This window comes from Chiloscyllium punctatum, chromosome 51, assembly GCF_047496795.1.
Source record: "Chiloscyllium punctatum isolate Juve2018m chromosome 51, sChiPun1.3, whole genome shotgun sequence".
Taxonomy (NCBI): domain Eukaryota; kingdom Metazoa; phylum Chordata; class Chondrichthyes; order Orectolobiformes; family Hemiscylliidae; genus Chiloscyllium; species Chiloscyllium punctatum.
This window is the reverse complement of record NC_092789.1, coordinates 17589165-17661253: the sequence shown is the minus strand read 5'-3', so window position 1 is coordinate 17661253 and position 72089 is coordinate 17589165.

Here is a 72089-nt window from a genome sequence, read left to right as displayed (position 1 = left end):
GATGTAAACGTCTCCTGTATCATAGCGATTTGCTCTGCACACTCCGCTGATATATTCAAAAGAGGAGAATCCTTCTATGGAATAGAAAGGGAGAGATTATTGACGCAACGGTCGAGACAGACCAACCCTGACGTCTGCTATCACTGACACACACACAAACCAGAATGCTGTGCAATATTCCAATATTCCCATTGTCATGCTACTGAAGGATAAGGAGAAGGGAATCATTGCACCACAGTAAAGTAACGGCACATTCAGACAGAACTTTCATCCCCACATCTCTGTACTGTTCGAAAGACAAAGTTACTCATTCTAGTTCAACGTTCCAGGACCTGGTGTATGTTGTTGGAGTTTCCAGAGTTCCCCGTTCAGATTCAAGTTCCAATCGTGTGCATCCCTTCTGTACTCTCTCTCGACCAATGATGTGCTCCCTGTATTTTTGCTATCAAATTTCAACAACAAACCTCCGGCTGTGTTCAAACCAGTGAGTCATAGAACTTAGTGTTCAATCCTTATTTTCTCGAATACATGCTCATCCAGGGAAGAATACAAAACGAAAAATCCAGCATGTCAACTTTTCAAAGTTGATCTAACCGACCTGGCACAGTCGGTTTCGGGAGTGAAGCATCGTCTTCTCTAAGAAAGGCAATGCTGGTTTGAGACCCAACCACCCACCCCGTCGCCCACAACCTCCCCCACCCCATCACCACCACATCATCGCCACCTCCCAGCACATGATTCTGCGCTATTCCAAGCGACAGATTGTTATCATTCTGCTAATTCGCTCAAGTACATTTCCCTCGACAGTGTCAGCAAGGTCCATAATCGACAGCAAAAGAAAAGGCCTTTTGGCCCAACGCATCCTCCCAACTGCCTCACTATCCAAATCATATTTTCCAGCGTTTGGCACACTTTATTGCATGCACACTTGAATATTTCTTTATGGCTTGAGGGATTTGCTCTCCCTAAAGTAGACGACCTGATTTTCTCACCCCCACCATTTTCTGAACAAAAACGTTTTTCCTCACATCTACCATAAACTTTCTGCTGCTTACATTAGTATTATGCTTCCTATTCATTGTACCGCCAATGATGGGGCAATGCGTCCTTCCTGCCTCTCATAAATTTGTACACCTCAATCACTTCCACTCTCAATCTCCTTCACTGAAAAGGAAACAAGCCGAATCTGTTGAAACGCTCTTCAACACTCGAGCCCAAGGCAATATCCTGGCCAATCCCCAGAACTTTCATATCTCATACGATGATCATTTCAGAACTGCACACAATATAATCAGTCGAGAATATCGTACAGGAAAACTTCAGCAGTCCAGTCAGCATCCGAGGAGCAAACATGATGCTTGGGCACAAGCCCTCCATCAGGCACATGCTCACTATGGACTGAGGAATATTTGATGCAGTTCAAACATCACCTTTGTTTAACTTTGCACCTCAGCTAATAAGGCCAAGTATAATATGTAAAATCTTAAACATTTGATCTGCCTGTCCGGATATCTTATGAAGTCAGTTACTATGTCCTCCCATTTCCTTGTGATCGTTGATGCTTCTGCAGGGACACTCCAATCTTTTACTATGACCTTGTCTTGTTGGGCCTACCCAAGTGCATGCACTCGCACTTATTTGGCAGAACCCCGTTTGTCACTAATCAGCCCACTAAATCCATATTAGAGTCATTGAAATGAGAGAGAGTAGTATCTTGAATTACGAATGGCCTTCATCTGCTCTTCCATGATCCTATTCAGATAAGCATCCACCCTTCAAAAAAAGCCTTGCAATATTCATTCTAAAACAGGCATCAGCTAGCCCAGAACCAGAAAACCTAGGAGAATAGACATTGCTCTTCACATTTTCTCTTCGAATTCCTCAAAGTCGCCATGAGCAGACATGATGCTCTTTTCAAGGAGTCAGTGCCAATCCGCACATAGTATTCATTCTCAGAGAAAAGGGATTGACTCCATCTCCTAAATCTCAAAGTGAACACGTGTTAAGCATTTTCTTCACCAACCCGTATACCTGCAAAACCACTTTCAAGTAACCATGTCACTGAACTACTGGGTCTCTCTGTTCGGCAACATTCCCCAGACTTCCCAACAACAGTGTAAGTTCTATCCTTATTTGGCTTACCAAAATTCAATGTATTGAATTTATCGACATTGAGCTACATTGGCCACAATGAAAACTGTGTTGTGAAGCTGGTGGACACATGGTTCTCTAATGATGGCAGTAAAAAGACCTGAAGCAGCTTTCGACCGAGTCGGTGTTTTATTTTCTATCTTTTTATGGGTATGTTTTGCTCTGTTCAATGTACACCTGCTGCACAATATACACAAAAATGATTGAAGAAGTGATCTGAAGAGATTTTGAAGTTGAAAATAAAGCTGTTGGTCAATGTCCAAGGACACCTCAGTCCCTGCAGCTCACTGAAGAGTGGCAGACAGGACGGAGACTTTCAGCAATTCTGTTCCCCTTCAGAGGTGAAAGTTTAGCGAAAGTGCCCGTCCACTCGCTTTTGCTGTCAAATTGACACGACCAAGGCGGAGCGAGCCCTGACCATGCATGTAAATGTATTGATGACAGAAGTCTCTTGCTGTTCATATGCGGACAGTTTGCATCGCAATTGCAGTCACGAAGACGCTGAAATGATGAAAGCCCAGATTTAGGAACACACGACCTCCCTCATTGGTTTTCCGGTGCTGTTACAGTGATGACAATGGAGTAGCAATTGAATCTCTCTGCTTTGAAGATCATGCCATAACCAATTAACAATGTACAAAATCGTTCATTGAAGCTGTATCGGGCCATTCTGCATCTATGTCGGTAAAATGTGGGGCTGGAGTAAAGCACAGCAGGTCAGGCAGATCTGAGGAGCAAAGGAGTCCCCGTTATCAGGAGGACCTGATGCAGGACCCTTCATTCTGTCACTAAGGTCTATTCTGACTCTTTATCAGATACTGGTTGCTATGTGTCTTACCACCATGCTTGTGTGATGGTGCAAATCCCTTCCAAATCAAAGGTGTCACTCTCATGTTTGAAACTTTTCTGAAATTGTGATTATGCAGTTTAACATCTTCTTTAATGATTCACTCAAAGAAAGAAAAAACACCGACACACCGCACCGCAAATGATCTCTCCATAGGCACTTCTTATTTCACACCTTCCTAATGCCACCGGGTGACATATAAAAGTACATGATTTCCAATTCATCCACGTACTCATCCCACGTTAATCTCGTTGAGTTGGAAATTCCTATGAGATACCTGGGATCCTTTAATTGCCATTCTCCTGAACCATTGTGACATCATCCAAGATATAATAAGAAAGGAAAATTGAATCCTGAATTTACTGCAAATGGACTGAACTATACAAAGGCAAATTGTTATTATAATTAAACAGACGTCGTGAGACCAGAATTGGAGTATTTTGTCCAGTTTTGGTTACTTTTCTTGAGGAAAGATTTGGTGGCACTGGAGGCAGTTCAGAGGACGTTCATCAAGTTGCTTCAACACATGATAAAGTTGTAATGAAAGGAGTGCAAGTAACTTTGGCTTGAAATAGAACCTCATGATGGAGTTCAGAAGGGTGAGTTTTTATCCGAATGAGGCACTTTTAGGAGAAAGGCAATTGATAAGGTGGACATTGAGCAAATTATTCTTCTTTGTGGGATAGTTTCGACCAAGAGAACTGGGATACAGAGTCAAAAGAGATAGTTTGAAAGCTGAGATGAGAAATAACTGCTTCTTTTATAGCATTGTGAGCCGTATGAGCTCACTTTTGCAGAATGCAGTTGGGGGGATCTAGAATTAGAATGTGTACTCGATTTAGAATTAGAATTAGAATTGGAATTTTTGTCAAGTGTGCTCAAACACAGAGAGAGAGAAGCAAAGTGAAAGGTGTGTATTGTCCACATTTCTGGCGCCATCTTAGATACAGAGGTGTCTCATGACAAATCCTATATATTATTTAGAAAGGTAAGGAAATATAATTAAAAATCAACATGAAAGCCTTAAAATAACACAATTAAGAAATCCTGTCGAACGGTCATTATTGAATATCAAGTAGCAGTGATTACAATATCTCTGATTCGAGGTCAGAAGTATGGCACTAGAAAATCACAGCAGGTCAGGTAGCATCAGATAAGTCGGACGGTCGATGTTCAGCGATAAACCCTTCATCAGAAATGTTCCTAATGAAGGGACTTTACCTGAAACGTCGGCATTTCTGTTCTTCTTTTGGTGCCTGACATGCTATGATTTTGAGCTGCACACTACTTGACACTGATCTCCAGCATCTGCAGTCCTCACTTTCACTCTTATTGCAGAAGCTTACTTCCTGTCACTAGTGCAGGGCAGTAGTCACTTGCCACCTGTAAGTTCAAGCTTGTGTACTCTCTAGATATTTTTGTGGTGAATATGGACTCTTCGGTAACTGAGGAGTCATGGATAGGTGCTTAACATCGTATAATCATTGGCGAACGCCAGCATTTCCTTTGAGGTGACACTTTGTTGGAGTGTGCCCTTTTTGGGTAAGGAAGTCAACCTTTTAAGAGAGATCTTACGGAACATCTTCTGCTAGAGGTTAGTATGGTGTTCATTACCACAGACGACTATGGGGCTCATTCATGAAAATGAGTGTTCATTTCATAAAGGGAGGAAGTGTCTTGGGAAAAGAAAAGGAAGTGGAGTGAAGGATGATCAGATCGGCCACGATCTGTTTCAATGTCGGGAAAGGCTCAATCAACTCTATGGTCTAATTCCCCCTCTGCCTCTTCCGGTCATATGGGAAGAAATTGAAAACTAAAACGTTCTGCTATTGCTCACATATAAAATATAGTAAAAATATTCACTTGTCAATGATAAATCTTAAAATATTGGAGAGAATTGCACAGACACTTGACAAAGCACGACCCTCAATGTACAGCAGGAATGAGGATGGGAAGAATTCAGCATTTAATTTGGCTGCTGAAAGTACAGTTGCTCAGGGTAGTTCTCATAATGTTCAGGGAATACCGATGCTGAGGAGCATACATGCCAAAAAGTGTTTTTCAGGCAGCGAGCGATTGTAGAGATACAGAGGGTGTGATGAACTGAAGGGATATCGCACCGTGATGCAATAAAACCAGCTATCACAGGCAAGCACTTATGGAATAGCAGGAGCAGCTGAGGACTCAGAATGGCCTCATTCGTTCTCAAACACCTCATTTTCGACCTCTTATTTGCATATCTCAACAGACAAAATTCTGAATTTTTTTGTGCGTATTTTGGAAATCGAAGCAAACGCCATAGGAGAAACTGAGCAGATGTGGCATAATCTATGGAGAGACAGAGAGAGAGAGAGATCAAAACAGCGTGCATGTTCAGGCCAATCTGACTGACATCAGAGTTTCTTCAGAATCTAAACTCGAAACGCTATCAATGTTTGTCTTGCACTTGGGGCACTGCCAGATCATCTTGGGATTTTCCAGCATTCTGCGTGCTCTCCTTTCACTTTTAAATGTGTCCACGCGTCCTATCGTAACCCACAGTTACTCGAGTCTATGAGAAGTGAAGCGCTCTGTGACCATCAGTGACTTATTTCAGCATATACATCATTTTCCTGCCTTATTTATCCCCTCAATCCTTGGGCATACAGGGAACTTTGGATAGCTTTAGATAATCCATATTTATTTCTCTTCAGTCGGTACACAGACACCACCCTTCTCGTCTCTTTTTTGAAATTTGTTCATTTTCATCCATAGTTTTACCATTACAATGCATTTCCAATCTATGTAATCCTGTTCAACTTAAAGATCTCTATATATCTCCACATTTCCAATCAAAGGTCGTAATTATTGACTGACGATTATCCTTTTCCAACTTCAGATTGAACATTATCATGTTATGATCGCTGTTTTCCAAATGTTCCCGGCTTGTGACCTTTCCATGCTGATCTGCTTAAATTCCAAAGCCCCGATCCAGTATGTCTCCCTTGCTGGTTGGACTCGAAATCTGCTGCTTTAGAAATTTCTGCTGCACACATTGCGTTGTTTTCCTCGGGTGTTCGCTTGGATAATTAAAATTACCAACAAACTAAACTCAACACAGCCTGCAGGTTTCCAAATTCTTCCTCTAAATGTCATGTTCAACGTCCCACCCATTGTTTGGAGGACTGTAATAAATACACAAAATAAACCACCATCCCCTTTTTGTTGAGCCTGAGGTCAATTACAGCATCATAAGCCTTGCTTTGGGCAGGCATGGTGGCTCAGTAGTTAGCACTGCTGCTTCACAGCATCAGAATCTCAAGTTCGATTCCCGCCTCAGGCGAATCTCTGTGTGGAGTCTGCACATTATCACCATATCTGCATGGAGTTACTCCGGGTGCTTGAGTTTTATCCCACGATCTGAAGATATGCTTGTCAGGTGATTTGACAATGCTAAATTGCCCATCGTGCTAGGAGCATTTGTCAGGGGTAAATGTAGGATAGGCGATCCAGGGTAGGTGACTCATCTGATGCTGGTTGTCATCTTGTTGGGTGAAATTGCCTGTTTTGTGTACTGTCGGTGACCTCAGCTAATCTGTTGAGAACTCCACTCCCCATTCGCACTGCATGAAAAATAGTGCTAAACTATGTAATCTCTTACCATGCGTTAGTCCTGCCATCCTGCCAATCGGTCTGACAAATCTGCATTACTCTTCATGTATAGTCAGAACATCCTCCTCACTTTAAATGCTCAAAATTAATTGCAACCCTGCAGGTGTCATGTAATCGCGGTCAGTAAAGAGGTATCACTACATCCTAAGTGGGCCAATCTGAATAAGTGTTATGCTGCCATATGGTCTGTCCCCAGGCAGAGGACATTGTCAGTTGTTCAGGGCTGAGGAAGTGGCGGATATTCCATACAAAAGGCGGTACTTATGGTGATAGAGTCACGGCTGAGGGAGCATCACACTACAATCTGTAAGCACGGGAATGGTATATACTAATGCGGGAAGGGCTGTAGATGTCATAACATGGACTTTAGTGAGGCGTCTGATAAAGTTCCCCATGATACGCTGATGGAGAAGATGAAGGCGCATGGGGTCCCGGGTGTTATTGCTGGATGGAGAGTGAACTGGCTGGACAACAGGAAACAGAGAGTAGTATTGGAAGGGAGTTTCTCAAAATAAGACCATAGACCATAAGACATAGGAGTGGAAGTAAGGTCATTCGGTCCATCGTGTACACTCCGCCATTTAATCATGGCTGATGGGCATTTCAACTCCGCTTACCCACATTCTCCCCGTAGCCCTTAATTCCTTGTGACATCAAGAATTTATCAATCCCTGCCTTGAAGACATTTCGCGTCCCGGCCTCCATTGCAATCCGTGGCAATGAATTCCACAGGCCCACCATTCTCTGCCTGAAGAAATGTCCCCATATTTCTTTTCTGAATTGACCCCCTCTGATTCTGAGGCTCTGTCCACTGGTCCTCGTCTCCGCACCTAATGGAAACAATTTCCTAGCGTCCACCCTTTCCAAGACATGGAGTATCTTGTAAGTTTCTATTAGATCTCCCCTTAACCTTCTAAACTCCCATGAATACAATCCAAGGATCCTCGTATGTTAGACATACCATTCCAGGGATCATCCGTTTGAATCTCCGCTGGACACGCTGCAGTGCCAGTATGTCCTTCCTGAGGTGGGTGGACCAAAACTGGACACAGTACTCCAAATGGGGCCTTACCAGACCTTTATAAATTCTCAGAAGCACATCGTTGCTTTTATATTCCAACCCTCTTGAGAGAAATGACAACATTGCACTCGCTTTCTTAATCACGGATTCCACCTGCATGTTTACCTATAGAGAATCCTCGACGAGCACTCACAGATCCCTTTGTACTTTGGCGTTATGAATTTTCTGAACGTTTAGAAAGTAGTCCATGCTTGTACTCTTTTTTCCAAAGTGCAAGACCTCACATTTGCTCACATTGAATTTCATCAGCCATTTGCTGAACCATTCTCCCAAACTGTCCAGATCCTTCTGCAGCATTCCCATTTCCTCAGTACTACCTGCCTGTCCACCTAACTTCGTATTATCGGCAGACTTCGCTAGAATGCCCCCAGTCCCTTCATCCAGATCACTAATATATAACGTGAACAGCTGCGGCCCCAACACTGAACCCTGTGGGACACCGCTTGTCACCGGCTGCCATTCCGTAAAAGAACCTTTTATCCCAACTCTCTGCCTTCTGTCAGACATCTAATCCTCAATCCTTGCCAGTAGCTCACCTCGAACACCTTTCTCAGCAGCCACCTGTGTGGCACCTTATCAACGGCCTTTTGGACGTCTGGATAGACCACATCCACTGGGTTTCTCTGGTCTAACCCAATTGTCATCTCTTCAAAGAATTCTAACAGGTTTACTAAATCCATGTCGATTTGTTCTAATACGACCCTGCTCTTACAAGAATTAAGAAACCTCATCCTTAACGATGGATTCTCGAAATTTACCAACAACCGAGGTTAGGCTAAATGGCCTATAATTTTCCATCTTTTGTCTTGATTCTTTCTTGAACTACAGCGATCTTCCAATCATCCGGGAATTTCCCTGACTCCAGTGACTTTTGAAAGATCTCAACCAACGCCTCCGCTATTTCCTCAGCCACTTCCCTCAGAACTGTAAGATGTAGCCCATCGGGCCCAGGAGATTTGTCAATTGTAAAACCTTTTAGCTTTTCTGTCACTTTCTCTTTTGTAATGGCAACCATACTCAACTAATCCCCCGACTCCCTTTACATTTTGGGATATTACTCGTGTTTTCCACTGTGAAGACTGGTGCAAAGTATTTATTAAGTTCTCCAGCTATCTTCTAATCTACCATCACTAGCCTTCCAGCATCAGTTTGAAGTGGTTCAAAGTCTACTTTTGCCTGTCGTTTGTTTCTTATGTATTGAAAGAATCTTTTACTATCATTTCTGATATTACTGGCTTGCCTACCTTCATATTTGATGCTCTCCTTTCTTGTTTCTCTCTCTGTTATGCTCTGCTTTTGTATTCTTCCCAATCTTCTGATTTCCCAGTGCTCTTGGCCACTTTATAGGGTCTCTCTTTTTTTGACACATTTCTTGGCTTCTTTTGTCTGTCATGGCTGTCTAATCCCTCCCCGGATAATTTTTCTTTTCTGAGGGATGAACGTCTGTACTGTGTCTTCAATTATACCCACAAACTCCTGCCAGTTTTGCTCTACTGTCTTCCCCGCGAGGCTCTGCTTCCAGTCGATTTTCGTCAGTTCCTCTCTCATGCCATCATAATTACCTTTATTTAACTTTAACACCATGACATCCGATTTTGCCTTCTCTCTTTCAAACTGCAGACTGAACTCTACCATATTATGATCGCTGCTTCCTAAGTGTTCCCTTACTTTAAGATCATATATAAAGTCTGGTTCATTACAGAGCAGGAGGTCCAGAATAGCCTACTCCCTTGTGAGCTCCATGACAAGCTGTTCCCAAAAAAAAACATCCTGGAAACACTCCATGAATTCCCTTTCTTTGGATCCACTGGCGACATTATTTACCCAGTCCACCTACATATTGAAGTCCCCCGTGATCACCGTGACCTTGCCTTTCTGACATGCCTTCTCTATTTCCCGGTGCATGTTTCGCCCCTGGTTCTGACCACTGTTAGGAGGTCTGTACATAACTCCCACTATGTTTTTTTTGCCTTTGTGGTTTCACAATTCCACGCACACAGACTCCACATCAGCCGACCCCATGTCCTTTAGTGCTATAGATTTAATTTTGTTCTTAACTAACAAGGACACCCTGGCCCCTATGCCCAACTCCCTGTCTTTTCGATAAGTTGTAAATACTTGGATGATTAACTGCCAGTCCTGAACCCCTTGCAACTACGTTTCTGTGATGCCTATCACATCATAATCATTCACGATGATCTGTCGCGTTAGTTCATCTACGAGCATTCAGGTAAAGTGCCTTAATGATAACTTTCTTATCATTAGTGATATTGGAAGTCATAACATGCCCGAAGTTATCCTTCCTTTTTGCTGCATTCCTAGTCTGCCTCAAGCTTAAATCCACCTGCATACATGCTATCCTGCTGCTTATCTTTCCATTTAACTCCATACACCGTTTCGCTTTCACTTTCCACTCCCCCAATTCAGAAGTTTAAAGTCCGACTGATCACCCTATTAATCCTCTTCGCTAGAACATTGGTACTAAATCAGTTCAAGTGGAGACCTGTGACCTTCGGTGTTCCATAACCATCCATGCTGGCACAACTGTTTTTTGTCATATATATATAAATAATTTGGAGGAATGTATTGGTTGCCAAATTAGCAAGTTGCAGATGACACTAAGATTGGTGGAGTCGCAGTTTGTGAAGTGGACTATCGAAAATACAGCTGAATATAGATAGATTGGACAGACGGCAAAAAAAAAATGTCTGGTAGAGTTGAATGCAAGTAAATACGAGGTGATGCATTCTGAAAGATCCAATCCAAGAGGAAACTATGCAGTAAACAGAAGAGTCCTGGGGAAAAGTTACGTACAGAGAGACTTGAGAGTTCAAGTCCATTATTCCCAGAAGTTGGCAACGCAGGTCAGCAAAGTGGTGAAGAAGGCATACGGCATCCTTTCGTGCATTGGATAAGGGATTGAGTACAAAGGTTGGCAGGCCATGTTATGGTTGCAAGGGACTTTTGTTCGACCACATTTGGAATAATGCATACAGTTCTGGTCGCCATCTTACTAAAAGGATACATGGATGTTTTGGAGAGTGTGCAGCGGAGGTTCACCAGAATATTACTGGGCGTAGAGGAAACTTGGTAAAAAGAGAGTTGGTTTAGAATTATTTCCACTGCAAAGAAGAAGATTGGGGAGAGACACTATGAGGTCTAATAAATCATGAGATTTAGAAAAGGTGGACAGCAAGAAGCATTTTCTCAGAATGCAGATCTCAATTACTAGGTGTCACGAGTTCAACGTGAGGTGGGGAAAGGTTTAGGGCAGCTATGCATGGCAAGTTCTCCATGCAGAGGGTGGTGGGTGCATGTAACGCTTTGCCAATACAGGTGATAGAGGCGGGAACGATAATGTAATTTAATATGCATGAAGGGACACGGAGTAAAGAGATGCAGATCTTTTGAAGATAGGTGTCACAATTAGATATTGAAACTCGATCAGTGCAAGTTTATCAAGATCAAAGGGCGTTTTCCTTTGCAGTAAATTTCTTTTTTCTTTGTTATTGGCGCCTTGAGATTGAGGGCGAGCTGCATTGTCGGCTGGTCAGTCCTTCAGGATTGGACATTGTTCCACGTATGTTAGACCTAGTATTCCAGGGATCATCCGTGTGAATCTCCACTGGACATGCTCCAGTCTCAGTATGTCTTCCCTGATGTGTTGCGACCAAAACTGGATACAGTACTCCAAATGGGGCCGAAACCAGCGCTTTATAAAGTCTCAGTAGCACAACGGTGCCTTTATGATCCAACCCTCTTGAGATAAATGACAACATTGCATTCGCTTTCTTAATCACGGACTCAACCTGCATGTTTACCTTTAGAGAATCCTCGACGAGCACTCCCAGATCCCTTTGTACTTTGGCTTTATGAATTTTCTCACCGTTTAGAAAATGGTCCATGCTTGTATTCTTTTTTACAAAGTGCAAGACCTCGAATTTGCTCACATTAAACTATTTCAATATCTGAATGAGATAGAGAGATCACACAATAAAAACAAGACGAATCATAGTAATACTGAATGCGAGAGCAAATATTCCCGCCTTGGCATTTATCACGAAATGCTGCACTCCCCGTCATTCCAGAAGGGGATACTTACAGCACCCTTCCATTATCTGTTTCATTTCCAAGCGCAGTCTGAACTGGTTGTGAATCACAGGGGTTTGGAGGCGTACATTTCGATTGAGCGTCTCAATGCCCAAATACAGGAAAACCCACACAACTTTGACGTTTGGGCTGACGAATTTCAAAGGGCATTTTGTGCAATGCCATCTTCAGAGAAAATAGAATCTCCAAAAGAATTAAATAAAATCACCACGCCTAAGTATTTGACGATGTTCCCATCGCTCAGTGACACATGATCAATATCCTGGAGATGATAATTCATTGCTACCTCTCAACAAGTCACAGCATAAATCTGAGGGCGCCATTAGCTTTGGCATCAATATTCAAAGTGCATTACTCAGTAGTGAATTAACCAACCTGTTTGATTGACAATTCATTAAACATTGACTCTCATCAACATCTCCAAACAGGGGCAGCAACGTGTGCCAATGCATTTCTATCACTCCTGAAAGCCTCTTAGGCAGACTTTTCTAAAGCCATGACCTGTCCAAGGGTAAATAACAGAGGCATGTTTCAGAATCAGTCAGCTTAGTCGATTTTCCTCTGGGTTTTCCTGGATCGTCTCTTCTTTGGTCTTCTGTTGAGCACCTTTTCTTTTTCACAGAGCTGTTTGGCTTGCAGTGTATACTTGTTGGTGTTTGCCAATTCTCCTCCAAACTGTTCACAATATCCAGTTTGATACCGGGAAATATCAGAACATTTCATTGGATTGGCGTCATCAAAACATTGAAATCAAATTTGAATAGAATTTTGTATCTGGCGCACAGTTTAAACTGATTGGTCAAATTTTAATTGGTTTTGTTCCATGAAATTGCAATTCCAGAAATTTCGTTCATTCAAGTGTTAAATTTTTAGCCAAGTTCAGCACTCTCTGCGCTTTCAGTCAGTCCTTGCTAGCTTCCCCTCTCTCTGAAAGGTACAGTGCACAACTACACTTTTCTAACACGCCCTTAAGAAAAAAAGATGAACCATTAATTAACCACATTATCATGACATACATATACCTTTCATCTAAGTTCATAGTAACCTCTTCCCATATATGTATGTGCATGCATGTATGTGTGATACACACACACACACACACTCATACACAAATACACTCACACATACAACATTGAATAGCTACCAATTTCATCTCGACATTGTGTTAAATCCATAATAACACATCTGTGATGACTTTCTTACGAGTCACAAATGGTTTGATTTGTAAATTACAGTTCTCTATTATACAAGTGTATTATTCTTGCCTTTCAAGCATTCAAACAATGTGAGAGGAGTACACAGCCATCCGCAACACATTGTTCGTGGTGTACACATTAAATGTTGTCAGGCCAGTAACAAACTCAATGTTCTCTTCTAACCGTCGAGCATTTCCTCTGGTGGATGTTGAGTTTCTTCGAAAAGGAGCCAACTGGCTGTTCAATCCCATCATCATCCCCCTTTAGCAGTACTGCTTCTACTCCTAAGTCACGAGCATCTTTCACAAGTTTCAAAGGTTTCAAAAGGATTAGTGCAGCTAAAACTGGTGCAGGGGCTAATATTGCTTTAAATGTTCGAACGCCTCCTGGCATTGCTCTGTCATTGGAACTTTGTGCTTTAATTCAGCAAATCGGTTAATGGTGACACTAACCAGCTGAAGGTTGTAATAATATTCCGATAGATTCAGCTTAACCCCAAGTATCAAAGCACCTCCTTCAATGAGGTTGGTCGTGGAAATTGCTCGACTACCTTCATCTTTGCTTTCCGTGGGGTCAACCTTCCATGAGTGACGTTATGCACAAAGAAAGTAACCTCTGCTTTCGCAATATTCAAAATTGTTTAAGTTAATAACCGGTTCTGCTTCTCATAGGCGTTTACAGAACTCTGTCAACTGTACCATGTGATCTTTCCAGGACTTACGAAAGGTCACGAGAACATCCAAATGGATTGCACAGTTTGTTAAAACGGTCACAACTGTCTTCATGTCTCTTTGGATTGTGCAGGTGTGTTCTTTGTTCCGTGGGAATCACTTTGAATTGATGTAGCCCATTTGAGGTTACGAACGCAGAAATGAACTTGACCGTTTCCATAACGTTACCTGCCAGTATCCACGCAGTATGTCCAATTTGGTGATGTAACTAGACTGTTCAACTTTCTCAATACAGTCCTGAAATTTCGGTGTTGGAAATGACGTAGAATTTGTAATGGCGCTGACCTTCCAATAATCGACACAACATCATTGACTCTCGTTCCATTTGGGAACTAAGACAATCAGCGAACTCCACTTGAACTGACTCAGTTCAAAGACATCCTCGTTGAGTATGGCTTCAAACTCATTGTGGACCTGACTGGCTTTTAAAGATTTGAGCCTATCGGGGTGTTGTTTGAATAAAACAGCATTTAAGACATCGACTTCATGTGCAATAGCATTACTCCTCCTCATCTGATTCCTATATTTGTCCTCATATTGCAGTAGCAAACTTGTCAACGGCCGAATATATGTAGTTTACCCACAAGTTTACTAAAATATCCCCCTCTTCAAGGAAATCTTCATATTTTTAAACATATGAATAGGAAGGATTTGGTTGCATATGGGCCGAGTGGTGGCAGGTGGGAGTAGATTGGGTTGGGATATCTGGTCGACATGGACGGGTTGGACTGAATGGTCTGTCTCCATGATGTATATCTCTATGACTCTGTGACTCTATGAGGAATTGATTCCTCATTCTACAGGGCAGTAACTAACACCTGTTTCTCCAGTTCTTTCTCTCTTTGTGTTATCTGGAGGCGATCTACCCAATCAATAATATCCCGCGTGAAATGTTCTTCGAAAATGGGAATTGACAACAAAAGTGCTGGTTTGATGACCACGTGTAAGCTACCCGCCATTTGACATGTATGACACGCACAACAAAAGTTAACACCTTTAGCTTTGCTTTCCAGGCCATGAAACATGTTTATGGACCTGAGCCTGATCTTTTCATACCAAGACGTGACCTTCAGGACTAAACACTTTTGTTTGACCTTCTGCCTGTTCAGATTTTCCAAGACCATGGTATCAAACACAGTGTCCACTAACTGAACCCGTACTCCTTCATCTTTCTCCTTAATTTTTGCTTCGTACTTTGACTAATGATGTGAGGATATTGTGAATACAGAATCTGTGAAAATATCAGGATATCTTTCTTCTAACTCCCTCAGTTTCTTGGTCTTCCTTGGGCTTTTCCACAACAAGCGGTGTCACTCCCACCTTGGATCCTGCAAAATGATTCCCAAGAACAAACTGGATTCCTGGTACTGATGCCCACTGACAATCATGCCCACTGTTTCTTCCCCAGTCTTATGTTGGGACGCCAAACAGATCTTACACAGAAGAAGGCTAAATTTCTGTCATCCTATACCACAAAGTAACATCCTCTCGGATAACAGATCGGAAAGAGTGCAAATTCTCTTATCTTCTACTATTAGTGAATGGTTACATCATGTATCTCTCAAAATTCCAACTTCATGTCATTGTTCCCCTGTTCTTAAGATTACTTAGATTATATTAGATTACTTACAGTGTGGAAACAGGCCCTTTGGCACAACAAGTCCACACCAACCAACCGAAGCGCGACCCATCCAGGCCCATTCCCCTACATGTACACCTTCACCTCACACTAAGGGCAATTTAGCGGGGCCAATTCACCTAACGTGCACATTTTTGGATTGTGTGAGGAAACCAGGGGACCCAGAAGAAACCCACGCAGACACGGGGAGAATGTGCAAACTCCTCACAGAGAGTCGCCTGAGGTGGGAATTGGACCCTGGTGTCTGGCGCTGTGAGGCAGCAGTTCTAAGCATTGCGCTGTCGACTAAATGAGTACAGTTTACCCACAGTGGCGAATTCTTAAAGAGGCTAGGGACTAACTCCATACCCAGACCCTGCCGAGGCTGTGCATTTATCTGTAGCTCCTCCTCTCTTCTTATGGTTTCCTTTACTACTTTCTCTAATGCTACTGGCCTAGCTTCATTTCCCACATCTTGTCCCACATTCTCTTACTTTATCGTCCACGACTGTGACTTTAGAGTTCTACATAATAGTGAAAACACCTGGAATCTTTCACTACCTTTCTACCGTCTTGGACTTCTTTTGGTAAACACTGGCCAGTGTTCCTTGCTTTTGGTTTCATAGTGCAGTATCTCCCCTTCTCTCAACATCTATTCGTCACAGGACGACATTCTGGTCAGTAACGTGTCTTATGTGATAACGTGTATTCATCTGGAAATTCTGCTGCCCTTCCTAATTTCTGAATTTTGTGTTCCTCCACGTGAATACGTATCATCTTTGGAAGCGAGGTTTTTGAACTCCTCTACTAAAATAATCTCCCATAGAACCTCATTGGTCTTATGTATCTTTAAGGCCCACATCCACCTATCAAAATGACGATGTTTCATTCTTTCAAACCCAACATAACTCTGACATGTTTCCTTCTTTATGTTTCTGAATCGCCATCTATACGCTGTGGTACCAATTCATAAACGCATTAAATAGCATGTTTGATCTCTGCACAATCTCTTGACACCGAACCCCGTCTGAATGCGTGAAAACTGCCTCACTCGCTCTGCCTACCAGTTTAGTCGAAACTTGCATTACCCATAAATCCTCGGAACATTCCCTCTGCCTTGACAATTTTTCAAAACAAATAAAGAAAGCTTCGACATCTTTCTCATGAACTTGTGGCAGCGTTTTCACATATTTGGATGTCACTAACTTCTCGTTTAGTTTCCTTCACGTTAATTTGACACTTGCGACGAAGTCGCACCTTCTCGAGTTCAAATCTCTCTTTTCCTCAGCTAAGAATCGTTTCTTGCTTTCTCTCTGTCTTTCTACTTTCTCCCTTTCTCTTTCCCTTCTTTTTCTCTCTTTGCTCAGCGAAGAACATTCATTTCCCCCTCTCTCTTTCTCTCTCTTTATCCCTTTGTATATCTTATAATTTCATTTTCCCCCATTATATTTTTTCTTGCTCTACTGCACTTGCTGGTTTCTCATCACATCTAATTGTTTCAGTGATGCCATTCCCATTTCAGTTTTACTTTTGTCCTCTGTTAAACCTAATCCTAACCTCTTTGCTAATTCTAATTACATGGTCTTTTCTTTTCTTTCTAAGCTTTCTTGGCAAATTTAAGAACCAAATTGAAACTCCAGAATTATTCACTAATTTTTTGAGCCACTTCATCAAGTTTTAATTTTACCAACTACACGTAACTGAAATTAAACGAATTGTCACACCTACTTTTTATTTAACGATCTGAGACACTAACCCTGCAAGTGCTTAAATCTGATGTGCTTCTTTTTTCTGTAAACAAAATCTACTCAACTCTGTTGAAATCTCAGACTGGATCTGTTTAATCCTGTTCAAGTCAGGAACGAAAACGGCCAATTTGTTCCTACACGCTGTAACCCCTTCTGCTAATTTAAACCCGACACAAAGAAAATCTCACCTTGCATCATAATCTGTTAAATTTCGAGAGGTAAAGAACTATCCCAGATGCACGATTTAAAGTAAATATTAACGGTTTTATTCTTTAGGTCCAACAGATAGCGTTCGCTCAAGTATTTACAACTCTGCTGTACAACTTTTCTAATGGACAGGCACTTTTCAGAGAGAGATATGGTTCACAGTCTGTTCTTGTTGGTGTTTGCCAGTTTCCTCCTAACTGCTCAAAATATCTGGTTTTATAACTCAACACATTGGAATAATTTCATTATCTTGAAGTCATCAAAATATTAAATTCACATCCGACTGGATTTAGGTATATGGCGCACAATTTCATCTGATTGGCCGAATTTGACTTGGTTTTGTTTCACGGCAACCAACTCCACGTATATGTTTCAATCAAGTGTTACATTTATATGATGCTTAGATCTTAATGTGCTTTCGGTCAGTCTTTGTTAGTTTTGTCTCTTTTATAAAGTTACAGTACACACCTACACCATCATAACATTACTTTAGCAATATTCAACAAATATATACTTACTCGAACCTATTCTCCATTTTTGATCCTGTGTTACGATGGCTTGTCTGACGAACTCGAGGCTCCTGGCATTATTCACATCCCGATTCCATGGCGAAGTGCCCTGATTAGGGCAATGTCACTGCCATTGTAAATAAAAGATGACATGCAGCATCATCATCTCATGGTACCTTCAGTACCTTTCCAGACATTCCATTGTAAAAGGAAACAACTCTACGTGATTTCGTGTAACGGCGAAGCAGGACATTTCCTACAACAGTGTCGCATCACGCAGCCATTCCTCTTTCAATATAAAATGGTTTCACATTTATCCTGTTTCCCATGCATATTTCAACTTTATGTAATTGCTCGTTGTCTTATCCAATTAACGCTTTGCAATTAACGATCAATGGTCTACTTTGAACGTAGTTTTAATCCTACCACCGCAGACAGACATTTTTGACACATTTTGGCTTGTCATTGTTTGTGACATAACAAGCGCACAAGCGAACACTGAACACGAAATCAACAGAAGAGCGGCAGAATCTGCACCATTGTTATGGTATATAATAGTTGATTCAAAACTTGAAGAAAATGAGGCACACAATGGGGCGGCACATTTTATACTCAAAAAATAATTTATTTCTTTTCACTGTTTAATAATTTAAGAATGAGACTAAAGGGATATTTCAGTACTATCTTCCACACTCTGTGAACTTAGTGGGACATTGAATAAATGCATGTGTAGCATCTTAGCAGGTGTACGATGAAGCCAATTTTACATACCAGGACGAGCATTTGCATGAATCTGTAGCCAAAGAAATGCATACGTCTCCACAGAGAGTAAAACATCAACATTCTTCTTAATAAGGCAAAAGCTCCTGAGATAACAAGCAATAAACTGAATGATTTCCTTTGGTCCTCCATCTCTGGGTTTCTGGAAACCTTCCCACTTTTGTGAGCCTCGGAGTATGCTGCCGTTTTTCCTGGTCACTGAGATGTTAATGTTAGTAGAAGGGTTGTGAACAAGAGTCAAAATAAAATGAACGCATGTTGTTAAAATATGTTACAGGAATTCATTTGTTGACAATTCTATTGAAATGTTCGACCTACTAAAAACGACACAATAGCACCGAGCATTCCCAAGAGTGCGCAGACTTATTAACATCAAAACACAGAGACTGTTCAATGTAAAGCTCAATTCAATCACTCCAACCGAAACCTCATTCGCAGACACCTTCATGAAAGATTCCCTTTCCGACTTCTGACCAGAAATGGCCAAAAATCAACGAAGATGAAATTGACAGTAAACCCAGACTGTGACAGTATAAAGCAGAGCAGCGTGAATATTACAAAGTGGGAGAGTCTTCAGTAAAAGAACGTGTTCCCTATAAACGATAGGTTTGTGCCTCATTACCATGTCAAATATAATGACAGGTTTATCCGATGTTGAGATTGCCACAAGGCAGAACATGACAAATTACGTGAGATTGCAATTTCCCAGAGAGAAAATCAGAATAATCAAGATGTTTATGACAAGGAAGAACAGAGACTTGGAACCTCCGTATTGGATCATTGAGTGTGCACAACTGCTGCCATAGTCATGATTGCTGGTGAATTATTTGATGCTTTGAAAACAATTAACCCCTTGCTAACTGGAAACATTGCCTCTGCAGCTGCTGTTTCGGATTAGGAGAGATGAAGTTAGCCGATAAACTAGAGCCGGAAAGTAAATTTCCAGTAGAGATTTCGTTGATAACGATAATTTATTTTTTTCTGTGGACCAGTTGCCGATCACAGTGGCCTTCTGTTACCAATGATTAGTTCTAACATAACTTTACAGTTTGTCCAGCTGAATAGGCTCCAGAGAAACGATCAGAACTCCAGCTTCTGACGAGTTCAATCTTTCCCTGCAGTAAATGCCACCTTAACAATGAAAAAAGTCAATTTATCCTCCCAGCACCAGATGCTTAGAGTTGCGAGTTTCAATGACTAAAACAGAGATCTTCAATAACTTTACCAACATCCTGTACCTCCTATAAATCAGTAAACATAAATCATCCAGAAAAGGAAGATCATAAAGCAATGTTCATATCAGGACGGGTAACAACTCGTCCGTCCTGAAAACTGGGACTCCTGAATTGCTTTCCCAATTTTCTCATAGTTCATAAGAGCCACGTTTGTTTCATGTCTATGAGACTGTGTGTAGCCATTGGGTTTACAAGAAGATTCTTCGTTAAATTTGTAAGCTTTAAGCCAATGATTTATAATTGCAACAATGTTATTGGAGTCGATTTAAAATTAAGCACAATTAGCAGGAAGATCACCTCCTCCGTTTTCTCTTCAACGTGGGTCTACATAACAGGATATCCCGGGTGAATTTGGAAAAACAGTCAGCAACTTTTGAGGTGACTTCAGAAGTGGAATTCTCGATTTCCAGTGCCGTACCCCCAATGAAGTGTTCAAATAACTGTTGAGAAAGTGGAGTCTGAGAAAGGGAGTGTGTCAATGAAAAGCGAGCCTGGGTGGAAGTAATTTGAATGAGATGTACACGTTGTGTGTCTTTTCCTTTTAAATAAAGGTGTGTGCAGATCAGGAACGTTTGCATTCAATTTAGGAAGCACCTTTTGGTGTTTGCTGTGTTTGACAAGGTGAAGTAGGAACCAGAAGAGAAAATGCTCGAAAATCTAAGCAGCTCCGGCAGAATCTGTAAGGAGAGAAATGAGCTGACTTTTCGAGTCTAACTGACCTTTGTCAAAGCCAAACAAAGGTGAAGTTGGAGCATGGTTCAGGGCAGTATGACGTGAATCTTTGTGGTTTTTCCAATGAGCTATTGCGTTAAACGAGTGTAAATTCAGCAAAGTTTCAAGTGGGGATTTCTACAAGAGTTTAGCGATGGAAGAGGTGAACGCAAACATTGCTGCAAAAGATTTAATAGGCAGGATAAAATGAAGCATTGAACAGTGTGGTGCTGGAAAAGTGCAGCAGGCCTGGCAGCATCTGAGGAGCAGGAGAATCGACATTTCGGGCATAAGTCCTTCTTCAGGAATGAGGGCTGATGCGCCAGATGGGCTGAGATAAAAGGTGGGGGGCGGAATTTGGGGGATGGGAGCATGGAATATGATAGGTGTAAGGAAGTGAGTGGGAAAGGCCGGAGAGGGGATGAGAGCGGAGAGATGGGGAAGAAGATTGCAGGTTAAGAGGGCAGTGCTGAATCCGGGAGTTAGGACTGAGATAAGGTGGATTGAAGGCAAATGAGGAAGCTGGAGAAATCTACATTCATCCCGTGTGGTTGGAGGTTTCCTAGGAGGAAGATGAGGCGCTCTTCCTCCAGACATCGTGTGGCCAGGGTCTGCCGATGAAGGAGCCCAAGGACCTGCATGTCCTTGGTGGAGTGGGAGGGGGAGTTAATGTGTAGATATTTCAATCTTTTCAACTTCCAAATTTGACTGTCATTTTTACTGGCTTAAAAATAAGACAGTATAAATCAGCAACTAATTGAACATCACAAATTTTCATATCCATAAACGGTGCAAAATTGAAGCAAGTAAATTATGAGAGTATCCATACAGAGTCAGTATCTCTCAGTACCCGTTGAATGAAAAATCAGAAAAGCCAGATGCAAAGGAATGTGAATGTGAAAAATACATGGAATTGTATTTTATGCAGACTGACACACAGAGAGAGAGAGAGAGAGAGTGTGAGAGAGAGATGGGAGGAAACCAACAGCTGAAGAGGAATTGAAAACACAACGTGCAAAGTGCAGACCCATGATTCGAATGAGAGGGTGAGGTCATGGATGGATCTGAACAAAACAGTAGGATCGCTGATTAGATTAGTCACATACATATACATCTGTAGCATGGCACAATGGTGCAGAAGAATGTTGTGCGAGTTCAACAGTGATTTTTGGAGCAGCTCCAGTTGACAGGAACTGATGTCTTCACAGGTGCTCGGAGTGAAGTGGTCCGACATTTGTCAAAGACCAAAGGTGGATTTTCACACTGCAGTCATCTGAGGCGAGCGGGAGATGGGCACTTGCGTGGATTAGATTAAAGGCAGGATAGGTTCAGTCATGGCCTTGTATCGGGGTGCAGTCTCGGATCATTGGGAATGATGAGATTGTATACAGTCCTGATCAGGCACACACCAGTTCAGCAGGATCATTGGAGAGTACTAAGGCTGAGTGCTGTGCTCTGCACAGAATGGACACGAGTTTCTGAACTTTTGAAGAAGAAATGCAGAAGCACAGTGAAACATGGTTTGTGGGACTTACATCGACAGACTGATAATTACCAGAGCAGAAAGAGGACAGAATGTGTGTGGGAGAGAATGTCAATGACAGAAATACAGTTATCAGTAATCATTACGTTTCATAGCTGTACAGAAATGCTTCCCGAAACCACTAATACCAGCCAGATATGACTGGACATGACAAGAGGTGAAGCACACCTTTCAACATCAATCACTGATTGACACACTTCCCCAGGACACTCAGATTATTTTTTGCAGCACATGACCCATCGAATGGATCCATAATTTTAAATTCACCCATTTATTTATTTCAAAAATGTTTTTCAGATTATTGGAAAAATAATAATTTCCAATACTGCAAAATTTTAAAAAAAGAGTGTTGTGAAGAGATCCTCAATGCTTCCCAAAGCAATCTTTGAAATTCCAATCGCTCCTCGTCATCTTTTGTGAGCAGTGGGATGGAAATAAAGCAAACAAAAACAACCTTCTTCGATCAGTTCCTTTTTCTCACTCAGCTCAACACACTCCCCGTCAAACAGATGGCGATTGTCTTAGGCCAAGTCATTAATCACATGAAGGCACACATCATGGATGATCGGGGTGATGTCCAGGAAGGAGCATTCAGTTCCACGTGTGCTTTGCAAAACTCGTTCCGAAGTTGAAGGAAATTCCACTGGAGAGGTGAGCTGGGAGGGAACACTGCAATGGAAGTTCAGCGTGTGCCTCAATGTAACGTCAGTCATTGCTCGTCAGTGGAAATCTGGTCAAGGCTCTTAACTGTATGCTGTTTGAAAGGATACTGTCACGTTCATAGAAAGCCAATCATCTATCACGTCTCCTGACATCTTCCAGAAATGTAAAGACATCAAACTTTGGACAAGAGGAGGCTACCGAACCTTCCAGAAGTTGCAAGATTCAATCAGATCATGGGTGATATTTCAGCTTAATCTGCTTTTCCTGTTGTCTGACCTTAACCCTTCGATCTCAATCTCCGAAACTACGATAATGAAGTCCTTTTAATTGATAAGATAAAAGTTTCATGTATCTGCTTCTACGCTTTCTCTCATAGAGAATTCTAAGGCAGACCACATTCTTGACCATGTTCAAAATATTTGTCCTTATTTTAGTGTCAAACAGTTACCCCCAGATCCTTAGACTTCTACCTCATGGTTTGGGACTCTCTGACATTCATAACTCAATTCCTGCCCTGTGTTGTGTCTCCATAGAAGATTGTAAGAAACGTCTGGATCATTGGTATGAACACCTGTGAATCGAGTCCGAACCAGTCCAATAGCTCTTATACGTCAGTCCCGCCATGCGAAGAATCATTCTGGTAAAACTTCGTGGCATTGTCTAAATTACCCGAAAATCCTTCCCAGATCAAGAGGTAAAAACCACTCGTGGCTTTCCGGATATGATCTTATCAGGAGTAGTACTGGCGGAGTGTTTCACAGTTAGAAGGTCTGAGAAATTTGCTGAGAAAACGTCGCACTCTCAGGGGGTTGGGGTTAGGTGGTATGGAGTGCTGTGGGACAACTGCCCTGTTGGAAGGTCAGTTTTGATGGAGACCTTCACTGTTTGAGAATGAGTAATAGTGGAGCACTGTACAGTCGGAGTGGCAGTGCTGAGGGAGCGATGTACTTGTCTCTCCTCAAATAAAGCAATTTTGCAATGTGGATAAGGACATTAAACATAGATCAAACATATCACGCTCTTTGAGAGACAATTATTTTGGAGTAATTCAAAGAAATAACTTCTAAGGTAATGGCAACTCAAAGAGAACAGCAGAGAATTAAAATGCCATGACGAGCAAGTGAAATAGCAGATGTTTAGGAGCTGGTTAAAAAAATCAACAATTGTTCTCCAACTAAAAATATCAATCAGTACAGGATAGAAATTGGGGAGAAGAGAACATGGTAAGGGAAAAGTAGATCTTTGTTAAGATACTAAAGATTGTTTACCAACAGATAAAATGTAAATTGAAGTTTTCACTGAATAAAGTAGGCTACAATGGTTAAGGAGGAAATGCCCGATTTTCGAAAACCACATATATGCGAATGTAAAATTGAATAATAAAAGTCATGAACTGCAGATGATGTAGTTTCAGTATTAAGAGACACCGGATCGTGTTAATCTTTCATGTTGAGAAATGAAGAGATATGTAACTCAGAAGGATTATTTTCAGAAAACCTGGCACTGTGTGAAATTCATGGCTCTTGACGGAGAGTGTGGTGGATGCCAGCAATGGTGGTACAGTCCGTTACAATAGGGACGTTTAAGCTACTCTTTCATAGGCACATGGAAGACAGCAAACTGAAGTGTATGTAGGTTGAATTGATCTTTGTGCCTGACGAAATATCGGGGCAACACCGTGGGCTGAAGGGCCTGAATTGTGCTCTACTGTTGCATGTTCTATGAGTGTTTTAAGCTATTTCAGTTGCCTTTATTGGTGTGTAATATATATGTTCCTAATTTGTAAACAATCTAATTTCTTTGAAATTTAGGTTTTCAAAATGGATAAGACCTGTTCCTTGGCATTTTCAATATCTTTACAATCGAAAATTCTTCACAGAAACATAGAGGATTGTCTGTCCGGTTATCACCTACCTTTCTATCTTATGCACTGCATTCAGTGTACAGAAGCTTGCGCTATTTTGTTTAAGGGTTCCCTTGTGAAAATCTTTATTTTGATTTATCCACTTTAAAACAAAAGTATACAGAAAATGCAAAATAGAAGTGTAGTCGTATTTTGTCTTCCCTTGAATATGAAATGAAAATATGTTAATGTTGCCTTGTTGATGCGAATACAGACTGTGAAGGCTCAGTTTGATTCCTTTAGAACAGTGAAGGCTGTACACAGGACGTCTTCAAGAAAGACGGGTTCCACTTAAACTGGAACGGCACCAATATACTGGCAGGGAAGTTTGCTGGTGACACTCGTGAGGGATCGAAGTAGTTTGGCAGGAGCACGAACATGAGTAGTTGGGAAATGCTGTGGTTCGGTACGGTTTCAGCAGGATGTAGCAAGTCGTCTCCGTGTAAAGTGGAACCAAATAAGAGTTGCATTGGTGGCAATATTACATAAGGTTTAAGCAGCAGTGGATTAATTATTGCAAAATAATTTATTTGATATTATACACACACACACACACACACACACACACACACACACACACACACACACACACACACACACACACACACACACACACACACACACATACACAGACACACACACACTCACCTGTCCATTAAGAAGTAAACGTGTGCTAAGCAGTAAATACAGAAGAACCATTCATCTAATTTAGATATTTTGAAGTTCATGCAACCTAATGTGTACTGAAAATCCTCTTGACATTGTTCAACAACAAGTCACACAGCCTCCTGCTTGACGGGGACCCTACTTTAGGAGTACTAACCTCGAGAACTCGTGGGTCCCGGCACAACTCACAGTGCTAGTTCAAGCTGAAGTCGCCTGAATAGGGCAAAGTCCCAAAAAATTCTTTTCCGAATCTATGATTGCATGTTGCATCATCATACTGAGGTGCATTCAGTTTGTTTAAAAGAATTTCATTCATTTGAAATCAGAGATAACGTTGGGGCCTTGTAATAGCTCTTCAAGACAATTCCCACCAATGTTCGTAACACCGATCTTTTTCACTCAAAACTATCAGTTTTCAAATTAGGCCAGTTTTCCAGTACTTTCCCACTTTCTTTGAATGTCTCATTGTCATGTTCAATTACGCCTTAATGATTAACCATTAAGGGTTTTGTTTGAAGACATCACTTCTCAGAACACAGTCGATGTTTGCACTGATTTCTCTCCAGAGATGCTGCCAGACCCGTCAGTCGTTAGCAATTTAGAATTGAATAATTATGGAAAAAAGGAAGCTGAAGTATAATCTAGCAAGTTACTTAGAAGAAAGTTGAATATGCTTTTTTGTAACGAAGACGAAACATGCGGCATTTGGCAATGCTGAAACCACAACGTCATGTTCATTTAGCCGTTCAGGATTAACCATTAATGGTTTTGTTTGAAGACACCACTTCTCAGAACACATGAAATGTTTACACTTATTTCTCTCCATCGTTGCTGCCAGCCCTGCTGAGCCTTTCCAGCAATCTTTCTCTTTGTTGTTAATATCTTTAATTCTGTCCACACTTTGATTTAAGTGATATATTCCACTTGACTTCTTTGAAGGCAAGTCATTGCCATTTCATTTTTGACACTGTATCACGCGTTACCATTTCCTATCTTTTTAATGTCAACGTGACCCCATTAATTTCCTTGGCAACTATTCCAGAACTCTAGCAAAACCTTACTTTCCAGACCAAACTATAAAATAAGTATGTTTTTCAATCCAATATTTTTCAAAGAGGCTTTGTGGTTTCAAGTATTGCCAAGTGCAGCATGTTTGGTCTTTGTTGCGAAAAAGCATAATCAATTTTCTTCTAAGTAACTTGCTAGATTATACTTCAGCTTCTTTTTTTCCATAATTATTGCATTCTAAATTGATAACGAATTACTAAAGTTTCATTCATGTGCAGGACCTGCAGTGTTGTTCACTCGCAAATTTCATTAATTGCCAAATAATTCTTTTCAACAATTTTCTCTCCAAATTCATGCCACATGCATTGATTATACTAGCTCCTATTTTAATTTAAAATCGAACAGAATTAAATTCGTTTTCCTTGTAACAATCCATTGAATACCCTTGTCATGCTTAAACTAGCAATCCCTGTCAAACAGTTTTATCCATCCTAATTCGTCGAAACAATTCCATCCATACTCGGTAGTTTTAAAGCATGCCCTTATGTGGGGAATTCGAGTGATTGTGGTCAGTTTAGGATGTTTCAGATTTCCAGGACTTTTCTCCTACAAGACATCCACCTCCCTGGTGTATTCTTGAAACCAATTCATAAACAACTTAAAATCCAAAACCCCTTGAAGAAACACAGTGGGTTAATAACCCCGATGCCCATAAATCTCACCACATAGAAATGATGTGAGAAAATTGAAAGTTGGCAGGAGGAAGAGTCAACTCAACTAATCTCAGAAGTGGCATAGCCCAAGTCACTCGATGACGCCATGTCACTTTTTCACTTTTCCAGTTTTAGAAAAACAGTCAGAGCATTTTTAATCCTATCAAACTGGCATTTCAAAGTTCCATTTTCATCACGAAAACGCCTTTTGGATTTTTCTGGCACCAGGGAAACAGAACATCATCGTGAAGGCTCACTCGTCCCCTACATTAATTCCTGTTTGTGCCCAAGTCTGTCAACTATCACAATTGTTTGCTTAGACTGTCTCACAGTCTTCTTTACTACAGAAACAGGCATAGCTTCAAAAACTGGCTGTTCGTGCTATTTTCCCCTGAGACAACCGATACTCACCGCTATACAAAATGATGTACTGAGAGGTGATGACGCCCATATTACCTGCCTACCTCTTGTGGCAGTCATCCAGGAATTCACACCGTGATAGCATTGTTGGTGAACCTGTGGCTTAAGGATTGCAACATTTTACAACGGCAACCGACCACCACCCTGTAAAGTGCATCTTGGAATGGGCAATAAATGGTGACCAACCAGTCACACCCATATCCTGAACATGAATTAAAAAGCTACCTCATTGAACTTATGATGTGAACACTTCGCTGAAACTATTATCTGTCATGCTGCTTGCCTCCTGTCTGCCCCTCATGTCCATCTGTAGGTTCAATCTGCTGCTTGTTCAACCAAGCATATCCATCCGTAGGTTCAACCAGCTTGAGAAAATCTACAAATGGGCACGCTTCCTGCAGTCATAGTAGCCAGAGCCACTCGATTGTTGCCTTATCCACCACATCTGACACGATGAGAATTCGACTCAACTGCGTCTAATATATATGTCCTGCTGACAGCTACCGGACTCAGGAAAGCAATGTCTTTACTTGCCCTGATTTCTTCGCAGCTCACGCTCCTAAGGAAAGCACACTTTACAAGTCACCCCCAAGTGAGCGGCCAGCAACAAGTCAGAAAGATGTTACTGGTCTCTCTCCTCCACTGCTGCCCTCCCTGGATCGTTAATTTGATGATGCCATGGATCTAACAGCGGCATTCGTGCTTCAGAAGACATGCATGCTGTTTTAAATATTGATCTCCTGCATCTGCAGTCTTCAATGTCATCTCCCCATTTTCAATCTGAACTTTGGGCTTATTTTTTTCCAGTTCACGACCAGATTTATTTTTGACAATTTTATTTCTATTGCTAAATATATAGAGAAATACCCTGTGCATATTTACCTAAACTTGAGTGGATTGCGTGAAATTAAATGAAGTTAAGATTCGACTAGATTCCCTACAGTGTGGAAACAGGCCCTTCGGCCCAACAAGTCCACACCGACCCGCAGACGCATAACCCACCCAAACCCATTCTCCTACATTTACCCCTTTACCTAACACTACGGGCAATTTAGCGTGGCCAATTCACCTGACCTGCACATTTTTGGACTGTGGGAGGAAACCGGAGCACCCGGTGGAAACCCACGCAGACACAGGGAGAATGTGCAAACTCCACACAGAGAGTCGCCTGAGGCGGGAAATGTGGAGAAAAATGTGAACACTGATAAATAAATGATATCGCAGAATCCTTATTAACAAAATGCAAATGTATCGAGGCAGGCAGATCCACACTTCTTTGAATTTGGCAGGAGGAATTGATAAGGGAAAAAAGAGGGCAGATGTCATCTTTGCTTTATTTGTCAAGGCATCGAGTATATATTTCGCACGTCATGTGGGGATTGTATACAAGTTCAGTTCGGCTATACTTAAAAGTGACTTTGCAAAGAGTATAGAAACATTTTACGAGCATGTTACCTGGTCTGTAGGGTATTCGTAAGGAAGAGAGATTGGACAACCATGGTTTGCTTTGTCTTGATTGTCGAAAAATCAGTGGGAACCTGACAGAAAAATACTTAATTATTAGCTACGTGAATAGAATGGATAATCAGTGCTTTTCTTAAACTATGTTAGCAATGTCAATTACTAGCCGGCACATTTTTAATAAAGAAGAGGTAAGTTTAAAGTCGACATCAGCTGCTTTTTTTAACACAGCATAATACACACACACACACACACACACACACACACAAACTGAATTTCCCAGCCAGAGACGTTTGTGTAGGCAGATGCAATGGTAACGCTCCAAAGGCATAATGGCAGATAAGTTAACAGCAGGCAATAGAGGAAGACGACCCTATAGAGGCAAAACGATGTGTTATGAAGTGTGCCGTACCTTTAAGAGAGAGGGGTAGCTGGCAAGAACTTAGAGAATCGAATACTGTGCCAAAAAATTAAACATGTAACATTTGGTCGACACAAATAGCTGGCAATGTACTTCCATGAAACAAAAACATATTCAAATTCGGCCATTAGTTTCAATTATGACCCAGGTACCAAAATGCAATCGAATTAGAATTTTGCTGTTTGTGATGACATCAAACCATTGAAATGATCCTAAGTTTTGGGCATAAAATGGGACATTTTGAACAGTTATGGGGAGGACAGCAACAAGAGCCAACAAACAGACTGCTCGCCGAATACCTGTCTGAAAGCTACCTGTCCATAACACATTTATGTAGCAGAATTCCAAAGTCGACCAAGACGAATCTACAAGAAGGTTCAACACCTGAACAGGATATTGTGTTTGAAATTGATCTTTCCAAAAATTTAAGATGGAATTTATCTTATCAGTTTTGTACATGGGTCTGGGGTGGGCGGGGAGGGGGGGGAATGGAAGAAAGACTGATTTAAGAGAAATGAGTTGTAAACAGATGTTGCTTTAATGTTCTCTATTGGACTTCAAGAATAATATTGTTAATTTTTACTTGAAATTTAAAAGATTAAGGCGTGAGGTGAGCTTCTTTATGTGTCGCTTTGAAATTAGCAGAGGGGTTTACACTTTGTGTAAATGGTGTAATTGAATTTTGAAAAAAATCATGATTCTGCGTAATCTTCGTGGATGCACTGATCTTTTCTTTTTGCACTGTTCAGTTGTAAGGACTTCATTAGTCGAAACATCACTTAATGTAAACCTTTTTGGTGATTTGGTGAACGAATTGATGGTTTATAACATTGAACAGTACAACACAGTTCAGGCCCTTTGATCCACGATGTTGTGCCGAGCATTTATCTTAATCTACGGTCAAACTGAACTGCGCACCCCTCAATTTACGTGCATTCATGTGCTTATCCAGTATTCGCATAAATGTCCCTAATGTCTGTGACCCTTCTAGCACTGCTTGCTATGCATTCGACTCACCAAAAACTCTCTTAATAAAGATCCAATATTTGACATCTCCTGTATACATTACTCCAACCAGTTTCAAAATATGATGCCTCGTTTCAGCCACTTCCGCCCTGGGGAAAAGTTTCTGGCTTTCTATGCTCTCATTACATTGTACACCTCTTTAAAGTAACCTCTCTTCCTTTTATCTCCTCTGTGAAAATCCCTAGCTCACTCAAATTTTCTTCATGAGACAAGGCCTCCAATTCAGGCTGCATCCTGGAAAACCTCTCTCAGAAGATTATACATCCTTCCTATGATGAGGTGACCAGAACAGGGCACAATATTCTAATTGTGGTGTAATCAAGCTTTTATAGAGCTGCAGCTAAACCTCGCTGCTCTGAAACTCAATTCCCTCTGTTCATGAAAGCCAAAAAAACTTCTTAAAAATCCGATCAAACTCGGTGACAAGTTTGAGGGATCTGTATACATTGGCCGCAAGATACGGATGTACCTCTACCGTGTCAATAATCCCATCTTTAACCCTGTATTCGTCATTCCAATTCGACCTTCCAAATGTATCACATCGAATTTACCCAGGTTGAACTCCATATACCACTTCTCAGCCGAGCGTTGCATCCTAGCCATATCTCGTTTAAGCCTGCAAAAGACTTAAAGACTATCTGCTTCAAAACCCAACTTTGCGTCACCAGCAAACTTACTAAATCAAACTTCCACTTCCCCATCCAAATACTTTGTATGAGAGACAAAGCACAGAGGCCAACGAACAGATCCCTGCGGTATACTTCCCATTCACGACCACTCGCTCTCTTCATTCAGCCATCCAATTATGTATCCAGACACCTACATTTCCCGTCATCCTATACCTCCTAACCTCCTGAATGAGCCGAATGTGGGAAACCTTATCAAATACCTTACTGAAATACACCACATCGCCCGCTCGGCCTTTGTCCACTTGTCTCATGATATCCTCAGAGAAAACAATAAGTGTTGTGAGGTATGCCCTGCTCCTAACAAAATCATATTTAATGTCTTTTGTCAAACTGTGTTTTTTTTTCCAAATAGCCATAAATCCTATTTCTGGGAATCCTTTCCAGTAAGTTGCTCACCACAGACTGTTCCGTAATTCCCAGGGATTTCCCTATTCCCTTTATTGAAAAGAAGAAGAGCATTCACATCTCCAGTTATTCGGCACAGATCCAGTGCCGCAGCATTCTCATTCCTGGCTTCCCACAGTAACCTTGGATATATCTTGTCCGGTCCTAGGGATTTAACTATCTTGATGCTTCCCAGAATTTCCAGCATATCCACACTCATGACATCAATCACTTCAATGCTGGTTGCGCAGCAGGACTGCGAGAGGAATAGTGGAAGGAAGCATCTCAAACTGGAGAACTCTGATATATAGAGTTGCACATGGATCCGTGACGGGGCCATTTTTGTTTGTGATATACATAAATGATTAGGAGGAATGTACAGCTGGTCTGATTAGCATGGTTACGGATGACATGAACATTGGTGATGTAGCATTTAGTGAAGTTGACTGTCAGAAAATGCAGCAGAATATAGAAAAATAGGAGAGTTCGACAGAGAAGTAGCAGATGAAATTCAATCCAGGCATATGCGAGGTGATGCATTTTGTAAGATCCAATTCAAGAGTGAACTATACAGTAAATGGAAAAGCTCTACTGGAAATTGAACGAGATATCTGGATGTTCAGGTCCATTATAACCTGAAGGCGGCAATGCAGGTCGATGGAGTGGTCAAAAATCCATACACCAAGATTTCCTTCATCAGTCGGGGTACTCGAGAGTTGACACGTCATGTTACATCTGCATAGGCTTCAGTTCAGCCAAAAATGGAACACTGTGTTCTGAACGCCACATTACTAAAACGACGTGGATGCATTTCAGAAGTGGCAGAGAAGGTTCAACAGGATATTTCGTGGTATAGATGGCGCTACCTGTGAAGGGATGCTGATTAGTTTAAAACCATGTTCATTAGAAACGGGGATGTTGATGGGGGGACCTTATTGAAGTGTACAAAATCATGAGAGGTATAGACAGAGTGGATAGCATGAAGCTGTTTCACAGAGGAGGGGGCTCCATTAGGAGAGGTCAAGATTTCATTTTGAGAGGGGAACGTTAAAGGGAGATATTCATGGAACTTCCTTTATACATAACGTGGTAGGGATCTGGAATGTTTTGCCAGCAGAGGTGGTAGTGGTAAACATTATAGTGTCATTTAAGATGTGTCGAGACAGATAAATAAATGGAGAAGGAGCAGAAAATTACAGATCCTAAAGGCCGGAGAAGCCATTACAACTCTCGGATTTTAAAAATAAATACCTCATACATCTGTCCTATTTCCATCTCCCGTCGATGTAAAGCTATGTTTCCTCATGCTACTCATCACCATCTGCGGAAAAAAGCTCTCACTTTCAACCCTACCTAATATTCAGATCATATTATACGTCTCTATTACGTCATCTCTCAAGCTTGTTCATTCCAAGGAAAACAGCCTAAACGTCCCTCAGACTTTTTTCACTGGACCTTCTCTCCATATCAAGCAACACCCTGGTAACTTTCCTCTGCACCCTTTCCAACGCTTCCACTTCCTTCCTGTAATGTGGTGACCAGAATTTTAAGCAATACTCCAAGTGCGGCTGCATCAGAGTTTTGTGCAGATGCAACATAACCTTATAGCTCCGAAACTGAATCCCCAACCAATTAAAGCTAATGCACCGTTTGTCTTCTTCACACCCCTATCAACCGAGGTGGCAAGTAACAGGAATCTATGTACATGGACACCGAGATCTATCTGCATATCCACACTACCAAGAATTCTACCGTTATCCCAGTATTCCTCATTCCTGTTAATCATTACAAAATGAATTAACTCACAATTTTCTGAGCTCAACTCAATTTGTCACCTGTTGGCCCAACACGGCTGCTTATCCATGTCCCGATATAACCTGCCGAATGCTTCAGCAATATCCACAAATCTACCGACGTCAGTTTCATCTGCAAACTTTTAAACCACCCTTCTAACTAATCATACAGGTCACTTAGCAAAAATGACAAACGGTCGTGCACCCAAAACAGATACTTGCGGTACCAAGAGGAACAGACCTCCAGACGAATATTTCCCATCAACCGTCATCCTCTGTCTTCTTTCAGCTCGCCAATTTCTGATCCAAACCGCTAACTCACCCCCAGAACTGTTTGTTTCTGCAGTAGCCTGCTGTGTAGAAAGTTATCAAACACGTTACTGAAATCCATACATGCCAGATCAACCAATTTGCCCTCATCGACCTGTTTCTTCATCTTCTCAAAGAACATAATTAGGTACGTGAAGCACGAACCTACTCTTCACAAAACCTTGTTGACCATCGTTGCACAAATTATTCATTTCGAGATGAATATAATACCCATCCTTTCCAAATCATTACTCATATCTCATATAAGATACACTGGTGTCTAATTACCAGATTTTCCCTACTCCTATTTTTGAACAAAGAGGCAACATTGGCTCTCCTCCAATCTTCCAACACCATTCCTGCAGACAATTACAACATCAAAGTCCATGCCAAAGATTCTGCAACCTCGTCCCAAGCTTCCCAGAGAATCTGATGATAAATCCGATTTCCCCCATGTATGTATTTTCACATTTTCCAGAATTGCTAACATCTCCTCCTTGTGAATTTCAATCCCGTCTATAGAATACTCTGTACCACAGTATGCTCCTCTGCAACGTTGTCCTTTTCCAACGTGAATACTGACGAAAAAATACTCATTTAGCGCTTTGCCACACAAAACCTTCCACTACTGTCCATGATTGGTCTTCAACTTATTCCAGTTATTATTTTATTCCTGACATACCTATATAAAGCTTCATGGGGTTGCCTTGGTTCTACCTTACAAAGACTTTTGATGTGCTCTCCCAGCTCTTTTGAGCTCTCTGTTTAGGTCCGTCCTGGCTAACTTGTAACTCTGAAGTGCTCCGATGGAGTCTCTTCGTCTCGTCTTCACATTAGCGTTCTTTTTCCTATTAACAAGACATTCCAGGCACAAGTTCCCTCCATTGTTCCTGATCACCCCTGCATTATCTCTGATCTTTCTCGTTTGCCTCAACTAATTTTAGGATGCCTTTGGTTTTCCCGGACCTTCGTTGCAAGGCTTTTTTCTGCCTCTTCTGAGATCTCCTGTGTCCATTTTTGAATTAATTGCGACGTACCCTTTGAAACGCTAAAGCTTTGTAAGAGCTTTGTTCCTCAACATAAATTAAGCTCCTCCTTCGTCCCTTCCTGTTGACGAGAAACATCGCTTCTCTTGTCACCCAAGGCTCCTACACCTTCCAATTCCTTGCCTGTCACAGTGGGAAAATTTGTTCTACACTCACAACAAGTTTTCCTTAAACTGCCTCCACATTTCTGTTGTGCATTTCCCGTATAATAATTAATCCTATTTTATACTCCATAGCATCGGTATAACCGGACTATAATTTTCCCTTACTCCAATTAAATGACATTCAATACTGTCTGCTCCTAGCTCTCTCACTGGCTATGGTAGAGGTGAGGCAGTTTTGGTCACTGTCACGTAAATGCGCTCCCAACAGGAGACCTGACACCTGCCCTGGCTTGTTGCAGATAACCAAATCCAATATGGCTTCCCTCCACTTGTCTTACCTACATATGGAGTCAATATTTCTTCCTAGACACGTTTGACAAAATTGACTCCATCTCGATCATCTTCATTAAGGAGAATCCAATGAAAATTTGAGAAGTTATGTTTCCCATAACAATAATTGTTACATCTGCACCTTCCCAAGACCTGTGGTCCAATCTGTACTTCTGTCGCACTTCTGCTTTTGGGGATCTGTTCCTCGCCTTAATAGCACGAGTCAATTGTAGTTATCCTGAGATAATTATTCTACTCGTCCTGTTAATTAGCTTCCAACCTAACTTCCCAAATCACCTTTCTATCCGCTGCTTTCGAGGGCTTGCTGCTGCTCAACTGCAAGTGAGCATTCTCTGCTGGCTGAATACCTTAGATAGCAAGGCTTCGTCTGAACACTGAAAGGGGGCTGATTGTTTCTGTCTTCTGTACTGGAGAGAGACAGCATCTGGTTGCTTTGCTGTATTGCGTTGCGAAAGGTCTCTCTCTATTAAAACATTTTAATCGTTAACAGTGCATTTTTTATGTATTTGAATACAGTAAAAAGTATACTATCCATTTATTTTATTGTATTCTAACTCTATCACGAGAGCAAATGATGCTACGTTTACAGCTTACTGTTAGACAAATCGAATCGGAATTTGAACACACCATCTTCCACTTTCCTTTCAATAAATACAGAGGATTATGAATGAGGCTATTGTTGTTCACGAGGCCAGGCACCTCAAAATATTTCAAGAATGTTGCCCAAACCCGAACTTTTCCAGTACTTTTAAACAAAAATATGGTGAATGTTCCAGACACTGGATAAACCACTTAGTTTTAAGCAGAACAGAATTTATTTACAGTGAACCGAATGAAACCAAACAAAAGAAAGCAGTATTTAGAATAACAGCAATTTGTAAAGACGACCAACATAATATCTCCTGCAACTTAACGAACTGCTGTTCTGATTTCCTGCCAAATTCAATAAAAACCGCCTTGCAAAAAAGTGAAATACAAGACAGATTCTTACAGGAGAGAGAGTTTACAGAGAGGATCAAACAACGATCATTAGCTGAGATAAGGAATCGCCTTATTTCCAATAGCTTGTTGGGTGCCCCAGCGAAAACTGAACGAAACTCGAAAAATGCTAGAACTGGGAGATTTGATTTTTCTGTGTAGAAGCGTGTTATTTTTAAGTAAGCGTTTTTTCTTCTGTTTGAAAGGGTAGTTCCTGTTAGCCACAATCAAAATTTCTTAAACCCAGAGAAATTGGAAGCACCACCTTTTACAAGTCATTTTTAAAAAAAAAGATTAGGAGAACATAATATTGTTAAAGGAGCTGCATCGTCACACTATCTTCTTACAGATCCTCGGGCCGATGGGGGTAGGTGATTTGGAACTGGCAGGTGTCAATTCTTCTCCATAAGGACGATTATAGTTCTCGCCCAGGATCATATTCTCGAAATGCAGTTGAGTTTAGAATTATTGGCCTTAAGCACATTTAGTGGTGGCATTACGTGCTATTCTTCAGGGTTTTCCTTTCATTGAGTTCAGACCAGAGGAGGGACGAGAATGAATGAGGTTATTCGACCCATCAGGTCTCCTTCACCATTAAATAATGACTCGGAAATGTTGAACCCATTCTCCCGTTGCCTTCTTGTAACATTTGATGCCCTTATCAATCAAGAAAATGAAAAACTCTGCCTTAAATGTACTCAGCAACTTGATCTCCACGGTATGCTGCGTCCATCAATTCCATCAATACACCATCTTCTGACTGAATAACTTTCTCCGTATCTCCGGTCTAAAGGGTATTTCCTTTACTCGAAGGTTGTCCCCTCGGGCACTTTTGGCTCCTGCCAATGGAAACACCTCCAACTCCCTACTCTACTCAAGGCTCTCAGTGTTCTGTAACGTCCAATTAGATACACCTGAAGACCCGGACTGCTGGGGACGGGCGTCTCGGTTCTGCGATCAGTCAATCAGCACACCTGTGAATGACTTTTTGTCAATTTCAGAAGTTTGGTTTTCATTTGCAGAAAGGTTCAAACTATCGCCATAACACCTAGTATACACCACACTCTGTGAATTCCATATACGTATGATCATTTGTGAAAAACACTCCCTCCATAATTCCATTTTAAGCTTGCAATCTCTTATCGAAAAACTGTGACCTTTCGTTCTAGATTACCCTACATGAGGAAACATTATCTCTCAGCCTAATCTGTCAACGCAATTCAGCATCTCATTAATCTCCTGCAATCTTCTAAATTCTGCAGACAGTGTTGTCCTAAACTGCACAATATTAATTTATAATACAGAAAGCTTAAGTTTGGATTTCACTGAGTGTTTATTCAAAGTTCTTTTTTTCTCAAATAAAGACACGCTTCAGCGAAAATAACACATCAAAGGAAAACAGGAAGTTTCGTTATTTAACGGGATATTTCCTCTACACGTCTTATGATGGTTCAACAAATGTGTTTTATTTCTAAATATCTATCGGAGACATTACACGACCGGTTTGTGTGTTTTTTTTTTAATTCACAGATTGTCTGAAAATGCTGGGAGGGATCTGATTATCAAATTGCGATGAAGAATTTCAAACTCAGTGCTTCTGCACAGGCGCAGATACCGTCACTGAAAATAGTCTCCCTCTGCTCAGCTCTGTGTATACACACAAAGACAAACTCAGTCACACTCACATTCATAATCACACACGCACTCACAGCTGCCTTCGAACTAAATAGCAGAGGGGAGAGGACAAACTGGAAGTTTAAGAAGCAAGTTAAAGGGAAAGTTAGAACAAGAGAAGTCAAGAAATACATCGGAATCAATGGAGCAAAATACTCAAAAAAGGATCATGTCTTAAATTCAAGTGAAATCGGGATTGATAGGAAGGGTGAGGGGAGTAACAAATTAAAAATATTATGTATCAATGCACGAAATATTAGAAATAAGGTGGATGAGCTTTAGGCTCATTTGGAAATTGGCAGTTACGATGTTGTGGGGATAACTGAAATGTGGCTACAAGTAGTCAGGGCCTGGGAAATGAATATTCAAGGCTATATATGCTATCGTGAGGACAGACTGACTGGCAGACTGACTGGTGGGGTGGCGCTGTTGATAAGGATTGATACTCAGTCCCTTGCGCGGCGTGGGGGTACCTAGAATCAGACGATGTAGAGTCAGTATGGATAGAGCTGAGAAATTCTAAGGGTAGAAGGACCCTAATGTGAGTTTTCTATCGGCCCCTAAACAGTAGCCTGGATGTAGTGTGTAAGTTGAAGAAGAAGCTGAAAGTGGCCTGTCTCAAAGATATTAGGCAGTTGATATGGGGGATTTCAACATGCAGCTAGACTGGGAGAATCAGGATTGGACTGGACCCCAAGAAAGGCAGTTTGTGGAGGGCCTCCGAGATGGATTCTTAGAAGTACTTGTGCTGGAGCCTGCCAGGGAGAAAGCAATTCTGGATCTGATGTTGTGCAACGTATCCGGATTTGATCAGGGACCTCGAAGTAAAGGAGCCATTAGGAGGTAGCGACCACAATGCAATAAGCTTTAATATGCAGTTTGAAAGGGAGAGGATAGAATCGGAAGTGACAATACTTCAGTTGAACAAGTGGAACGATGGATCTATGAGGGAGGAATTGGCCAAAGTTCAATGGTGCAATACCCTAGCAGGGATGTCGGTGGAACAACAATGGCAGGTATTTCTGGGTATAATGCAGAAGATGCAGGATCAGTTCATTCCAAAAAGGAAGTAAGATCCTAAGGGGAGGCGTGGTCGCCGTGACTGACGAGGGAATTTAATGTCCATAAAAGGAGAAAAGGAAAAATGTATAACATAGCAAAGATGAGTGGGAAATCGGAGGACTGGGAAGCTTTTAAAGAACAACCGAGAATAACTAAAATGGAAGTACGCAAAGAAAAAATAAGGTACGAAGGTAAACTAGCAAAAAATAGAAAGTAGGATAGCAAAGATTTTTTAGGTATGTGAAAAGATAAAACAAATGCTTAAGACAAAGATTGGGCCCTTGAAGACAGAAACGGGTGAATTTATTTCGGGGAGCAAATAAATGGCAGAACAGCTGAATTGGCACTTTTTTTCTGTCTTGACTGGGGAAGACACGAGCAATCTCCCAGATGTAATAGCGGCTGAAGGATCGGAACTCAAGGGAAGTTATATTTGGCAAGAAATGGTGTTGGAGAGACTGTTAGGTCTGAAGGCTGCTAAGTCCCCAAGACCTGATGATCTGCATCACAGGCTACTGAAGGAGATGGCTCTAGAAATCGTGGATCTTCATTTTCCAATGTTCTATGGATTCGGGATTAGTTCCTGCGGATTGGAGGGTGGCTAATGTTTCCCACTTTTTAAGAAAGGAGGGAGAGAGAAAACAGAGAATTATAGACCAGTTAGTCTGACCTCAGTGGTGGTAAAAATGCTTTTTCAATTATAAAGGACGAAATTACGACACACCTGGATAGCAGTAACAGGAGAGTTCAGCGTCAGCATGGATTTGTGAAGGAGAAATCATGCTTGACTAATCTTCTGGAATTGTTTGAGGATTTAACTCAGAAAATTGACAAGGGAGATCCAGTGGATGTAGTATACCTGGACTTTCAGAAAGCCTTTGATAAAGTCCCACATTGGAGGTTAGTTACAAAATGTCGGTCACATGGTATTGGGGGCAAAATATGACATGGATTGAAAATTGTTTGGCTGACTGGAAACAAAGAGGAGTGATAAACGGCTCCCTTTCAGAATGACAGGCGCTGACCAGTAGTGTGCCACAGGATTCCTGCTGTGACCGCAGCTTTTTTACAGTGTACGTTAATGATAAATATAGGTACTAAAAGTAACATGAACAATTTTTTTGATGACACAAAGCTTGGTGGCTGGGTGAAATGTGAGGAGGATGTTAATAGAATACAGGCTAGGTGAGTAGACGGATGCATAGCAGATGCAGTTTAATTTTGATAAATGTGTGGTTATCCACTTTGGTGGAAAAAACAGGACGGCTGGGAACTACCGAAATGGAGTCAGGTGAGGTTAAGGGGAAGTACAGAGCGATCTAGGTGTTCTTATACATCAGTCATTGAAAGCAAGCATGCAGATACAGCAGGCAGTGAAAAAAGCAAATAGCTTGGTGGCCTTCATTACAAGTGGAATTGAGTATAGAAGCAAAGAGTTCCTTCTGCAGCTTTGCGGGGCCCTGGTGAGACCGCACCTGGAATATTGTGTGCAGTTTTGGTCTTCAAATTTAAGGAACAACATTCTAGCTATTGAGGAAGTGCAGCGTAGGTTCACGATATTAATTCCCTGAATGGCGGGACTACCTTTCGTTGAAAGATTGTAGCGACTGGACTTGTATACGCTTGCGGTTAGAAGGCTGAGAAGTGATCTGATTGAGACGAATAATATTATTTAAGGATTGGACACTCTGGAGGCAGGAAGCACGTTTCTGATGATGGTTGAGTCCAGAACCAGACGAGACAGTTTAAAAATAAGGGATAGACCACTTAGAACAGAGTTGAGGAGAAACGACTTCACCAAGAGCATGGTGGTTGTATGGAATGCTATGCCTCAGAAGGCTGTGGAGGCCAAGTCTCTGGATACTGTCAAGAAAGAGTAGGATTGAGCTCTTAAAGATAGTGAAATCAAGGGTTATGGGTATAAGGCAGGAATGGGATACTGATTGAGAATGTTCAGCCATGATCATAATGAATGGTGGTGCTGCTCAAAGGGCAATATTTCCTACTCCTGCACCTATTGTCTCTTGTATATTGTCACTGCCACACACTAAAAGACACACACTTGCGCACACCTACTCACACTCATATACACACACATGTTGAAACATACACATTTACACTGGCGCACATACAGACAAGCAAACGCTCTCCCTCTCCTTCCCTCCCTCTCTCTCCCTCTTGCACATACACACACACAAACAGAAACACACACACTCACACAGATACTGACACACATGCACAGGCACACACACAATCATACACCCTGACATACACACATTCATATACAATCATACTGACATACCATCACGTGCACAGACTGGGATGCTCAACCATACAGATACACAATGTTACACAAAACAAAATACACATTAAGACACGTAACACAGAAGCTTACACACACACACAGAAACACACACACAGAAACACACACACACACACACACACACACATACACAGAAAGTAACACACAGTACTGTAGGAGTCATACTGGTCCACAAACAAGGAGACATCATCGACCAGCTACTCACATGAGTTAAAAGACCCGAAACCATATCCAAAAGCGCGTACAAAATCTACAAGGTTATCTGCAAGGACTGGGAAAAGCACGATATTGAACAAACATGGAGAAGATTGAACATACTTTGGGCACAAACCTCAATGTCATTGCCAGATTCGACCAGTGCTCTCTCATTTCCAACCACACAGACAACGAATGACAAAAGTTCAACTGGCTCAATCTAACAGCTTACCAAATGCAACACAAAGCCGCCTGGCAGAATTCATTAAATAATGGCACCCCAAAGAGAATTGAAACAATAAACGCATTGAACTGGACACCCATTCACAAGAAAATAAGATGCAGAACCAGGAGTTCCAGAAATAAAGACAAATAAATACCAATCAGGACAGACCACAAACGGTTCATTGGAAATGCACTGATGACATCATCTCGAGAGGTGACGAAACATGAACAGAAATGAATGAATTCGCAGAAACTCTCTCATAGAAACAGACATACACATTGAAACACATTTTCACGAAATCTCATATATTCACACACATACAAACGCACACTCATACACAAGGATATGCAAGTAGACTCACACCTATTCGCATGCACAGACACAAACGCAAAGTCATACAAAAAAGTCACACAAATAGAGATGCACTCACATTCACACAAACAGACTGATTCGCATCATGCATGTACAGATAAACGCACAAATCACACACTTACATTCAAATGCAGAGACACATACTCTCACAAACGCACATATGTACATATATAAATGTGCCTTTTATCAGACACACACACATACAGTAATGCAATGTGGACAGTGTGGGAGAACTCATATTCGAGTAATCAGCAGTATTCATATTGTGTATTGTGTATAGTATTACAATATAAGCTCTGTAAATGAACTGCCACACGAACATTCAGCAGTGTGCAAAGTGTGTATCATCTCTGGAAATAGATTGACTACTCTGGAGTAGCATAGCTATCTGTGCGTTATCTGCTGTAATACAAAGTCTACTGTTTGGCTTGAGCAATCATCAGTCGTATGAGGTTAGGGGTATGGGTGGATTGCGCTTCGGCGGGTCGTTGTGGACTTGTTGGGCCGAAGGGCCTGTTTCCACACTGTAAGTAATCTAATCTACTATGTTGGGTCCCTGAAATGTTGACACTTAGCATTGTGTAAACTTTGTTATCCACAGTAATTCAATGTGAAGCGTGTGAGGTGATTGATGTTTCAATATGCGGCATCTGTACAGTCTGCATTGTGTACAGTAATGCACTGTCTAAAATATGGGAAACTAGGTATGTGTATTGAAGACACAATGAGATCCTGGATTCTAACCAGTTTTACAGTTGGACAGTGCAGCCTTTGTCGAAACCTCGGAGACTGAATGGAGCCTTGTAGCCGGTAGGATCCGTGTTAAAGGCAAATATTTAACAGACTTACTGACGTCCAAAGCAATGAGAGCTGGTCACTCCACATTCCTTAAACAGAAGTATTCCTGTCAAGTGTGTCCGCTTCTCAGCGTTTAACCTGATGTTGTATCCCTGAAGATAAAGAAATTAGTCTCCAACTAATTCCCAACCAATGCATTAGTCATAAAGAGCGAACAATAACAGGCAAGTTACTGAGGGCAGTTGTCGTGTTAAGAAAGAATCCTTTCTGATCTTCTGACCATTGAGCCAAGAGGTCTGAGTTCATATATCATATCTCCACATCAAACCTAGGACACATAAAACCGACTATTTATTCACGCCAATGTTTTGTTCAGATTGTAGCACGGTTGCTGACTGTTGACAAGAATAGCATGCGGGAAAATAAAAATAGACCAAGTCTGCATTTAAACCCATTGCAATTGGGCAAGAAATGATGCGTTTGGGTCTTCATAAGAGGCTGGGAGATTATCCAAACACCAACTCTCTATTTCAAATGGTTCTGATTTCACATTTCTTTCCAATTGCTTATAAACCTCCAACGTGGAATGGCATGACTTTTCCATTTCCCTTCGCATGGAAAGTTATTCAGTTAATCAACGTTGGAAGCAATGTAACTTTCTGTCTCATTGGCCTTCACCCTGTTCACATTGATGTATCTCTACCGGTTCCTAAAACTTCCTAGTATCAAGTATTTCATGGAATCGGACCTCAAGGCTTCTTCCAACTCTCTCCCAGCGCCACCTCCAACAGTGGAATGACACCAAAATGTATCCTTCGAACAGACCAGCCGTTTCTTTTTTGGTAGCATTGGAAACTTTTGTGTGCAAACTAGCTGTCTTGTATCCCCAAACAAATCAATGACAGCAGTCAACAGTGAGGCCATGTGCGTGCCCCTGGGTCGACCTTGCCTACTTTTATGTATCACTACCTGCAAACAATGTTTCAGCTTTCTACTTTAATATTAATGTGATTGCATCGATGTCATTGTTGGGGAGGTCATTTGAGAGGCTAACTGATTTTTGATGCAGAGCAATGCCAGAAGTGAATTTGATTTATTTTGATTTATTCTTGCCACATATCCATAATTACAACGAAGCGTTTTGTGTTGCATGCAGTATGGCAGACCACAGCACACAAAGACACAGGGGTGATAAAACCGAGCGAACAACACCAAATTTCGGCTGTAAACGTGTGCAAATATCAACGCCAACTTGAGATTTCAGAATGGATTTGTCTTTTCCTTAGTCCTGAATAGCGGGGAAAAAGACGTTCTTGAACACTTTGTAATGTGTATTTAAGCTTTTCTACCTTGAGTCTGTCAAAAGAGAATCAATACACTCAGTCTTTGTCCCAAGGCGAGGGAATCGACGACGAGAGGCCATAATATTACAGTTAAAGGTGATGGAGTGAAAAGAAACCTGAGGGCAAGTGATTTACTCAGAGGATGGTCCGCATATTGAATGAAATGCCAGTTAAAGTAGTTGGGTGGGTAGATAAACATTACCTAAAACGCATTTGTACTAAGATATGATGAGGAAAGATTTAGATAGCGATGGACATCTTTATCGTCATGGACCAGTTTGGGATAAAGGGCTTGGCTCCGTGTTGTCGGACTCTAGGGCTTTCTATGGCTCTAAGAGTCTCGAAGATATGAGAACGGCTGTTGGAGGAGTCTTTAATGATCTTGTCTTTCTTTCCGTTGCAACAACAAGTGTAGGTAGAGTCAGTGGATTGAAATTTGGACTGAGCATTGACTTAAGCAGTGATGACAGTTATCTGTATTACTTCCAGTCTTGGGCAGAGCAGTTGTTGTGTCAACCTGTGATGCATCCGGGTAACAGGCTTTGTCTGGTGCATCTGCAAGAGGTGTTGATGGATCAAAGAAGTTAGATTCCTGTATCAGATAAAGTACAAACCGTAAGAGATCTGGCGATGAGTAGGCCATTTGATAACTCAAACCTGCTCTGCTATTTTGCAGGATCATGTCAGTTCAGACATTACTTACGTCCATTTTCCTACCCCTTCTACTTCATTACTTGATTGATAAAGAATCCATCTATCTCAGTTTTAAATATACACAAAAGTTCTTCCCCACACCCCCCACCCCCAAACTCTCGGTGCCAACAAATTCCAATTACTTACAAACTTTTGAGAGACAATTATGTCTGCGCATCTCAGTCTTAAATTTTTCCTCCCTTAATCTGAGGATCTCGTCTGTAATCGTCCATTTTGAAAAACATTCTCTCAACATCGACCCTGTCAAGCTCAGTAACGGTCTTGTGCATTCCACCTGAGAATCTTTCTCATTCTTCTGAACCCCAGCGACTAGATTCCAAAATTTTTAAGCGTTTTTGTAAGAAATCTACGGACCAATACTTCATAGCACGCCAGTTGTGATCTCTCCAGCACTTTGTGTAGTTGCCGTGAGATTTCCCTCTTATGCTTCAACGCTCTTGAAATGAGAGCCAAGATTCCATTAGCCTTCCAGATTATCTGTTGACCCCGTGTGTTAGCTTTCTGTGCTTCGTGCACATGTTCCCCTAAGTCGCTTTCAATTTCAGCTTTCTCCATTCAAAAAACGTTTTACTCTTACGCTGTCCCTTTCTCAATGAACAACTTCACTTCTCCCAACATCATACACGATTTGCCTTTCTTTTCTATGACTTATCCGAGCATTATCTCTCTGTTAAGAACATGGCAGGTCCCACCTTCCTCATCCTTTCCATCGGCTGAGATGTAATCACTCTTCCGTTGATCCACCACTATTATCTTCCAATAGTTACACATTTCTTTTGATTTGCTGTTGCTCATTTCAATGTTTACTTCTGAAGCGGAGTTAATCGCCCTCTTGCCTGAACCTCTTTCTCAAACTGCGGAAATCTATGCCCTTATTCTATCGGCAATCTCAAGCATTTGTTCAAAGAGACTGCAGCGGATTAATGACCAAATGGTCTCCATAAATTCAGAAAATTATTTATTTTAAGTTCAATGACGTTATTATTCAAACCTTCACCACTGCAAACGCTATACATTTTGATACCTCTGTACACTGATGAATGATTGGTTTGGCAGAAACCTTAAGTCTTGACTCGACCATAAGACATGCGATTGAAATTAGGCCATTTAGCCCATCAAGTCTGCTCTGCTATCCCTCAGCGCTGATAACTTTCTCAACACCATTCTCCCGCTCTCTGTCTGTAACACGTGATTCCATTTACAATCAAGAACTTATCTTTTTTTTCTGAAGTATACCCAATGACCCGATCTCAAAGGCTTTTGTGGCAGTGAATTGGAACTGGACACGATACTCAAAATTTGGCCTGTCCTGCCCCATAGAGCCTCAGAAGTATATCCCTGTTGTTTTGTGTTCAAGTCCTTTTGAACTAAATGCCATTATTGCATTTATCTTCCTAACTCCTGACTCAACCTGCAAGTTTAACTTGGGAGCATCTGGATCGGAACTCCAAAGTCTCTGCACTTCAGACTTCTGAAATTCCTCCTCAATTACATAAAGTCTACGCCTCTATTCTTCCAACCAAGATACATGACCTCACTCTTTCCCTTCATATAATTCATCTGCGACTTCATTGCCCACTCTCCTATCCTGTCCAAACACTTTTGTAACCTCCGTAATCCATAATACCACCTGTCCCTCTACCAATATTCTTGTTATCTGCAATCTTCGCTGAGATACCGTAAGTTCCTTCATCTAGATAGTTAATGAAATCTTCTGGCCCCAACACTGAGCCTTGAGGAACACTGCTTTTCACCAGCTGCCAGTCCAAGAAGGACCCTTTAATCCTCACACTTTGTTTTCTGCCAGACAGCCAAACTTCCACCCATGCTTTAACCTTTCCGCGAACATCATGGGCTCTTATCATACTCAAATCCATGGTTCTCCTTCGTCGAGTTTGCTCATCACTTCCTCAACGAATTCCAGCAGATTTTTCAGGCATGAAATATACTTAGTCAAACGATGCTTGTCCTATTTTACCATATACTTGCAAGTGTTCAGAAATCTGATCCTTCGTGCTGGATTCCGTGGTCTTACCCACGACTGTTATTTTCCGTCTACTGCCTTACACTCTTTTAAAACAGGGGTGTTATGTTAGATGTTTCCTTGTCCTCTGGGATCTTCCACGATTCTAATGATTCCTGAAAGATTATCACTAAGGCCTCCACTATCATCTCAGCTGTCTCCCTCAGCAGTCAGTGTGTAGTCCATCTGGTCGAGGAGAAAGTTCCAACTTCAGGCGATTCGGCTTTTCCAGCAACTTCACATTGATGATGGCCACCATACTCAGCGCTGTATCCTCACATTCTTGACGGTTTTGCGAAATTACTCGTGTCTTCTTCCGTGAAGACTTTTCCAAAGCAATTATTCAGTTCATCAGCCATTTGCTTGTTCCTCACTACTATATAACCAGCGTCATTTTCCAAAGGCCCTATTTCTACCTTTGTCTCTTTTTTGTATTTTATACAGCTAAAGAAATTCTTACAGTCTTCCATGATATTACTAGCTGTCTTACTCTCCTTATTTCTTTTTATTGCCCTCTGTTGGTCTTGCTAAACGTCCCAATCCTCTCGTTTTCTGCTGTTTTTCACTCCTTTATATGCTTTGTCTTTCGTTTTTATGTTATCCCTATATTCCCAAGTCAGACTTGATTGCCTGTTACTCCTTGTACCAGACTTCCTTTTCCCGGGATGAGTCCCTTCTCTATGTCCTGAATTACTCCCAGAAACTCCTGCCATTATTATTCCACTGTGTTTCCTGCTCGGCTCCTCTCCCAGTCGATTATACTTTGCTCCTTCCTAATGCCTCTATAGTTGACTTTCTTCAGCGAAAATTCCATTATCTCTAATTCTCCGTTTTCTCTCCCAAAATTTGATCATATTGTGATCTCTGCTTCCACAGTTTTCCTTCAGCTTCAACTCCCTTATCAAGTCATTCTCATTACACAGCCCTAAATCCAGTGTTGACTGATCCATAATGGGCTCAGTCACAAGCTGTCTCAAAGAAAAATCTCATAGATATTCCACAAATTCCTTTTCTTTTGAACCACGACGAAACTGAGGTTTCCAGTCCAAATGCATATTGAAATCCGCCATGATCACTGTGACTTTGCCTTTCCTACAATTAGTTTCTATCCCCCGGTATATCTTGCACCCCAGCTAGTGACTATTATTTGGAAGCCTATGCATGATTCCAACTTCTCTTTTTACGAACTTTTGCAGATCCTCAATCCTATCTAGAACAGATCCTGCACACGTAACTCTACTTCGTTTCTTCCTGTTGACTTAATTTTATTTCTTACTCACGCACAACCAAACCCTCTGCCCAATTGCCTATCTTTGATTCCAAGCTTTGATTTAAAGTCTCTGGTACCATACACATTTGGTGTAGTTCGTGAACTTATCCAATCCTCATTAATTATATAATTACATAGGCATACTGTCATCCGGTATAGAAACAGTCTCATCGGGCCAAATAGTCCATGCAGACCATAATCCCACACTAACGTAGGAAAACCTGCCTCTTGTGATTGTGAACGACACAATAGCCTCCGATTTCCTTTCACAAACCATGACTCTGAGGGACTCTGAGGAGAATGAGAAAAGGAAAAATTTTGCTCTCGTTTGTCATACCTTTCGCGGCAATTACTGCCGCTTCAGGCAGAAGTCTGAGGTTGGCATGGTGTCTTCTAACACAAGAGTACATAGACCAGAGCTGCATTTAAGATTGCATGTGTGCTCCAATTGTGGATATTGGAGATCAGAACTGTACACAGCAGTCGAGTGTGGGATACAGTGATAAACACTGTTCAAGCTGTTGCAAGTGTGATCTAACTGAGGGATAGGGAGAGCGAAGCTGCATGCATTGTTCAAAATATAATGAAACTTTAACATAGCGAAACTGGAATAGTGTTGCAAGTGCGGTCAAAGAAAGAATGTGAAGACGAGAAGGACGTACAGATCTACAGGTCTGGTCTAACTGAGGACTGCAAATACCACGATTGTAAGAAGGTCCTCAAGTTCTCTTTTTATAACTAATGGGTTGATATCCAGAAAGGCACACGTTGTTCTGCGTGTGGTCTAACTGAGAGATATGGAGCACAGATCGGTGTGCAGTGGTCCAGATGTGGTGTAACCAACAGTTACAGAGATAAGAACTTTTCATTGTGCTCCATATTAGGTTGGGGACCGAAGCACATGAGAACACGTACTGTGGAAAAGGATTGAACCATTGTTTCAACTGGGGATTCGAATGTTGGAGCACCGTGTATTGCTTTAAGTGGGACCTGAAATGTGATACATTGACCAGAACTGTTCAGGAAGTTCAGAGAAACGTACAGTAAACGAATATAGAGAACAGAACTCGGAGCAGCGGTTTGAAGTAATTCTGCTAAGAGATAGAAGTCTGGAACAGCGTGAAATTATCAAAACGTGATCAAACTGAGGGAGAAAAGGATTTGATCTACGCTGTGTACTCTCATTTTTTTCGCACCATGCGAAAGCCAGATAGAAATGCGAATAGTGCTCCAAATAAACCAGGGATATGGAGAATAGAACAAAGTATCATGCTGAGTGATTTCGAGTCCAGAAATGTGCATGTTCCGATAATGCGTGTCGTCTTACTGAGGGATATGGAGAGAGGAACTGCACACAGTGCACTAATTGTGGCCTAATCAATGGACGGTGTAACCACAAATATGCATTGTACCCTCTTCTTTTCTAACTGTGGTATACAGAAGCCGGAACTGCACGGTGCTAAGCATGCGGACTAAAGAATGAATATTGCGCTGCTAGCTCCATGCACCGTGTTGTAAAGGTAGTTTAACTGAAGCATGTGGACAGTAGAATTGCACACAGTCTTCCAAGTCTGGCTACATAGAACAGATCAGTGTGCATCCTGTACGTTTGGGTTACTTCAGGTATACGAAGACGAGAATTGTGTATAGCCGTCCAGGTGAGGCTTGCAACTTTGACTCTTTGCCCTCATCAAATGTCTTCTTCTGTCTCTGAATCTCGGTGTCTGTCTGACTTTCCCTTTTCTACATCTGCTATTTTATTACTTTATTTTGTTGGACTTTTCACTGTGCATCTGTGTAATTAGCATTCTCACTTTCTCCGTCCCTTTCCTTCTGATGCACAGGTTCTCCATGTATCTATCACCCGTTGTCATCTCTCTGTCCAGAAGGTGAAATATTCCGAGATGTTTATTAGCTTGTTAAATATTTGTGCTTTGAAAACGTGGTGCTGTCATTAGTTGTGTCTTGTCTGACAACTTTGAGCAAAGTTACTAGGAAAGAGGAGTTCCTAAAAATGTACAAACAGGTCAATGACTGTCGGTGGGACATGTACACGAAACCTGGAATACTGATTATACGATTACCATGAGCTTAGCTTTTTATGGCCTCTCATGGGAATTTGGAGCTGTCTCTCTGGACGATCATGTATTGCCCCTGTCTGAATTATCGTTTGTCCACAGGTGATTTGCCTTATTGAATCGCTACAGTCCATGTGATGCAGATAGACACACAGTGCTGTCAGCGAGAGCAATTCCAGGATTCTGGTCATATGACAGTGAAGGAATGCCAATATATTTGTCAGTCACGATAGCGAACGACTTGAAAGTGAACTTACAGTAAATGATTTTGCTATGTATCTGCTGTCTTTGTCCATTTAGAATGTAATGGTCATGCGTTTGGAAGGTGCCGTCTCAGGATCTTTCTTGAATTTCTGAAGTAAGCAAAAACTGCTTCTTCTGAGACTCTAATGGGGCAGAGTGAGTGGTTTTTAATGTGATGGAAATCAAGTGGGCTGTTTACTTTGGATGATTTCGAGCTTCTCGAGTGTAATTGGAACCGCACTCATCGAAGCATTCAATCAGACTTCTGACTTTTGACTTGTTGATCGAGGACAGGATACAGGGAGTCAGGAGGTGGACCACTCGCTGTAGAATTCCTAGTCTCAGACGTTCCAAGACATTTAGATGGTGAAAGTTGTGATTTTCTGGTCAAAGGTACCCCATGAACTCCCTAAACCGTGTACTATGTTGACAGTGTGGGAACCAGTGATTGTGATGCTACTGAATGTCAAGGGATGATAGTTTGTTTCTTTCTTGTTGCTAATGGTCATCGTGTGATACTTGTACAGCATAAGTATTATTTTCCACTTGCCTGGCCAAGTCTGAATATTTTCCAGGTCTTGTTGAACTTTGGAAGTTTGGACCGAAAAATCATTTCTCCAGCTCCTCTCATGCTACTTGATCTGCTGTACTTTTCCAGCATCACTCTCTCCAGAACGAGTTGTGGGTTTGTTTATAAAACACTTCAGAGGATCACATTTCCTCACACTCTAACCTGGAGGAAGAATTCCTCCTGTTCCACCTTGGCACCCTGCAAACACACGGGAGTAACGCGAATTTCACCAGGTTACTCATTTTACCTTCCACCACCTGTTATCTTAGTCACAATCCTCCAACTCAGCATCACTCACTTGATCTGTCCATTAGCTTTTCGAACTATCCACTCTACCCTCCTCTCTGACCAATCGCCTTCTGCCACATTCATCTGCCTGTTGCATTCTCAGCTACCTTTCCCCAAGCCACACACTCCGCCTATTTGTCTCTCAGACCGATTGCCCAACAAGCCTCATTCCTGATGAAGCACTTACACCCTGAAGTTCGACTTCACTGTTCCACAGATGCTGTCTCACCTGCTCTGCTTTTCCAGCACCTCATTGTCGACTCGGATCCTCGGCATCTGTTACCTTCACTTTCTCCCACAACAGATTGTTCGGATTGGAGATCTGGAATGACAGAGCTCGGCATTGTTTTACGCGCCTGTGCTGCTCCTACTATTAAGCTTGCATGTATTTCTTTCTTATGTCTTCAGCAAGATCATCCCGAATTGCAAAATGTGCTGTACAGCAGCTGCTAAAATAAACGCACACGGATCCCTAGAATGGGGCAAGAGATCAGACATTTCTCCCATCTGTCTTGTTTAAAGACACGGAATGAAGGGGAGAGATACAGAGAGAGAGAGAGAGAGAAAGAGATAGCGAGATAAAACTAAAGAGAGGGTGAGAGAGAGATGGACTTAGATAGTGCAGTCTTGCAACAGTGACAACTCTTCAACTGGAATTCGTTGCCTTCACATTAAACAGGCACTTTCCGTCCCTGGGAGAGTGAGATAGAAAGTGATCTCAGCTCCCTTTCATCCCACTATTTCCTCCCCAAGAACTCTTTGCATCTCTCTCTATCAACATTTCCAACTGTCGCCATAGTTCAGGCAGGATAGTTTCGATTTTCCAAACGGCCTCCTCTGTACTGCATTATTCTTTCTGTCTATGAATCCATCTCGGTGTCTCATCCTTTCTTGTATTTACTTATGTCCCGACATTTCTCATAATTCTGTCTGGATTTTTCTCATTTCACTCCTTTCTCTCTTTGTTTCTCTCCTTCCTATCTGTCTCCATTTTTACCTCTCAATCTGTAGCTCTGCCGTACTCTGATTTCACCTTCTGTTTCTTCTCACTGATTCTCTGCTTTTTTGCATCACTTTCTACCACTGTCTCTACATGTGTTCCAGTGTTCCTTTCTCTTCTTGATCTCATTCTGATCGTTTGCGTCATTACCACTCATTCTCGTTCTTCTGTGACCATCTCTGCCTTGCTTCATGCTACCTCTCTGCACCTCTCTCTCATTCTGTCTGATTTATTTGCAAGAGTGTTAAACAGTATTGATGCTCCGTTGTTTTATGGAATAACTACTTCCAAATGGTTCTGCCTTCTCGCTGCTCACCATCAGATTTTTTACTTAAGTTTCAAGGAATGAGCTGTCACAGAATATGATACAGTAACTCACTGTCTATCTGATGGGACAATGCACAGATATGATTCGCTGAATATCCGATCATCACCAGATTATATCCTTAAGATTGTAAAATAACGTTCGTTGTATTTGTTGGTAATACCTGAAGAGAAGCTTCCCAGAGACAAGCATTGTGGCATTATCGTTGTGAAACTGCAGACTTTGTTTTCAAGGAATGTGACTGATTCTCGATGAATCTTGCATTTATAAAGCGACCCATTGAACCCGGTCTTGTTCACTAGTTTGACGGTACTGCAGCCTCCATTCGTTTTGTGGCATCCACTACATTTCTGGACCTAAAGTCTTACCTAGATGTAAGCACAACGAAGAGAGATAGCGAAAAAGAGCTTTAAAAGCATGGATTCCGTGCAGTAAACGCAGTTCTGAAGGTATAAACGTATGGCACATTTCCCCTTGTACAGGAAAAGGATTAGTGGATCCAACCACACGATGGTATTGAATAAAGGTGAGCAAGATGGACAGTTTCCCGCTCGAAATTGAGAGAGAACCATGGGGTGCGGAATCAGGCACGATTTCAAAGGATTTGAAATGCAACATACTTGAGTTGCAAAAGTTGTTCATTCCTCAAAGCACAGACGTTTGTACTGGAATTGCTGTCTGGATATAAGGCGGAGATAAATTGTATTGAGGATTTTAAAAGATGCATTTAATCGGAATTTGAACAGAACTGATATGCAAGGTGCGAGCGAAAACCAAGGAGATTGCTATTCAGATATGAATCTCTTTCAAACAGCCAATTCTAAAAGTTCGGATCGAGCGACGTCCTGGGGCACAGCCAGAATTTTTGCGGGTCATATGCCAAACATACAGCAAGGCTTTGGGCTAAAAGCAGAACGTGGTGGTATTTGTCTGAGTGTGGCCTCAAGGATAGCTGAAGTCAAAGGAGACCATGGGAACCAATGGTTGCAATTGTATTTGTCACAGATCAAAGCAGTAGTCACTCCAGTGGTGTGATCATTTCAGCCCAGGATATCCACAGAATGGTGCCCTCTGCACAGTTGCATTCATATCCTTCCACAATGATCTTGAACGCTTGATGTTTAAAATGTCACACTTGATATAAGTAAGAGTTAATGAAGCTCCGTGGATTATGCCTGAGCTGCTGTGCTATTCCAGCACCACACTCTCGACTCTAATCTCCACAATCTGCAGTCTTCACTTTCTCCTCATCTCGCTAAATGCAGAACTGTTCGCTTAATATCAATAATGGGAAGACTGTTGGGAGCCAAAGTACGAAATAAGTTAAAATATACACTATAAGGAAAACAGGAAAATGATGTCACATAGTCAGAACATGAGGGAGTACTGTGAATTTTGTTCTTGGAATTTCAGAATGTATTTGTTACACTGCCACGTGACATATTGTTGATCAAATATCAAATATTCGGTTTTAATTGATCATTGGCAACATGGATTAAACATTGCTAAAAGATTGAAAACAGACAGTATGGGACGTAGTCGATTCACAGATCGGAGACAGTCTGAAGTGGTGGTTCTAGGGCATAACTTCCTGAATCCTTACTGTTTTTTTACTTACTCAGAGAATCATTGAGAATTAGTTAATGAGAGGAAAATCCCTCAATTCAGAAATGACAATGATTAGGTTTAATAGTGAATTGAAAACATTCTAAGCAACTTCAGATCGACATTAAGATAATAAAACTCACGCAGCATGCCATATCTTTTTGAGGAGTTTTTTTTCTGACAAACAAATTTGTTCTGAAACTCAATTCAACATGCTGGGGTGGATGCAATATTTCAGGGAAAAGTGCTGGGCTGCAAAGCTAAGCAGGTCAGGCCGCATCCGAGAAGCAGGAGGGTCGGCGTTTTGAGAATTAGCCCTTCAGCAGGAATTCCTGATGAATGCTATATGCCTAAAGTATCGACTTTCCTGCTCCTCAGATGCTGCTTGAATGGCTGTTCTTTTCGAGAACCCCACTCTTTGACTCTGATCTCCAGCATCTGCAGCCCTAACGTTCTGCTCGATACAGTATTGCCAAGCACGTGTACTCATTAACTGAAGGTACTGCGTGTTCTTATAAATCGAAACTGGGCTCTGACCATCTCAGTAACCCGCCAAGGCGATCAGCTGAAGATGTGGAGAGCACGGCTCTTGTTGCTTGTGTTTCTGGTGCTGGAACATCCCATCGAGTCTGAATGTGGATTAAGAGGACGCTTTCTCTATGGGGGTAAGTGAGCTTTTCCATCTCCACTCTGACGAGGCACTCCGAGTGACGGGAGGAATTGACGGACCTGAAACGTCATTCAGATGAATCAGAGATTAGATTACTTACAGTGCGGAAACAAGCACTTTGACCCGCCGAAGCGCCACCCACTCAGACTCATTCCCCCTACATTTACTCCTTGACCCATTCCCCCTACATTTACCCACTACGGGCAACTTAGCATGGCCAATTCACCTAAACTGCCCATTTTTGGATTGTGGGAGGAAACACACACGCAGACACGGGGAGAATGTGCAGACTCCGCACAGTCAGTCGCCGGAGGCGGGAATTGAACCCGGGTCTCTGGCGCTGTGCCAATGGCGAAGCCCACAAAGATATCCCCCAGTTTGAATCGACTTGCTTAACGTAGTTCGCAAAGAGATCTACCCCTTTCCGAAGACTCTCAGTTTAAGGTTGCTACCAAATTGACTAAAAAGGAATTATCCCTTTTGAACATTGGTTTCAGTTTCCGAGGAATGATTTTCCTTTATCTTCAACTTTCTACGTACATCTAAGTTTTTGTTTCTAAGTATAGTTCTGGTCCGAGTGTTCATAGGTTATGCCACAAGGAAAGCAACGAGCTCAGTCCCTGGGTCCACCTCCTCTGTTCCAATTACAGAAGAAGCCAGTGTACATTTCCTGACTGCATTGCCTATAATAGACCACAGTGGAGTACAGTGTACAGACATGTCTCGACCTTCCCTATCAGATCACGTTGGGAGTACAGTGTACAGGCCCGATCTTTATCTCCCCTGCTCAGACCATACTTGGAGAACAGTGCACACTTCCTGTCATACTTTCCTTTTCCCGAACATACTTCAAGCACCGCACATAACGTCTGTCTACTTATACACTGAAATTGCTTTCCTTTCAGGGGCGATCTTTGGTTGCGACAGAATTCCTGGAAACTGTAGACAGGGGCCTTGTCGGAGAAATGAGTACAGAGTCCCTAATAAATGTTTCTGGTTCTATAAATGCTGCGTGGTCAGATGATGAAATACTGGGGAGTTGTCACTGTCGACTGCGAAGTCACCAATCCCACAACAGCTCCAACTATTGACAGATAGTGTCAGTCTTCATAACATGACATTCACTTCGAATTGTGTTAAGTAAAATTACTTAATTAATTTCGAACTGGTCTCGACGTTTTATTCTGACCTTTCAATCGTGGAGAGCCGTCTCTGAGCTCGCAGTCAGGCACATCCCACTCTCTCAGCACTGATTCCCTAATTGTGAGAAGCTTCCTGAGCATGGACCGTCAAATACTGCAGGAACCCATCGGCGCTAACCTTCCAATCGTGTGTAGATACCTCAGCAGTAACTGTTCAACAGCCTGGCACTCCCTCCCAACTAACGCTCTGACATCACAGAGCTCTGACAGCACTGACCTTCTGAGAGTGCATACCTCTTTCAGGTGATTTAGGTATGAATATTTTGGAGACAGCAAGAGCAGTGGGCCTTTGCCTGTATAGATTCATGGTTGTAAAAGTCAGTTGTGCAGATTGGAACACTTTCGGCGTTTCTCCATAGATGTGCGATGAATTGAGCGTGGGAAGGGTGTGGGGGGATTTTCTAGTGTTTGAAATAATCACAATTTGACGAGTCAGCTAAAGAGAAAAGACCAGGATAAACTATTTCCGACTCGCAAATGATCAGTGACCCGAGGATGTCCGGTCAGGCACTCATTATAAGTGATGAGAAAATATAATGAACAGCGACAACAATGAATTGACAACAAACACTTGCCTTCGAAGTGATACTTCTTGAGACAGAAAATATACCTTTAGTTTGCTTCTGAAGCAAGAAGCCATGACAAGATTTCAGATCCTATATATTTTACAGAAACGATTCACAGTTCAATCAACACCATTTGCATTTTGTAGCAAACGTATAAACTGGGTCGGGGTTAAAAGAGCACTGGACGTTAAATATTTGTGTGGGTTTGGCACTGGAGCTAATTTGAGCTAATTTGGAAGACAACAGGTGGATGCAGGTGGCAGCCTATTGTGAAAGGTCGTGGGAGAGTGTACAATGGATAACTGGGAAGGAAGATGTACAGGTATAATAAGTCAAGATGGCAGTGTCGAGTTTGAGCATTGGGTCTGGGATAAGGTGGAAGGCTGGCAGCTTTGAAACCTAATGAAGTTGTTGATTTTGACTGGTTGAACGGTGCCAAGTTGAAAGAACAGGCGTTCTTTTTGCAGTTGTTGGGTCGTTTGTATTTCGTGGTCAATGAGGCCCTACCCTTGCTTGTCGTTGGAGGAATGTGAGGGGCAGTTGACGTGGTCGGCCATTGTTTGGGAGATTTGTTTGGTGCATGTCTTCCTGAGATGTTCCCTGAAAAGATCCGGGAGTTAGCGTCCTGTTACCATGTAGAGGAGACCACATCAATTGCAACGGACACAGTATATGAGATGGATGGATGTGAAAAGATCATTTGGGGCCTTGAACAGAGTTACTGGGGATGGCTAAACACCTCTTATTGCAGCAAAATGAAGGTTCCTGTTGTGGAGGTTGGGTTGGTGGAAGGCATGGACCTAACATGTGAGTCGCTGAGGAAATGGTCTCTGTGAAACACAGATAGGGATTGGTAGAGAAATATGAGGTACGATTACAGGTGGCAGAGAATTAAAATGGACCTAAGATGCAGCATTTTCATACAGGCGGCCATTTGTGTGTGGAATATGCTGCTAGAGCAAGTGGTGGAGGCTGGTGCAAATATAATATTTTAAAGGTACCTTGATGGGTATGTGAATAGGAGGGGTTTAGAGACATATAGGCCAAATGCTGACAAATATGACTAGATTAAATGAGGATATCTGGTTGTCATGGAAGAGTTGGAACCAAGGGACATTTTCTTTGCGATACATCTTTCTGACTCTCTTACAGTAATTGTGAAGTCATTGACTCTGGGAGGTAGAGGCCAAAGGAATTAATACAGTAACTGGCCGAACCCTGAGGAGCATTGACGCGCAAATTATTCTTAGGATGCAAATTCATTGCTGCCTGAAAGTGACAACAAAACAGATAAAGTAGCAAACAAGACATGTGAATTGGTAGCCTTCATCAGTCAGTACTTTGAGTGTATAAGCTGGCAAATTATGCGGCAGCTGTATAAAAACAATACGTTCGGTCTCAGTTGTAGTGTTGTGTACATTTGTTTTTACCGCAGCTGAAGAAACATATGGAGGCCTCGCCGAGGGTGCAAAAAGGGTTTCGAGGATGCGCCTGGACTTGAGTGCATTTGTCATGAGTCGAAGTTAAATAAACTTAGAACGTTTTTACGAGAGCTTTAGAGGGAAAGTTGTGACTTGATAGAGTTCGATAAAATTACGAGTTGCATGAACAGAGTGAGTTGCACGGTTTTCTTCACGGGTTAGAAATAACAGATGTAAGGATTAAGATGAATAGGGTAATCATTAACGGAGTTATCTGAGGAAAGATATTTTCTTCATGCAAAAGGAGGCAAGTTTCTGTAGCAAGCGATCAGCTGGTGTGGAGATGTTAAAAACAGATACGATAGCAACGTTTCAGAGTGATTTGGGCAGAAGCATGAGTACGCAGGAAATAGAGGTATTCTGTACATGTTAAGACGAATTGGATCAGTTTAGAAACGAAGCATATGTCTGAATAGACACGATTTCTGTATTGCTCTATGTTTGAAATCATAATAGTAGAATATGTGGATAAGAGTGGGAGAGCGAGAATTTAAGTGGTCAATTAGAGTGTGAGATAGAGAGGGAGAGGAAGAAGAGAGTGGCGTAAACATGAACAAAGATAGACAGAGAGAGGAGAGCTCACGAACGTTTCAGAGGAAGTGATGACATCAGAAACGGATGATCTGTAGACCCTTCACCAGCATCTTTTGGAGCCCCAAAATCTTTCAGAGTGCTGTGCACATAATGACTTGTATTTACAACTCTAATAGAGGAATCATGACCAGATATTTGTTCATTACAGTGATGGATCAATCTTTTATTTTAAAAAAAGGATAAAGTAATCATCCTCTGAACATGTATGCACGAGGGGTAATTGAAAGTCTATTCAGTGTTGTTACTCAAAATGTCAGATGGGCTCCCACAACTTTCAGTATCGGGTATTGATGGAACACTCCTCCGACCAGTTTTTCTTTTATCTGAATCCCACTGTTAGATGTGGTTCGCCATTTACGTTTGAGCAAATCAGATTCCGATCTGTGCCGTTCCCTCCAGTCAGAGCATCCACTGTGTGATGTTCAATTCACAGGAGGTCGGCTTGTTTGGCTGAGGGAGGGTACAAGGTGGAAAGTCAGCATGGCTTCTCCATTCCTAGGTCGGGACGTTTGTAGTGAGATCTCGCAGTGTTAGGAGTCAACAGTGAGTACATCCAGGGTCATTCACTTCGCACCATGGACACGACTGCACCATCAACTCTGGAGTTTATTTCCTTCCAGTGGGGCAAGGATAGAATGTGCACTGTTCCTGATCGAAACTGGCACTTGTTGGTAAGCAATGATTCTCTAATGCTGATGGTATTGGAGCGATAAGATGTCAGTATTCTCTTGCATTTTCTTAACTCCCCCTCTCTTTCCGTCAATATGAGCAAACACACAAATCACAATGAAAAATTAGCAACGAACAAGGTACTGCAATCAATGCTATAAGTTTTATTGCCACAAGTCAGAACGTAATGTTTCAGGGGTGATGAAATTGACTCAGTGGAGCTGAGCCTGTATAACAGGAATACAGTTAGTATCAGTTGGAGGCTCAGAGTAGTGACAAACGTGGGACAATTCCCAATGCCTCAATTATTTCTTCTTACAGCAGCGTAACCCTTCAGGGAAATACACAACGATGTAAACTTCTCCTGGATCGCAGCGATTCGTTCTGCACACTGCTCCGACAAATACACAAGCGGAGAATCCACACTGCCAACAGAAAGGGAGACATTATTGAAGCAATGGTCGAGACAGACCAACCCTGATGCCTGCTATCACTAGTATACATGGACATCAGAACGCTGTACAATATTCCCATTGCCATGTTACCGACGGATAAGGAGAAGAGAACCATTGGACTACAGTAAAGTAACGGCACAAGCAGAGAGAACTTTCATCCCAAAAACTCTGTACTGGTCGAAAGATAAAGTCGCCTATTCTGGCTCAAAATTCCAGGACCTAATGTGTATTGTTATAGTTTCCAGAGTTACCCGTACAGATTCAAGTTCAATTCGTATGCATTTCTTCTGGAGGCTCTCGAGAGCACTGATGCTCTCCCTGTAATGTGCTAACCTGTTTTCCGCAACAAACCTCCGGCTTAGTTCAAACCAGCGCCTCACAAATTGAGATAGAATATCTGGATCAGAGCGGGCTTTGAAGGCTAAAGAGTCTGTTCCTGTGCTGTAAGCTTTGAAAAACAAATTGCCTTTACTTGACCAAAACATCCATTCCAAGTCAACAGACAAGATTGAAATTCAACCACTAAAGAACTTTACGAAACAATCAAATGAAACTTGCTTAGATTCCACAATCCATTAGGGAACGATTGCACTTAGGTTTCAATTGTTAATTTTTCCCTCGTCGTAATGTCTTCTCCCCTCTCGAGTGCCCTTTTCTTTCTGGAAGTCACACTTACACTGCTCATTACTTTTCATCCGTGACAACATATTGGGGCTCTTCAGTGACGATGGATATTTCCTTTGAAAATGCAGCTAACCTTTTCACGCTAATTTGTTGTTTCTCTTTCTAATTCTTCGATTGCGTAAATAGTTCAGAACACTGTACTATAAGGATTATTCTTCAAACCTCCACTCAATAACAAAATTGTAACTGTGATCAAACTATGCGTTACAAAAATGTCCCTTTATAGAATGCTTACACACTGAGAACTGCCACTTTACAGAGAGCGGATAACTTCCTCAATGTTTCCTCCTGAGGAGAATCTCATCTTATCCATTTTAGCTCTATGAATACAACAGCTTTAGGAGTGGCCGTCTTGTGTTAGCTGATTTACGTAGTAAATTTGCTTGTTCAGTTTAACTTCAGATTTGAGTTATTACAACAGTACCCCACCCTCGAGACCATTGCACAATTACCTATCGAGTGTGCAGAATATCCTGGCAGAAGGGAACTAATATTTCTTGAGAAGCAGTCTTTGTAAACCACTTAAGTAGCAAGGGGAAATTTATCAGTGATCTTTAAAGATGGCAATGTCCATTTAGGCAATGCATTTTTACGACTTGACAACTGTCACCACTCTGTATTGATCACTAAATATGGAGCTGTCATCAAGAAATTTCAAATCCACCCTTTTGAAGACAGCGAGTTTCTCTCTGCCTTTAAATACAGGCTATGTATGTTCAGAGGATTTCTGTTGATCTGAAACTGAATACAATATAAATTACGGCCATTTCAATATGAAGGTTACAAAAACAGTTTCGAGTCTTGAGCGACTTGGGCGAGTAACTCATCTCCTAAATCCCTGTCTTTTCACCATCTAAAAGGTGCAAGCGAGGATTGCAATTAAAATCATCTGACTTGCTTGAGCGGGTGCAACTCCGACAATTCCCAAGAAACTCGACACAATTCCAGGAAAAGCAGCCACTTGGTGCGCAACACATCTCGAGCCTCCCCTCTATTGCCGATTCGCACTTTAGCAGCAGTGTGTATCGTTGACCATGAATGCAGGATTTTAAAGAGAAAGATAGAATAGTGAAACTGGGCTTGGTCTCCTCTGCGCCAAGAAGAGTTAACTTAATTTAGATGCTAAAAATTGTGGACAATTTTGAAAGGTTAATGAAAGATGTAATTTTTTCTACTTGTTGGTAGGTCAGAAAGTGGGATTTCAATTTCAAGATTTTAACAAGAGAGCTGGGAATAAGATGAAAAGAAAGGTCTTCAGTCAGAAATTTGTTAGTATTTGCAATGTGTTTCTTAAAAACTGTTTCATTCTGCAGGGACAACTGCTGATAATATTGAAAAGTATTCTTCAGGTCCCTGTTCTCCTGTAATCCCCTCATGTTGTCCCAATTGGAGTTGTTACTCAGAGAATTATCAGGAGTGGAGTGCACTGCTTGGTTGTGCGGTGGAGGTGAATCCCATCGCAGATTTCAGAAAACAGAGCTAGATATATGTTTGGTAGTGATGAATAGAGAAGACTGCAGAGAGAGGATTTGAGGACAGGTCAAGTGGGGTTTCCCTTTTAGGAACTAGGATGTGGCTCCTTGCTTACTATAAACGTTCAAGATTTCTGGAGACTGGGTCCAATGTGATTCCTGAAAACTCAGGGAGACCCACAGATACATTGATTCACAGAATTCCAAAGAGATGCTTCAGCCCATCAAGTTTGTACTGCCAATGTCGTACAAAACCTACATGAGGCCACATTCCCACAGATCCATCGACGTCAGTGCTTACTAAAGAGTGCAGTGTTCTAACCTCAGCTACCCTCCCAGGCAGAGCATTTCAGACTACCATCACTCTCTGAATGACGAATTATTCCCTCAATTCCTGTCTGCAAACCTGCCATTTCCATTAAAATGTTCTCCTCTTTGGTCTGGCCAATTCGATGAAGTGGAGCAGTTACATCATAACCAGTCTGCCCGTGAACCTCATAACCATTAATAGCTCCAACAGGTCTCCTCGGAAACTCTCTGCTCCAAAGAAAACAACCTGAGCTTAGTCTATCTCTCTTCTTTACTCAGATATTGTTATTCAACCCACTTTAGCTGTGACTCTCTTTCTGTGTGTGTGTGTGTTTGCGTGTGTGTGTGTAGATGCATGCAAGTGGGAGAGATAAAAACTGGGCACGTTTTGAATGAATTAATTAATGCTTGTTTCATCTAAACCTTCCTGTCTGCCCTTCTGATCATCAAGCAATGACGTAGATCAAAAGTGCAAATCAAAGCCAGGTTTTTTTTTGTAAAAAATCACTTGAGTGTATTAAAACGGTCGGCGTCTTCCCTGTCAACGTATTGAGGCACAATAAGTGTATTTGTGTGTATGTCTCTTTATATATCAGTACGAGTGTGTGCATGTCTGCTTGTATGTGCACAATTATGTTTTTCTGTGTCCGCGGATACGGGTATCACTCAATGTGCTGCGTGTGTCGCCGTGCGTGCGTGTGTGAGAGAGAGAGGGGTTGGGGAGAGAGAGAGAGAGAGAGAGAGAGAGAGAGAGAGAGAGAGAGAGAGAGAGAGAGAGAGACGGGAGAGAGTGGACACATCTGCCAGGGATGGGAAACGATTTAAATGAATGACTTAAAAATTGAAGATTTTGAGGCTGAGAGTATCCCTCTCTCTCTTTCTCTCCCTCTTTATCTCTCTCTCTGCCTCTGTCTCTATTCCTCTCCTGTATAAACCGACACAATGTAAATCTCTACTGAAGTCCCATGTAACTGTTGAACAAACAGCTTTTCTGACCTCTCATGTAACTGTAAAAGAAGCAGTTTTTTGGCGAAAAGTCAATCTTTGTTAATTTCTCAGGATAGACAATTGTTTCGTGCTTCAATGAATGTTTTTCGACACGCAGAAAAATTTTGTGCGATTCCTGGTGGTGTTGCTACTGCAATCTGAGCAGGTGGAGATGCATGAGAAAAATTAAAGGAAATCAATCGTTCTACTCTGTGTTATCTGCGAAAATCTCGTCTTCCTATGGACAATGCAAAAGGGTTATTCGATATGGGTTATTACTTTGATTGGAGTCCCATATGGATACTTGACATTGCACGTGAAATGAACTTCATATTGCAGGTGCTAAGTGGCGATAAGGCGATAAGGTCGTTATGCCATGACCTGGACTAAGTTCAGAGAGCAATTCAAAATGGACAAAGTTTTAAAAAAATCACACAACACCAGGTTATAGACCAGCAGGTTTATTTGGAAGCACTGGATTTTGGAGCGCTGCTCCTTCATCAGGTGGTTGTGGAGTACAAGATCGGAAGTCACGGAGTTTATAGCAAAAAAATACAGTGTGATGTAACTGTAATTATATATCGAAACAGACTCTGCTCGTGTACTTTAATCAAATTGTTAAATGCGTTGAACAGCGGGAACAACCAAAGTATTTATTGCCTCTGAAATCTGTGGAGACTCAAATCTTCCAAGTCATTTTGTCAACGATTGAAACAACTCACTTCTAAAGCAGCAGTGCAGATTCCATCGCTCTGCAACTGATTCTGTATCAAGAGCTCACTTGAACGAAAACACTGTGAGGTGTCAACATGTTTAGCAAAATTTCCTATTCATTGTGCTTGTCTCTGCTCGTGTTTGCTTATTACAAAGTGTGCTGCCTTGTACAAAGTAACATGTAATAACACGAATTGCCTTTTCTAATGTGTTGATGAGCTCCCTCACTGAAGAACCACAGGCGGTGCTGGGGTAAGCACATGGAGCAGTGTTGTCAGGAAGCAATGGGTAAAGTTTGAGCCCCAACATTGTGAAGGAACGGTTATGTAGTTATCTACATAGAATTTTTATGGTTTGCACGTGACCATCAAAGTCTCACTACATCTGCTGTGCCTTTTATTTTCTTGTTCCTGATCATGGCTTGACAGTGTGCTGTGAAATGGGCCTTTGTGAGCAGAGGCAGAGCTTATTGTGCCCCTCTGGGGATGGTGCAATTAGTTTTTGTTCAAGTGTTCAACATATGATTCATCAAACGGCGGACTGTCGCCTCGGTAGAATCAAGTGTTGATGCTATGGAAGGCCCAGCCTCTGGCCTGCTGATGCAACATTAGTATGTATGTTATTCAGGTTCAGCAAAAAGTAAGTGGCCAAAAACGAAATGGTACTTGAGCAGAATTCAGCGAGGGAAATGACATTGAGCATCAACGTAGGGATGGTTAAGATTGGTTTGATTTCATTTTGTTGAAATTACAACTTCACTGAAGACTGTGTGACACTAAAATCCTTTGCTATTTGTGAGCACAAGTTTGAATGCTCTCTGTGTCATGTTGTGTTTGGACGTAAAGTACTTGTGTACTAATGTGTCTGATTGAAATTCTTTGCAGCAGTTCCGCTTGTGATTGGAGAAGGAAAATTAAACATCTTAAGGACACATCTCTTGCAACGGATACAGTAGATGGCATTCGTGGAAGTACAGGTAAATAGGTGTCGAATGTGGAAGGAATCTTTTGGAACTTAGAGGTGACGGGGGATACCGGCGCAGCTTTTTCACTTCTTGCGGTGGCAGGGGAGGTGCCAGGAGGGGTAGTTGTGTTGGTTAGGGATGTAAACCTAACAAGAGAACTGTCTCTCCGAAGGACAAATATTTGGAGGCAGTTTGGGAGTGGCAGAAATGGCGCAAGATGACGTGATGCATCCAGAGGTCAGTGTAGTGGAAAGTGAGGACTGGCAGAGTTTTGCCCTTGTTGCAAAATGAGGGTTGAGTTTGATTGGCAGGGGTGTGGTAAGTATAGCAGATGCACGGGGGCATTGTGTACCACACTGTAGCGGAAGTTCCTGTCTTTGAAGAAGGACGTCATCAGGGATGTTCTATGGTGGAACTAGTTCATCTGCGAGCAGATGCGGTGGAAGCAGAAAATTGAGAATAAGATTAGCCATTTATACCGGTGGCAGGGTGTTGGGAGGTGTAGTCCAGGTAGCTGCAGGAGTCAGTGTGTCTGTAGTGGATGTCTGTGTTGAGTCGGTCACAGGTAATGGAGACACAGAGATCCATAGAGGGTAAATATGTGTCTGTGGTGGTCATTTTCACTCAATTTGGTCTCCTCTAAATTGGGGAGATAGAATGCCATGTTGCATATCGTTTCAGAGAATATCTCTGGGACATCTGCAATAAGCACCCCGCCGTCCCATGGCTGAACATTTTAATGCCTACTCCAACACCGCCAGGGACATGCAGGCCCTGGGGCTGCATCATCGTCAAACACTAACCATACGACGCCTTGAGGACGATCGCCTCCCGCCTTGGGACCCCCAAACCACACGGGATCAATAGGGATTTCAGCAGTTTCTCCTTTTGCCCTCCCACCACCTTATCTCATTCTCAATCTTCCAACTCGAAAAAAACCCTGTTGAACCGTCCGAGCTGGCCACCTTCCTTCCCACATATATGCTCCACTCTCCTCTCTGACCCATTAGTTTCACCTCCACCTTCATCTACCTATCACATTCCCAGTTGCATTATCCCAGCCCCACCCCCACTCGTTTATCACTCACCCATTTGGTACACAGGTCCTTCATCTTTCATGATGAAGGTCCTCTCCCTGAAATTTCGATTCGCATGCTGCCAGACTGGTTGTGCTTTTCCAGCACCACACTCATAGATTCCATGTACACCACATCCACTGCTTTACCCTGATCCCATCTGTTTAATCACCTTCTCAAAGAACTCAATGTGGTGCCACATGACCTACCCTTCGCAGAACCGTGTTCACTATTCCAAATCAAGTTATGTCTTTCTACTAGATTAAAAATCCTATCTCTTATTTTCCTTTCCAACACTTTACCCACAACCAAAATAAGTTTCACTAATCTTTAATTAGCAGGATTAACTCTACTCCCCTTCTTGAAGAGATGGACATAATTTGCTATACTCAAATCTTCTGGCACTATTGCTGTCGGAATGACGAAATAAATAACCAAGTCAAAAGTTCTGCAATTTTCCCCCAGCTTCCCAGGGAATCTTAGGATAAATCCCACCCGGTATCGGAGAAGTATCTGTTACTACACGTTTCAGAATTGCGAACACGTCCTCCTTATGAATATCAATCCGGTCTAGTCTGATCGCCTAGATCTGAATATACTCCTCAGCAACATTGTAATTGTCAGTTTGAATACGAAGGAAAATGACCGTTAAGCACTTTGCCTATCTCATCGGAATTGACACAAAACGTTCCAATGCTGATCTTGACTGGTTTGAATCTTACTCTAATCATTTATTTGTTCCTGACATGTCCCATGAACGTCACCTTTGCTTTCAAATTCTGATTTCCTTACGGTTATTACAGCTTTTGTTTCGTGTAATCGTTCAAACAGGTCTGCCAGCTGTACCATATACTCTTGATGCATCCAATTTGGGGCGATAATTACAGAGACGTTTTCCCCAATTAAGGTATCTGACAATAACTACATAATAAGTCCAACACTATGATGAAAATGGTTTGTCCAATATTCTCTACACACTCTTCCAACCTAGATGTTGGTTATCAGTTCGATTTTGTTCTCGCATTGATCATCCAATAATCATCACAAAATCTTTGATTCTCTCCAATTTTGGGAACTGATATGATCGATGAACTCCACACGCTCTGACTCGGTTAGATCATATATTAGTTGAGCATCACACCCACTTCCTCTCTCTATTTGAAACGATGAAGGCTGTCGTCGTGTTACTGCATTAGAACAGCACTCCCTACGTGCAGCTCATGTGCAAAAGCATCTTATTCCTGCATATGTCCTCATTGTGCTGTAACCACCCTTTCAGCTGCGTTCTTTGCCCAGGATGCAGATAGTTTCTGAACCCACGCTACTCTCCAAGGATTTCATCCTTTCTTAACGGAGTTTGAGGCATATCTACATCCCGCTTTGATTCATCAATTCTGTGGGGCAGTAACTCAGACCTGTTTCACCATCTCCTATTCTCTATTATAACAATGATTCAAAAAATTCACATGGCATGTGCTTGTAATTATCAATTCTATATGGTATCTTTGCCGGATAGCTAATCTGACTCAACGTTTTCTCAATTTGATAGGCACCACTGAACCTGACAATATACTCTTAACATGGTATTCAGGGCCTGTTGCGACGTTTCGAAATTTCACTGTGACTCAGAGAAATAGGCAGTCAATTTAAAGTATTGTACACCCCAGACATTCACAATTTCCTCAATGAGCTTCGCAGTAAGCAGTCTTGGTCTGATTGAATGTATCTGGGTCGCCTGCACAGCGTGAACAAAGCTACTAACACATCCACCACACTTTTTGCCTCAATATTCCATAATGTAATTGCCTTCAGAAATCTCATAGATATATCCATTATGATTTGCAAGTAATGGTTTCCACGGTCGGTTATGGGAAGGGGACCCACACAATCAATTAAAGGTGCTGGTTTTATTACTGCTGTGTCGTACCTACCATTTGGCAATTACAACACGTTCAAAAATGTCAACCACATCGTTGTTCTTCTGAGGCCAACGGAAATGCTGTTGTACTTTAGCCAGACTCCTCCGTACACCCAGATGGCCTCCTACTAGAAGTTAATGTGCGACAAATAACACTTACTCACTGTACGCTATACTGGCATATAGTCTGTTGCACCTCTGTCTGTGTTTCCTCTGCAATAACCTGCCGTAGTCTCTATTTTCGTCTGAGGATTTAATCTTTAAGATAACAACACTACACAGTGCAGGAAATCTTCAAGTACGAAGCTGAAGAGCCAGAGGTGGTGGTACATGTCGGCACAAATGATGTCGGGAAGAAGAGGAGGAACATACTACAGCCGGACTTCGGAGACGAGGAAGAAGGCTTAAAAGCAGAACGTCCAGTGTGATTACCTCCGGTTTGCTTCCAGTTCGTCGCGCTGGTGAGGCCAGAAACAGGGAGTTAATGGACTTGAACGTGTGTCTGGGGAACTGGTGCAGGAAGCAAAGATTTAAATTCTTGAATCACTGGGGTTATTTCGTGGTCAGCATTAATTATACAAGAGAGACGGTTAGCACCTTAATAGTCATGATTTGGAGATGCCGGTGTTGGTCTGGGGTGTACAAACTTAAAAATCACACAACACCAGGTGATAGTCCAACAGGTTTAATTGGAAGCCCACTCGCATTTGGAGCGACGCTCTTTCAGAGCGAATATCACCTGATGAAGACGCGTCGCTACGAAAGCTAGTGTGCTTCCAATTAAACCTGTTGGACTATAACCTGGTGTTGGCTGAATTTTAACTTTGCACCTTAAGAGGTTTGGACCATTATTTTGGCAGGCAGGTTTGCTATTGCAACCCAGCGACGTTTAAACTAAGTAGAGGGGGGTGGGGGGCGGGGGGAATGGGACAAACTGGTTGTTTAAGAAGAAAATTGAAGGGAAAGTTCGAACAAAGGAAATCAAGAAAGACAACTGTATCAATGAAGCACAAAACTAAAAAATAGATCATGCTGGAAGGTTGAGTGAAGTAGGAGTTGATGTGAAGGGTGAGGGCAGTAACAAATTAAAACTACTGTATATGAATGCACGACGCATTAGAAATAAGATGGATGAGCTTGAGGCTCTATTGGAAATTGGCAGACACGATATTGTGGGGAGAACTGAGCCGTGGCTTCAAGTGGACAGGGCCTGGGAAATGAATATTCAAGGCTTCACGTGCTATGGTAAGGCCAGACTGACGGGCAGAGGGGGTGGGGTGGCCATGTTGGTAAGGGATGATATTCAATCCCTTGCGCGGGGGGACCTAGAATCAGCGGATTTTGAATCAGTATGGCTAGAGCTGAGAAATTCTAAGGGTAAAAATACCCTCTTGGGAGTTATCTACAGGCCCCCAAACAGTAATCTAGACGTCGGATGTAAGTTGGATCAGGAGCTGAAATTGGCCTGTTGCAAAGATGTTACTACACGCGTTATGGGGGATTTCAACATGCAGGTAGATTGGGAGAATCAGGATGGTATTGGGCCTCAATAAAGAGACTTTGTGGAGTTCCTCCGAGATGGATTCTAAGAATAGCTGGTGCTGAAACCTACCAAGGAGAAGGCAATTCTGGATCTGGTATTGTGCAACGAACCAGAATTGATCAAGGACCTCGAAGTGAAGGAGACATTGGGAAGTAGTGACCATAATACAATAAGCTTCAATCTGCAATTTGAGAGGGAGAGGGTACAATCGGAAGTAACAATATTTCTGTTGAATAAAGGGTACTATGGAGCTGTGAGGGAGGATCTGGCCAAAGTTCAATGGTGCAATACCTTAGCTGGGATGACAGTGGAGGAACAATGGCAGATATATCTGTGTATAATTCAGAAGATACAGGATCAGTTCATTCCAAAAAGGAAGAAAGATCCTAGGAGGAGTCAGGGGTGGCCGTGGCTGACGAGGGAAGTTAAGAAACATATAAAGTTGAAAGAGAAAAAGTGTAAGATAACAAAGATAAGTTGGAAAACGGAAGACTGGGAAGCTTTTAAATAACAAAAGAGGATTACTAAGAAGGAAATACGCAGAGAAAAAATGAGGTACGAAGGTAAACTGGCCACAGATATAAAGTAGGATAGTAAAAGCTTTTTTTAGGTATGCGAAATGCAAAAAAAAATGTTTTCGACTAAAATTGGGCCCTTGAAGACAGAAACGGGAATAAATTACGAGGACCAAAGAAATGGTCGAAAAATAGAATTGGTACTTCAGATCTGTGTGCACTGGCGAAGACACAAGCAATCTCCCTGAGGTAAAAATGGCGGAAGGACCTGAACTTAAGGGAATCTTTATTTCCCAGGAATTGGTTTTGGAGAGACGGTTAGGTCTGAATGTTGATAAGTCTCCGGGGCCTGATGGTCTACATCCCATGGTACTGAAGGAGAAATCGTGGAATCGTTGGTGATTATTTTCCAGAGTTCGATAGATTCGGGATCAGATTCTGGATTAGTGGTGCTGGAAGAACACAGCAGTTCAGGCAGCATCCGAGGAGCAGCAAAATCGACGTTTCGTGCAAAAGCCCTTCATCAGGAAAAAGGCCTTGATGAAGTTTTCCTCCTCTCTCGACAAGAATCTCAGGGAGTCCCTCTCCCACTGCAACTCCCAGGTCATTTCCTCTGACATGAAGCTCTTCAACCATATCCTGAAACAAACTTGCTACCACAGCCATATTTGCTTCCTCAGCTTTATTCCTGATGAAGGGCTTTTGCCTGAAATGTCGTTCCTGCTGCTCCTCGGAACTCCCTGAACTGCTGTGCTCTTCCAGCACCACTAATCCAGAATCTGGTTTCTAGCATCTGCAGTCATTGTTTTTACCTTGTTGATTTTAACCCGACTGCGAATGCTCTTGCAAGAATGCCTGCCCTGAAGAAGTTTTCCTCCTCTCTCTACAAGAATCTCAGGGAGCCCCTCTGCCACTGCAAATCCCAGGTCATTTCTTCTGCCCTGTATCTCTTCAACTATGTCCTGAAACAAACTCGCTACCACAACTTCATTTGCTTCCTCAGGCTTTATTCCTTATGAAGGGCTTTTGCCCAAAAACGTCGATTTTTCTGCTCTTCGGATGCTGCCTGAACTGCTTGTGCCCTTCCAACACCACTAATCCAGATTCCGGATCAGTTCCGGCGGATTGGAGGGTGGCTAATGTTGTACCACTTTTTAAGAAAGGTGAGAGAGAAAAAGCAGGAAATTATAGACCAGTAAGTCTAACCTCAGTGGTGGGAACGATGCTGGATTGTATTATAAAGGATGAAATTACGACACATCTGCATAGTAGTAACAGGATAGGTTAGAGTCAGCATGGATATATGAAGGGAAAATCATGCTTGACTAATCATCCGGAATTTTTTTGAGGATGTAACTCTGAAGATGGATGAGGGAGATCCAGTAGATGTAGTGTATCTGGACTTTCAGAAAGATTTTGATAAAGACTCACATAGGAGGTTAGTGTGCAAAATTAGGGCGCAATGTATTGGGCGCAAAGTATTAACTTGGATTGAAAGTTGGAATGGCAGGCAGTGACCAGTGGGATATCACAGGGATCAGTGCTGGGACCGCAGCTTTGTTACAATGGATATTAAAGATATAGAAGAGGGTATTAGTAATAACATTAGCAAATTTGCTGATGATACTAAGCTGGGTGGCAGGATTAAATGTAAGGAGGATGTTAGGAGATCACAGGGTTACCTGGACAGGTTAGGTGAATGGTCAGACGCATGTCAGAGGCAGTTTAATGTGGATAAATATATGGTTATCCTGCTCGATCCATGTCTTCGAAATAGCTCTAACAACGAAGTCCCAGGTACCTATCCGTGCTGCATACTCACCCACCTTATTTCACCTCCGACTGTTAGAATCTTCAAAGGATACATGTGCAACTTTCAAATTGAACACTTTTCTTTCCAATGAATATCTTCCTGTCCCTTCTCTTCCTGTGTTTCTCACTTCTCTGCGTCCATTTGTCCGGATGAATAGCTAGGATAATTAAAATCACAGTGATGAACTGCTGGGCGTCTGAACCAAAAGCAGAAATGGCTGGAGAAACTCGCCAGTTCTGATGGAATCTGGGAAGTAGGGGGCAGAGTTAATGGTACAGACGCTCTCTGCTTAGC